This window comes from Aethalodelphis obliquidens, unplaced genomic scaffold (assembly GCF_003676395.1).
Source record: "Aethalodelphis obliquidens isolate GAN/ISIS:26980383/991018 unplaced genomic scaffold, ASM367639v1 scaffold89, whole genome shotgun sequence".
NCBI classification, from domain to species: Eukaryota; Metazoa; Chordata; class Mammalia; order Artiodactyla; family Delphinidae; genus Aethalodelphis; species Aethalodelphis obliquidens.
In genome coordinates this window covers 4,930,898-5,002,740 of record NW_020838033.1, presented here as the reverse complement: position 1 = coordinate 5,002,740, position 71,843 = coordinate 4,930,898, and the positions used below count along the sequence as shown (strand labels likewise).

General features: G+C 40.3%; 3 protein-coding genes and 1 long non-coding RNA gene across 7 annotated transcripts in view; 3 read left to right on the top strand and 1 right to left on the bottom strand.

Annotated features, from left to right (window-relative positions):
• Positions 1-1,593, top strand: part of KRT24 (keratin 24) — a 5,206-nt gene extending 3,613 nt beyond the window's left edge. Inside the window, 5 exon segments of the mRNA XM_027094724.1 lie at positions 313-530; positions 738-786; positions 789-867; positions 1,066-1,088; positions 1,090-1,593. Coding sequence (XP_026950525.1) covers positions 313-530; positions 738-786; positions 789-867; positions 1,066-1,088; positions 1,090-1,170 — 450 coding nt within the window. The 3' untranslated portion in view covers positions 1,171-1,593.
• A 12,684-nt stretch (positions 1,594-14,277) lies between these two features.
• Positions 14,278-20,535, bottom strand: LOC113613769 (uncharacterized). Its single transcript, XR_003430358.1, has 5 exons — positions 19,793-20,535; positions 19,638-19,708; positions 17,291-17,397; positions 16,244-16,396; positions 14,278-15,518 (listed from the first exon to the last, which is right to left on the bottom strand). It is a non-coding gene; the product is annotated as an uncharacterized LOC113613769 (long non-coding RNA).
• Positions 15,539-26,189, top strand: KRT222 (keratin 222). Of its 2 annotated transcripts, none has more exons than XM_027094721.1 (6): positions 15,539-16,283; positions 19,697-19,825; positions 20,550-20,770; positions 22,361-22,437; positions 22,617-22,752; positions 23,159-26,189. In XM_027094721.1, exons 1-6 carry the CDS (start codon positions 16,188-16,190, stop codon positions 23,385-23,387), a joined length of 888 nt encoding a protein of 295 aa, XP_026950522.1. In that variant the 5' UTR covers positions 15,539-16,187; the 3' UTR covers positions 23,388-26,189. The 2 variants fall into 2 exon arrangements, with proteins under 2 accessions (XP_026950522.1, XP_026950523.1); XM_027094722.1 differs by having other exon boundaries at positions 16,262-16,365.
• A 3,815-nt stretch (positions 26,190-30,004) lies between these two features.
• On the top strand, positions 30,005-51,415 carry SMARCE1 (SWI/SNF related BAF chromatin remodeling complex subunit E1). Of its 3 annotated transcripts, XM_027094819.1 has the most exons (11): positions 30,016-30,453; positions 32,454-32,505; positions 32,683-32,726; positions 35,665-35,769; positions 40,879-40,959; positions 42,576-42,707; positions 42,970-43,141; positions 46,336-46,508; positions 47,024-47,125; positions 47,782-47,992; positions 50,168-51,415. In XM_027094819.1, the coding sequence occupies exons 2-11, from the start codon at positions 32,499-32,501 to the stop codon at positions 50,374-50,376; spliced, it is 1,236 nt and encodes a 411-aa protein (XP_026950620.1). In that variant the 5' UTR covers positions 30,016-30,453; positions 32,454-32,498; the 3' UTR covers positions 50,377-51,415. The 3 variants fall into 3 exon arrangements, with proteins under 3 accessions (XP_026950622.1, XP_026950620.1, XP_026950621.1); XM_027094821.1 differs by lacking the exon at positions 47,782-47,992 and having other exon boundaries at positions 30,005-30,453; XM_027094820.1 differs by lacking the exons at positions 30,016-30,453; positions 32,454-32,505; positions 32,683-32,726 and adding an exon at positions 40,344-40,407 and having other exon boundaries at positions 50,168-51,295.
• The last annotated feature ends 20,428 nt before the right edge of the window (positions 51,416-71,843 follow it).

The window sequence follows — 71,843 nt, the reverse complement described above, 5'->3', positions numbered from 1 at the left end:
GCTTGTAACTCATGGAAAGTGCATTTCTCCTAGTATCTTATAAAATGTAGTTTTTAAATCATCCAATGATTTATTTTCATCATGAAATTTTTATTTGCTTTTTCCCTTAGAAAAGCTCCCTGGAGAGATCAGCTCGGTGCTTTGTGACTGCCTGGAGGGGTGGGATAGGGAGGGTGGGAGGGAGACGCAAGAGGGAAGAGATATGGGGACATATACATATGTGTAACTGATTCACTTTGTTATAAAGCAGAAACTAACACACCACTGTAAAGCAATTATACTCCAATAAAGATGTTAAAAAGAAAAGAAAAGAAAAGCTCCCTGGAAGGAACCTTGGCTGACACGGAGGCTGGCTACATGGTACAGCTGTCACAAATTCAGATGCAGATCAGCGGCCTGGAGGAGCAGATCTGCCAGATCTGGGGTGAGACTGAACGCCAGAACACAGAGTATGAGCAGCTGCTGGACATCAAGACCCGCCTGGAGATGGAGATTGATCCCCACCACTGCCTGCTTGATGGAGAAGGAGGGTAAATGAAAGTCAGGAACATGCTAAACACAGACCTTGGTGTATTTACATTATGAAACCAAAAAGGGGCTTGGGGACCAGACTTGTATTTATAAAGTAAAAGAGTCCAATCAAATGACAGCTGCCTTCATGGGAAAGAGCCCTCTGCATGGAGGGTTTCTCCTGCCTTTGCAAACTGCAAAGGAAAACAATTCTTTTTTTTCTCCAGTGGTTCTGGTTTTGGAGGATCTGATTTTAGAAACTCGGGATCAGAAACACGGGGTCCAGAAACACCGGATCCAGGGATTCATCCATGTCTAGTGACTCAAGATCTGGAAGCTGTTCTGTCCAAGGAAGAGGTAGATATTTTTTTCATGTTCCTGATAATTTTATAATTGAAACGTAAAGGCACGCATTGCTTGTCATATAAAAAGTGTATACTAGTGTTCACGTCATCTTACCCAGACAGAACATACTCAGCGAATGCATTTGGATTTCTCTTGATGTATGTTTCTGTGACAGTTTCCAGACTGACATTGTGATTCTTTGATTTTCAGATCCAAGCTAGACTAGAGTGACTAAAGACCATCGTAGAGGAGGTGGTGGATGGCAAAGTTGTCTCATCTCAAGTCAGCAACGTTTCTGAGGTGAAACTTAAATAGGCAATTTCCAGATCAACAAGAGTGTCCTTCAGAGAAAACAATCTAAAAGACACGAATGAAGAAGCTGCATCAATCTAGCCATCTTTCCGGCTAACTTCGGGAAAAAGTTTCCATACAGAAATAGATGACTAACCAATTTTTCTGCATCTTTTTCTTTTCTTATTAGAATTCTCTTGAAAAAGTTGAAATGACAGCTTTGCTCTAATTGTTTCTATGCTTCAATAAATTTACTTTTGCAAGTCAACTAAATTATTTCTGAATATTTTTAAAGAAATGCAATATTTTACCCAGAAATGAAGTTCTAGATTATGATCTAGCTGCATTATCGTTACAAATAATAATGTACACATTATTCATTATTTACATAGTGTCTTCCTCATGAGAATGAAAATTATAGCCATTTTGTATGTGGGAATTTTTTTTTTTTTTGTGGTACGTGGGCCTCTTACTGTTGTGGCCTCTCCCGTTGCAGAGCACAGGCTCTGGACGCGCAGGCTCAGCGGCCATGGCTCATGGGCCCAGCCGCTCCGCGGCATGTGGGATCTTCCCGGACCGGGGCACGAACCCGCGTCCCCTGCATCGGCAGGCGGACTCTCAACCACTGCGCCACCAGGGAAGCCCCTGTATGTGGGAAATTTTAACATCACATTGGAACTTAGTGATAGCTGAAATTAGACCTCAGTGTCCCTAAAACTACAGCCAACAGCTTAGCCCACAAAAAAGGATGAGATTAAATAATCAGTCTATAATTATTAATGTCTAGTTTCTTTACGTCCATCACTGAACTGACTATTTCATGAGATAAAAAGAAACATAAGAGACTTCCCTGGTGATCCAGTGGGTAAGACTCTGCTCTCCCAGTGCAGGGAGCCCAGGTTCGGTCCCTGGTCAGGGAACTAGATCCCACATGCCGCAACTGAGACCCAGTGCAGCCAAAATTAATTAATTAATTGATTAATTTTAAAAAAAGAAACATAAGATATACCTCCTACTTCAAGAAGCTTACATTTTAGATGGAGAGAAAAGCTAAAAACACAAAGAAGATAGCAGACAATACAGGATGTTAACAGTGAAGGGCTTGATTCCACAGTATCTACCAGAAGTGCCGCAGGAATCTGACAGTGCACGTTTGCAGAGCTTTTAAGAGACTGGTCACAATAAAAGTCTTGGGAAAGAAGATGGGATATGTGATATGGTGCCAGATTTCCGAAAACCTTGAAAGTCCCAAAGGGAACAGATGCTCAGATATTTGCTCCCTTGTCAAATCTAGCCACACCTCTAACCAAAACTTGTCACTTAGCCAAGCTGGTGTTTCCTATTCCCACTCTCCATTGCTGAAGTCTTTTACCCCATGGGTGGTCCACAGAGCTCTGTCTTGTCTTGCTTGGGAAAAGAAGCCTGTTACAGTAGGGTAGGGGGTGGTATAGGTCAGTCTCAGGAAGAAACAGGCAAAGGACAAAGCCAGGCTGGGTAAGGACTTTCCCACTAAAGGAATTTAATATGACCAGACCACAAATTAGATCATCAATCCCACAAGCCAGTCCTTAAGAAAAGGACATGGGACTTGGCATAAAAACCCAAATTAAACATTACAAAAGAGTAAACCTGAATGTAATTCATGTAAATTGTACCTTCAAATATAAAATCAATAAGAGCTGCATGAGAGTATCAAACCTTAATAATAAAAACAACCAAATAATGTAGTTTGTTTTCCTCTAGGCACACTGAATAAAACATAAAAAATGAATCTGTAGGCACTCTGTAACCACAGAATGAAGTTGATAGCTAAGCATCAACCACTATTCAGAGAAAAAGAGCAACACTGTCTTAAGTCAAACGTATGTTTCCCATCAAAGCATTACAGCAAATTAAACCTTGGATGTTTCTCCTCTACTGAAAAGTTCAGAAATATGAACTCGCTGATTCAGCCTGGATTAAAGACAGAAGGACAGACATGGAAACCAGCTGTATGTGGCCTCCCATCGCAGTCATATCGGGAAAGCCTCTCTCCATGAGTCTTCCCACGTCCAGTCTTCTAGTCCTGTACCACCTGGGACCTATGTTTACGGCTAGTATTAGCCTCATGTCAGGGCAAAAGTATATGGCTACTCTGAAAATTGTCTTGAGGTGAAACCCTCATTCTGGGTTTCCTTGGCATGTGTTGAGATGCTGTATTTGTACTAAATGATCGTTTACAGATATGGAAAGGGCCAGATCACGGGTGCCAACATACTGAGATGCAGTAGAATGTGCAGTAAAATGAGCTCATTCGATTTTAAAAACTGAAATGATTGAACCATTTTGGATTGTGAAATTTATTTAGAGTGCTGAATAAAATGTTCAGGACAGGGTGTTCACACCTTATTATCTGCCCTAAAATTATTTTAAAACCACACAACAGGCATAGGCTTTATTTTCAAACTCTAAAGTTCAGCTCTCCAGTCGACTTTTAAGTAAGAGGAATGTGTTTCTTTTTTCTGAGTTGGACTTATGGACAAGAAGGAAGAGCCAATGCCAACCTGCATATAGACGTTCATTGTTGACCTTTGATCCAGAGATTCATAAGGTTCTTCTTGTCTTTCTGACCTCAAAGGACAATGGACAAGAACAGTGAGGATGCTGGAGGTGGCGTCCATCCTCACAGAGATTAGAAACAAGAGACAAGGGACTTCCCTTGTGGCTCAGTGGTTAAGAATCTGCCTACCAATGCGGGGGACACGGGTTCGATCCCCAGTCCGGGAAAATCCCACATGCCGCTGAGCAGCTAAGCCCGTGTGCCACAACTACTGAGCCTGCACTCTAGAGCCCACGAGCCACAACTACTGAGCCCACATGCCACAACTACTGAAGCCCGCGCGCCTAGAGCCCGTGCTCTGCAACAAGAGAAGCCACCGCAATGAGAAGCCGGCGCACCGCAGTGAAGAGTATCCCCCGGGCTTACCTGGTGTCGCAGTGGTTGAGAGTCCGCCTGCCGATGCCCCGGTCCGGGAAGATCCCATATGCCGCGGAGCGGCTGGGCCCGTGAGCCATGGCCGCTGAGCCTGCGCGTCCGGAGCCTGTGCTCCGCAACGGGAAAAGCCACAACAGTGAGAGGCCTGCGTACCACAAAAAAAAAAAAAAAAAAAAAAAAAAATCCTTAAAGTGATTCTATCAGAGATGAAGCATCCACTTTATCAGCTCTAAAAGGAGTTACTAATTGCTACCTCTCAATACTCTCCTGGAGGCATTGGGTTTTGCAGGGTTGAAGCCTTTCATGTCACACTTTGCCCAAAAATCAAGTCTATGGCAATTAATCTCTGGTCAAGGGAAAGGAAGACTTGTAGGGGAGAAATGTGGTTTAGGTGGCTTCTGGCGAGCTTTTCCCACCAACTTCGGGAGTGCCAACTTGGGAGCAGGTGAGGGAAGAATAGGATAAGAAATCTAAAGGACCGTTTCACAGTTTCCCTGGACCAGGTGGGGCTCTGGAGCAGGCAAACAGTATACTTGAATATAAAATCAAAGCATCGTATAAGAAATTTTGGACCTGGAGCTAATGGTCAAGAAGCAAAACAGAACTACAAGAAATATTACAGGATAATTGGGGAACTTCAAAACAAGGTAAGAAACTTTGCTACTGCTGGATGAAAGAACTACACTAAAAATGACAAAATATTAAAAGATTAGGAACATCTTACACATATACCTGTACTTTTCTCAATTTAACCAGATTAAGGCATTTAACAAGCAACAAAATATACCTCTTAGCAATATAAGGTTTTTTTCTAATTAGCTCACTTTTATATAGTTCATTTTATGGAAGGAGTTGTAGAAATGTCTCCAAAATACTTAAATGAAATTAGACTAAGTAAATTGCCTACAGTTATTTTATTCTCAAAAGAAGAGATAAATGCTATAAAGAAATATTTAAGCAATTATTTAATGTATTTGTCATTAAGGAATCATATACATCTAAAATTTCATTGAAGACCCTGAAATTGTCATCGCTAAATACCAGTGTACAGAAGTTACAAATGTGAGTGTAACAAACACAACTTTTTTGTGTCCTGCTTTCCCAGATATCAGATGCAACCATTAACGACACCAGCTTCATGCTGCAGACTGACAATATAAAACTAGTAGCCGACAGCTTCAGACAGAGTAAGACATGGTTACCTTCAATGGCAGTCACATAAGCCAAGGAGAGAAACGCTACGTGAAGTCATGCTTATTTTTATACTGGAGTCACAAGTTATGAAAAGAGTGTTTTTCTTTTTAGAAATAAATGAAATCCTAAAAATGAAAAAAAATTTTAGCTGAATACACTATAGAAGGCCTGTATTTACAAGAATGTTTTGTGTTCAAATAATCACTACCTAATTTATGTTTCATAAGTAAGAATTATTTCATTTATGTAAAGTTGAAAAACATGTACTGTACCATTACGAAACGATGTATGGTTTAGTGATGCAAACAAAAAAGGTTAAACTAAAAAGAACAGCAAATAAAATATAAACGCAAAATTCAGGGTCAGGAAGAGGGCATACAAGTGACTCAATTGTACTGGTAATGACAACGTTTCATTTCTGAGTGTGGTTCATGGGTATCTGCTGCATTGTTTTTCTCAATACATTGTACACAGTTTATAATTATTACCTTGCATCTATTCAATAATGCTTTTAGTTTCAATAAAGTAAAAAGGCTTGAATTTTAAAGGAAGGATTTGAATAGGCAGACATGAAGCCAATATGAATGAAGGAAAAGTGATAGGACTGACCATGATTTACATGGAACTATGACGTTGAATCTGGCAGAACAAAGAATTCACCTTTGGAGAATGACAGGGATAAGACTAGATACATGGAATAGGGTCAAACCATGGAGGGTCTTAGCTTCTCTGAGGAGTAGAAACTAATGTTAAGCTCCACAGAGAACTCTTGGAAGCTTTAGGCTTAGGAGAAACCTATCAAGGGTTGATTAAGGAAATTAATACAACCTCTGCACACAAGATGGATTGGAGCGGTGGGGATAGAGACTAGAGACAAAGTGAGTAGCTTACTGTAGCAACTCAAGGATAAATTGAAATTTTTCTGGATTGAGATAATCCTGGGAGAAATAAAGAATCTGGAGACAGGATTTGGACAATTACTAGACTTTAAAGAGCTAAGACAGGGTAAACAAAAATTTTTCAATTTTAAAGCAGAATAAAAATTGGAAAGTTGGGAGGGAAAGCAGAATTAGGAGAAAAGATAATAGAGCAAGTTGTACGTATATTGAGTTTGATGTAACAATGGAATACCCAACTGGAAATATCCAATAGACAACCAGAGATACAATGGACAGTTGCCTACAAGTTTCACTAAGGTAAGTATGCAGAGCATGAAAAACACAGTAGTCTTAATTGGTATGTGAAATTTATTATACACAGCCAAAATCCTAACCAACTGGTAAACGGTCGGACTTTTAGAGTACACTTTAAAAATGACTTTACAACTAATACAACTCTAGAAATTCAGAACTAAATATATTTTGAGGTATGAATTATCTCAAGAAGCACAACAGAGAGGTCCTTTCCAGAAGTGAGTCACACACAAAAATACACATATTCAGAACGGAATCATGCAGAGTCCGTCTTGTAGGTACTCAACTCAACTCAAAAGACAGTTATTGATTGTTTAGAATAGGCAAGTACAGTAATAAGGTAATATAGCTGAACTATCAAAGGTATCATATAGCATCATACGGTTGAAAAAAGATCAAAGTTAATCCTAAAAGGTTAACATTTAGGATTCTCAAAGAGAACTGAAAATGTTGCCCTAATTCTCAATCAGTGCTGACTTCTGTGAAAATCTCTTTCAAGGTAAGAGTCACTGGTTTTCTAACCACTTGGAGAAGTTTCAAAGATAATGATTTTTGAGGGTAACTGAGCTTGTGGTACCTGTGGTACCACATATCACCCAATTTCACTTCTGGAGTCAGAAATCATAGATGGTGTGAGCCGCTGGGGAGATGAGCCATTTGACAAAAGTGATTATGAAGGAGTTGAAGCTTAATGGATTAGTATAATGATTTTTTCTGAAGGCAACAGTGTGGAGATATTTGTAAAAGGTGCAGCAGAACATGGAATCACTAAATGGCAACTATTCTTGCCCTACCGACAGCTTTGTTTTCATGTAGGCTGGACTAAATTTCAGAAAGTATTAATTTCCCAATGTGATCATTTGTATTTTAAGCCAAAAGACATCTTAAAATATATTAAAACTTTTATTTTTTTTTTTTTACTGAAAGCACCAGTGGTGTAAGAAGCAGAAGAGACATAAAAGTCAAATTGAGAGGCCAAAAAAAATGAAAAGGAAAATTTTAAATGTTCACAAATTTCAGAACATTTTATACCGCAAATAGTATTGCAGACTACAGCCTTCAAGAAATCAACAACTGTGTTAAGCACAAAATCAGAAAATGAATCTTGCACATTTTAACCTTAATACCAGATTCTTTCACAGATAGCTCAGAAGTTATTGTTAACTACACAAAGTTATAGTTAAAAGTAAGAAGGTAGCATAACTAAACCATCAATGGTATCATATAGGATCATACAGTTGAAAAAAGAGTGGGTTCTGTTTTACTCAATCTTTGAGATTAATATTGAGAATTTGCCAAAGAGAATAGAAAATGTTTTCCTAATTCTCAAACAGTGCTGACTTCAATGAACAGCTCTTTCAAGACATGAGTAGCTAGTCTTGTGGCTGCTTGGAGAGGTTTCAAAGATAATGATTTTTCAAGGTTAAAATCTACAGACTCCAGCATTTCCTCCAAACGCTCAAAATTGTTCACGAAGGTAGAAGTATTACATTCATGTAAAATGATATGATCTACAGGTGTAATTAAGTTGCATCACACAAAAATTGCCAGTATGCTGTATTAGTGTCTTTAATCTGAACACAGCCCCACGCGCAAGAGGAAAAGATTATCATTCAATCCTAAATATACAACAGTAATCCCTAAGAGAGCAACTCCTCTCATGGTTATACAATAAGAAAGTCAAAACAAACCAGAGCTTTGCCATGAACATTCCAGAACTCAAAACATACTTTTAAGAGAAGTTTGACAATAGCCACTCATTTTCAAGACAAGATATAACATCAATAAAAGATAATCTACTCTGGTATTCATTCGTTTGTTCAAAAGCAAGCGTTAAGTCTAAGGGGTTAGTAGGAAACCCCACTAAATTAGTGGGAGTTGGGGCAGTTTCCAAAGAAACAAGACATGCGCTCTTTGCCCTTGAGAAGTTCACAATCTAGTTAAGGAGAAAACAATTACCAAGCATTTTGAATCTCACTTAAAGGTTGTGAACAAATAAAATTTTTTTAATCTAAATATATTTTAAATGCATTTATTTAATAGCCAAAGTCAGAGTCTACCTCCTCCAAACCTGTGGGGAAATATCATTTTTTTAATAACAGTACAGCTAAAATTTCTTTTGTAAAATGTCTTTTTATAAAGAGCCTAAATGTACCACTTCCGAGATTTCTGTTTTTATATATAAAGCTTACTTAGAAAGGGATCCACGTGTAGATACCAGCTGCCATACTACCAGCTACACACATTGCGTCCTTCAAAGCTGTACAACAGTACTGAGCAGCTGAGGGTGCTTGGATACTCAGAGACTGACTGGAAAGTTGAAAGCAAGGGAAGAAGAGAAGGATGGGGAGACAAAAACAGATGCATCTGGTAGCAGCTGTCAGAGAGCAGAGTCCAGCCCAGAAGAAGTTAGAGGACTCTGCAATGGCAGCAGAAAACTAAGGAGGTGATAAGCACCATGGGGAAGTAAGAAGGCAGAAGGAGACACAGGTTGTGGAGAGTTTGCTTCTAGAATAGACATGTTCATCTAGCCAGTTTGTGCAGTGGGAGAGCTTTTAAACCTGAAAATAGAACTCAGTAATTCAAGCCATTATGTGAAGACCAATAAGCAAAAATAATATCCAAAGATATATGAACTTGGGTTACAAATAAGTACTAAGTCATACATTTGAATGTGATCCACACTGTTCTTTTCCCAGTGCCCACACAATCTGTCCTGGGGAAGCTACTGGAGAAAACAAAAGAGGAAAACTAAAGCTGAGTCCTGCATTCAAGGCATTTGAAACACAAACATGCTCAATTCTGAGGACCAGACAATCGCTACTATAACAGTTGTGTATCCAGCATGTATCCAGACCTAGGAAGCAACCAGCACTAACGTCAGAGAAGTTTCACACAGAGACACAGCTTGCTTAGCTAAGATGAATGTTCAAAGCCAAGCAGGGGAATTTCTGTAAACTTTTGTGTCCCCCACCATCAGCCACCCTCTGATTTTTCTACTTCCCACCAATCCCTCTTTACTGCTACTTTTTACCAGAAAACACTTTACATGAAGGCCACATCATCTGTGATAAGGGTTCAAAGTCTAGCATATAATGTCTACCCATATGTGCTAGAATGTTCCCTCCCAAAAAAAAAATGGTTTTTTTTAACCGATTCTGGCTATTTCATACAGACAGAAGCATGCAACATATGTCCTTTTGTGTCTGGCTTCTTTCACGTAGTGTGACGTTTTCAAGGTTCATGCATGTTGTAGCATGTATCAGTACTTCATCCCTTATTATGGCTGAATAATATTCCAGTGTATGGATATACCAAAATTTCTTTGTTCATTCACCTGTTGATGGAAACTTGCGTTATTTCCACATTTGGGGTATTATGATTAGTGCTGCTACCCATAAAGACACAAAGCAAATTGATGGTTACGTAGGCTGGGGGATCAGATGAATGACAAGTGACTGCTTAATGAATATGGGTTTCTTTTGAGGTGATGAAAATGGTTTGGAACTAGATACATGTGTTGGTTACCTTACCTTGTGAATGTACTAAATAAACTGTACATCTTTTAATGGTTAATTTTATGTTATGTGAATTTCACCTCAATTAATTTTTTTTAATTGCAAGGCAAAGCCTCCATTGCCACCTGCCTAAAATAGCGTTCTAAGTGTGGGCTAAACTACAAATAGGAAATGTTAGATATTTTAAAATAGATTGCCTATGACATGTAGGCTATCCTTCATAGCCAAGATCAGAGACTGCTTACTCCGTTAAACTTCTTGGGGAAATATAATTAAAAACAAAATCTTCTCATCCAGAAAACCTCTCCACAAAAGTATTAGAGAAAGAAAACATTTTGCTATTGAATAAGCATTAAACCAGAATGTGATGAACATCAAATTCCATCCACTGAGACCACAGACAGAAGGAAATCCTACCCTTTTATAGCCAAGCAGGTAAAACCCATTACATCCCTGTTCTCAAGACAAATGATAACCAGTCCTCAAGTAAGAGGGCTTGACATCATCACTTGTCACATAGTTCATCTGGTAATTGGGGCAACTTTACCTGGTGATTGGGGCTACCATCTGTGTTCACTAATGGCTTCATATAAAAGAAAAGTACACTTCTTGTAACAGGAGGTAGTTCTGCAGAGAGCCTCCTACCTTCCCACAAGAACTGGGAGACAGGGGTGCTATATTCCTTGGATGTTCACATTCCAAAACACGTTCCAGGTCCTTGAGAAAGAGATTCCTGGGTCATAAACCTGGCCAAAGGCTTGTTTAGGTTTGAAAAGGATTCACTTACATTTCAAAGAGACAGAGAAAGAATTTACAAGGTTTCTAAAGTAATTGCTCTAAGAAAAGAGAGGCGGGGGGGGGGGGTCTCTTCCCTTATTTTCGGTAAAGAGAATTAAGCCTCTTATTTTTCATTTGTATTTGCCCTTATAAGCCTTCTCTGATCTCCTCAGCAGAAAGTAATTACTCCCTCCTCAGAGGTGCCTTTCTGTGGTACTTCCCACTTTCTATCTTGAATTGAAGCAGTTTCAACAGGATCAGTATCTGTTTCCTTTCTGCACCCCTCCTGGTGCCCAGCACACTGCCCAGAGCTAACACTCAGAAAAGGCCCTGGACGACAGGAGAGAGCCTTGTGGCGATGGAAATGTCCTGTATCTTGACTGCATCAGTGTCGATATCCTGGTTGTCATTTTGTCCCTTTGTTCATAAGATGTTACTATTGGAGGTGCTCAGTAAAGGGCATGTGGGATTTCTCTGTCCTCTTCCTTACAGCTGAATCTACAATTACCTCAAAAGTTTCATTTAAAATTTTAAATGTCCTTGAATGAATGAACACATGTGAATTATGAACTGTCAAGTAATAGTTACAGAGTACTATCAAGAGAAATACAGACCAGGCTGAACAGAAGAAAACTCACAGCTGCATTCAGGGGAAGAGTTGAGCAGAATTAAGCGATGCCTTTAGGAAACTATGGGGACTATCAAACAGGATGCTAAAAACTGCTGTGCAGGGCAGGAAGCTATGAGAATGGACTAGGTAAAAAAAAAAAAAAAAAAAAATTAACAAAATTAAAATGTTTAGCAACATGGGTGGACCTAGAGATTATCATACTAAGTGAAGCGAGTCAGAGAGAAAACGACAAATACCATATGCTAGCACTTATATGTGGAATCTAAAATATGACGTAAATGAACCTAGCTACAAAACAGAAACAGACTCACAGACATAGAGAACAGACATGTGGTTGCCAGGGTGGTGAGGTGGGGGAGGGATGGATTGGAAGTTTGGGATTAGCAGAGGCAAACTCTTATATACAGAATGGATAAACAACAAGGTCCTACTGTATAGCACAGGGAACTATTCAATATTCTGTGATAAATCATAATGGAAAAGAATATGAAAAAGAATGTATATATATGTATAACTGAATCAGTTTGCTGTACAGCAAAAATTAACACAACACTGTAAATCAACTATATTTCAATAAAATAAACTTTTAAAAATGTTTAAAGAGAGACAAAAAGAAGACAAAAAGATAAAATCCAAGAAAGAATGAATGCAAGTAAAAGGGATTAAATTGTCTAGAATAAACTAAGATAAGAGGAAATTAACTAAGACTAGACTCTCCAGGACACTTACTAGAAGACAGCAGGGCCAATGTCATCAGGTAGAGGAAGGAGGTTTAGAAAAATCAGTATTTCAATGGCAGGAAGGGAAGCTAAGGGAACACCTGTCAAATTGGTGAAGATGTACTTGGGACCCAACCAAGATCTCTCTTTAGGGACCAGAAAAGAAAGGCCAATATTGTGGCTCAAGTGGGACCAGTGGATGGGTGCACAGTTTTAGCCTAAGAACTACAACTTCAAAGGTTGGGACCTCCAGATGAAAAAGGGGTAGAGAAAAGAAAATTGAACTATTCCTGGATAGTTTTGTTTAGCGCTTATGGTCTGCAATGATAACAATGTAACATGCATTGTATTTGTAATACACTGAAACTGTTTATAATTGATATCCTAAACTGGCCTCACTCTCTGGTAATGGTCATTTTTGGAGCATGAAACATCCATGTGTTGGGCTGCAATGAACAAGGTAGGAAGGGGAGTGCTGTGGAAAATGCCAGAGAAAATAGGACCCAAAAGCCAAATCTTTGGTTAGAGAAGTAGCCCTGGGTTTTACTCTTGAGTTTCAACAGCAAAGAATGAACTCAGTATCTGCCAAGAACACACTGGTGTGTGTACCATGCCTTGATTAATCACCCGACACGAAATGCATGTGCAGGACATATGGAAATGCATGTCAGCTTCGCTCACGCACCTTGAAACATGCTGGAAAATGCTGACAAACACATTCCAACACAGATCTGTCTAATTATATTCTTAATTGATACATGAAACACAAGATTAAACCAGATCGTGTGCAGGCATGTTCCCGTGAGAAAAATCAGCAATATAACAAAAAGAGGACAAACTAGCAAAGTAAAGTCCTGTCACTTACAACAATTTTTTTAAAGTACAAAAAAATACATCTTTATTTGCTGATGAATTATGCATCTACAATCCTATTAAATGGCGTGACTGATTTTAAAAGAAATTCACAATATTTAAGCTGCTAAAGAAATTACACTTAATAAGCAAAATAATACCCAGGCTCTATGAGATTATCCCCTAAATTAAAAGATCAGTTAGACTGATATGTCTGTCTAAAGAAAAGAGATTTGTATTTACAAATGCCTGGAGGAGAAATCCACTTGATAGAAACTTGTGTCACCATCAGTTCTATCTGGTACACTTTTTTTTTTTTTTTTTTGCTACGTTGGATCCTCGTTGCTGCGAGAGGGCTTTCTCTAGTTGTGGCGAGCGGGGGCTACTCTTCGTTGCAGAGCGCCAGCTTCTCTTTGGGGACATCTCTTGTTGCGGAGCACAAGCTCTAGGCGCGCAGGCTTCAGTAGTTGTGTCTCGTGGGTTGCTCCGCTGCATGTAGGATCTTCCCGTACCAGGGCTCTAACCTGTGTCGCCTGCATTGGCAGGAGGATTCTTAACCACTGCGCCACCAGAGAAGTCCCTCTGGTACACTTCTTAGAATAAAACCTGATCACAACATTTATGTGTAAGACAGGCAAAACACTAAATGGATTAAGATTCGGGACCCTCGTATACAACAAAATTAGGTACTTGAATGGGTGCCCAAGTACATACAGGGACTTCCCCACTAGCCCCATGGTTACTGAGCACTTTAAACATGGCTCATCCAAATTGAGATGGGCATAAAAATACACACTGGATTTCAAAGACAGTACCAAAAATAAAGGATGTAAAATATCTCATTAATAATTTATATTGGGGCTTCCCAGGTGGCGCAGTGGTTGAGCGTCCGCCTGCCGATGCAGGGGACACGGGTTCGTGCCCCGGTCTGGGAAGATCCCACATGCCGCGGAGCGGCTGGGCCCGTGAGCCATGTCCGCTGAGCCTGCGCGTCCGGAGCCTGTGCTCCGCAACGGGAGAGGCCACAACAGTGAGAGGTCCGCGTACCGCAAAAATAAATAAATAAATTAATAATAATAATAATAATAATAATTTATATTGAGGGAATTCCCTAGCAGTCCAGTGGTTAGGACTCAGCACTTTCACTGTTGGGGCCCGGGTTCAATCCCCGGTGGGGTAACTAAGATCCCACAAGCTGTGCGGCGTGGCCAAAAAAAAGCACAAATTTATATTTATGACATGATATATCTCAGATATATAAAATATAATATTAAAATTCATTTCACTTGTTTCTATCTTTTGATATGACAACTAGAAAGTTTAAATTACATACGTGGTTTGCATTTGTGGCTTGCATTCTATTTCTATCGAAAGCACTGCTATAGGGTAGAAATACCCGAGAGGCTCGTTTCAGATGCAGATTGCCAGGCCTGTCCTCCGGGGAATCTAGTTCAGCTCTCTGTATTTTAGGCAGAGAACAGCAGGAGCCAGATAAAGCAACAGGAGTTTAATTCTTTCCTGATTCTCCTCCCACTATCAATGCCTGATTCTCTTCCTATTTCTCAGTTGCAATTACCAAAAAAAGAGAATCAGTTTGTCCTAAATAATCATAAGTGATGCTCTTCAGTCAGAGCTTTTGCGTCAGGCTACCTCATAGGTCTCTGACCTACAGGTTGTTTATCCTTAGGTCAAGTGTCCAGCCCAGGCCAATCCACTGTGACCAGTGGGGAGGGTGGAGGAGGCGTGGGTCAAATGAAACAGAGTACAAGAATGACCCGGAAACTCGCCTCTCAGCAGGGGCTCTGGTCTGCCAGCTTTCTTTGGAGGCGACTGTGGGAATGCCCAGCATAGATTGGACGGCCAGTAGTGAGTTAATTCAGAAATTAAAAGAGCATGGTGCACATTCAAAGGCCCTGTGAGCACTAGAGCCAAAGATTGATTATTTCCTGAACTACACTCCAGATACACTTTCAGCCAAGCCACTCTACAAATAACAACAGTGATAGATCTAATCTCAAAAATATTTTGAGTCATATCTAACAACCAGCTTGCCAGGCTAAACAAGGAATTTAGGTGGGGAGAGACATAATGCAGGGGCAGATGGGACAATATTTGGAATACAGCCAAGGAGTCAAAGTCCCAGTCCCAAGGATGCCATAACATCACCATACGTCCTTGGGAAAGATGCCCTAACCCCTCCTGCCTCAGGCTTGTCATCTTTACACGTTACAAAATGACAGGGATTGTGACTACTGAACGGAATGACAGTCGTAAACGTGGTTTTTAAAGTTAGAAGAGCTGCACAAATGTTATATTTACAAGTAGGAGCTATCATTAACTCTGTTTACTCATGAAGGAGTAACCCCACAATACATCTTACCTCAATGAACACATCCTGCTCAGGGACCATCTGATCGTATTTCTTCAACCTTATTAAAACGTTGGAAATGTTAACGGTCAGCTCTCATACTCTCTTAGCGCTTACTTCCAGCCATAGCTTCATCTGTAATGTACCTTCAGGAATTCACCACAATATATCAAAGCCTGCGGTCAGACCAGCAGCCCACCATGAGCCACGCAGCATGTATTTAAGAGAAATACTGTCAGTCAGTCCTGCGGCTGATGACAACTGTCAGCTGAATCTGATGGTAGCTTTTTCCAATAACTGTCAGAATATTCAAGGTTTACAACATATTCTAATGCCCTCCCACAGCATTTCTGTGTAAATTATCCAAATGGTGAGGAAAGCCATAAAAGGAAAGCTTAGTTACCATGTTTTGAGCCCAGATTTATTTCCACGCAATATCTTGGGAAAACAAAATACAATTTTCTTTATGTTATGCCCCATTTCCTTTCCACAAGCTAAATTAACTCCCCCCCCAAACGTGCTCAGTTTTAGAGAACCAATTCAAGAATACTGAGACTGTTTTCATTTTTCTGTTACTTTACAGAGAGCCTGACACTTCTACTAGATTAACAACAATAGGAGAAAAGCGTTTATCAAATATTTGCATAATTGATTAGAAACCCGGGCTATCCGTGGCTTCCGGAAAAAAAAGGAGCTCTGTATCTTTAAGGCTCCATGGAGCTGTCTCTGCGCGCGATGCAGACAGTGCAGGTTCTGCGGCAGAGACTCATCCTATCGATAAGGTTCTGATAGCCAAGGTGGAGGATGGGAAAAGAATGGAGCTGTCCCAGCTACTCAATGAGATCAGGGCAAACTATGAAAAGCTCCTCACCAGAAATCAGATAGAGACCGTGCTCTCAACAAGGATCCAGGTAATGATTTCATACAGACAGGCATCTTCCAGGATAAGGAGACAATCCATGTCTATCCAATTCCTGTCTCGGCCTCTCTGAGGTACAGTATTTCCTTTTCAATGCAGCATATACTGGGGAAGGAATTTAGGTTTTACTGCAAAGTGACTGGGACTACAGGGGGAAAGGCTGTGATTATTCCTGTTAAATAACCATTAAATGAATGTTGATTGATACATTTGATTTTTATATAAATCATGAGGTTACTATCATTAACAAAACACGGAATCAACATACAATAAAATGGTGCACTCTAATCTCTTTTAGACATCCTACAGGAAGGAACATTTCAGATACCCTTCGAAGCTATTATGGAGTTATTTATAGAGATAATATAAATAACATCTTTAAAATGACAAGCTTTATAGTAAGATTTATTAGCTTCCACACTTGGCAAGATAAACCTAAGTAAAATATTTCTAAAAGGTTTCTATCATTTTTTAATGAGTTCTATTTTATACCAGATTGTTATAAATAGAAATCATCTGAGTATGTGAACATGGCATTCAGAAACAATGATATAAATTGGGACAATCAAAATTGCCAAATCGAAAATGACTTTCTACTTCAATTACAGGTTTTTGCTTTTGTACTAAAAGATGAGAAATGTTTATTTCTAATACTAAGCATGCAATATTTAAGTATTTTTTTAAAAGAGAGTCAAGTTAAATAAGAGCTAAATCCTAATTTCATAGACTTACTTTGTTTTAAAATGACAAGCACCTTTAGTAATAAATTAAGGTCTCATCTCTAAACAAATGAATAAACAACTCTTTTAGAAACAAAGATTCAGAAATTCAGGGTTTTTTTTTTTTTTTTGGTTTACCTATCATATCTGAGTACAAGTTCTATTCCAAGCACCCAAACACAGCAAAGAGTTTACTTAAGAACATACCCAAAAGGGAAAAAATATTGCTGGGAAATCATAGGACATTACTGCATGCAATTCATTTTTAGTGACAACATACATTTAACTTCTGGATAACATTTTCGGTCTTCATAAAGAGTTATCAGCATCGTAGATGAAGCAAATTCACTGGGATATTTGATTTAAGTGTTGGAATAGTTCACTCACCTTTTACAAAGAGAAGAAAACAATTAACAGATGGCAATTTCTAAAAATTATAAGCCAAATAAACATTTTATTTTGCAATAATAGAAATACAAGTTATTTAGTTTACAAGTCATTATGCTGAAGTGAATAAAGTGAAAAAGCAAGACTACAGTAAGTTTTGTTTCATCTTCTTAACATAAAACTACTTTAGGGGATGTTTTTTCAAAGAATTTAGAAAATCAACTGGAATAAATTCAAGGAAGCCTGATTACTTATTTATTACAAAATAAACATAAGCTAATTTAGTTATTTACTGCTGTATAACAAACCACTCCAGAACTTGGTGGATTAAAACAATTGTATTGTCTTTCACGATGCTGTGGCTTGACTGGGTTCAGTGGGGGTTATTCTTCTGCTGCACATGACATTGGCTAGGACTTCAGTCATCTTGGGGCAAAACTAGGTTGGGACATCCAAGGTGGCTCACTCCTGTGTCTGGCACCTTGGCAGGGCATTTCTGGAAGGCTGGCTCAGCTGAGACAACTGGGCCTGTTTCTCTCCATCTGGCCTCTCTACATGACCTCTGCAACAGGGTAACCAGATCTCTTACATGTTGGCCCAGAGCTCCCAAAATCATAGGAGTGGAAGTCATCAGGGCTTCCTAAGTCTTAGGCCTAGAACTGGCACTTCAGCTATATTCTACTGGCTAAAACAAGACACAGGTTATCCCAGATTCAATGTGGAAGAGGACCAAACAAGGACATGAATTTGGGGAGGTGTGATTCATGGGGAGCCATCTTCGGAATCTAGCTACCACACAAGCCTAGCTGCCAGTTCCTCACTCAACATCCAAGAGACCAGCATTTTTATGCTCTTCTATTTCCAAAATTCTTGTCATCCTCTTTTGTAGTTGCTCTGATATGTGTTGCTGCTTGGCTTTGCCAACTTAACACTAAGAATAAGTGATACAACAAACCAAAAGAAATGAATGAATTTTGTTGTCTAATACCTCGCGCTAAACTTTATTGACTTTCATTTAATCCAATATTTCCTTTTAAAAAAAATCTATTGGGCTTCCCTGGTGGCGCAGTGGTTGAGAGTCCACCTGCCGATGCAGGGGATGCGGGTTCGTGCCCCGGTCCGGGAAGTGCAGTAGGAGCAATGTATGCAATTGATTGCAGTATTTTGAAGCAAAAATTAGAACTTCTTAATGTATTTATAAAAATGCATTTTAAAATGTAAAAAATTTAATTTGGTGGTACAGTAGATTTTTATTTATTTATTTTCTGTACGCGGGCCTCTCACTGTTGTGGCCTCTCCCGTTGTGGAGCACAGGCTCCGGACAAGCAGGCTCAGCGGCCATGGCTCACGGGCCCAGCCGCTCCGCGGCATGTGGGATCTTCCCAGACCGGGGTAGGAACCCGAGTCCCCTGCATCGGCAGGCGGACTCTCAACCACTGCGCGCCCTAACATGCCTTCTAAGAAAGGTAAATCAACAATGGGTTCTCTTAATACAGAAGTCTATTATAGAATCTCTAATGGCTATGATAACTTAACTCTCTAAATGATTCATAATACACTTTCTAGCAGTATTGTAAATTATCCTGTAAATTATTGTAAAGTATCCTGTCCATATACCCAGTCCTAGAAATGATCGATTTAGGATATATAGCTGTTTATCTGCTTTTATGAAGCAGCCTACAAGAAAATATGGGAGGGTGGGCAGTAGCTAATTTTCTATCTTTCTTCCTTAATGATAACATAAACAATAGAAAGTTAAGAATCAGAGGTCTCAGGACTTCCCTGGCAGTCCAGTGGTTAAGACTTCGCCTTCCAATTCAGTGGGTGTGGGTTCAATCCCTGGTTGGGGAGCTAAGATCTCACATGCCTTGCGGCCAAAAAACCAAAACATAAAACAGAAGCAATATTAACAAATTCAATAAAGACTTAAAAAAAATGGTCCACATCAAAAAATTAAATAAAATAAAAAAGAATCAGAGGTCTCAAACTTAGGTCCTGCAAACTTACTTCTCATTAAATGTATTTTTCTACATTTCATAGACTGTCATGGTAGGAAAAGAATTTTGAGGTTCATTTTACATCCTAGAAAACTGAGGCTGAGAGTGCAATTGACTCGCTCATGAACTTAATTAATTAGTAACGGAGCACCAAGCAGAACACACATTGGTAATTTAAAAATTTAAAGAAAAAACTATTTGATTCCTGTACTATTTTTCTATAACTGCTTTTAAATGTCTCACTTTCAAGAGTGCTTTTGTTGTTGTTGTTGTTGTTATTGTTGTTGTTGGCTTTCTTCTAGTTGGAGGAAGATCTAAGCAAAAAAATGGACAAAGATGAAGAGGCTTTAAAGGCGGCTCAAGCAGAACTCAAGGAAGCCCGACGCCAGTGGCATCACCTGCAAGTGGAAATTGAATCTCTCCATGCTGTGGTGAGAATCATCTCAAAAGCAACTGGCCCATTGAATCCCCAGATGTTATCTGATTAAGAGAGGGAAAGGAATAATGTCCATTACTGGCCAGTGAGAAACTGAAAATCAGACCACTGAATTCCATCCATGGACCTAGTTCAACTACTGCCCTGCCTCCATCATGGCAATAACTATTATCAATTCACTCAAGGTTTATTCACACCTTTAAAAATGAAATAACCCCCGCTTATCACCCTGGGGTTCTCTAATTGTGAGAGTAGGGGAATAGAGTCTTTGTCATTATCCAAAGTCATAACAGTGGGGAGTCTTATCCATACCACTGAGAATTCTAATAGAAAAATATTTAAACACTTTCTGAAAATGCCTTTTATAAGCAGTCTGCTCTGGCTTTGATATTTAATATTCTATATTTTTCAATATTTAAGAAATCAAATAAATTAGGGTGATAATAAACTAATCACACTGCAGATTTTTTTTTGGCCATAAGAATTATCACAGGATTCCTTTGAAATAGTAAGCTCTCTAGCTGTAAATAGAAAATACAACTTTTTAAAATTTGGGTCATACTTAAAGCTGTAAGGAAACACCTCTTGCATAAGGGCTGTACAATTATTGCAACCTTTTTAAGAAAGAAGAGAACTCAATAGAACAAAGACATTGCAAATCAGATTTCAGAAACACAGTTAGTTTCCCTGATTCACTGATGAAGATCTGTACAAAACAGGAAAGGGGCCTTGAAAACTCCCTACATGCCAGTGAACAACATTACCAGACGCAGCTGCAAGACCTAGAGGCAGTGATTGAAGGACTAGAAAAAGAGCTACAGGAAGTAAGGCGCGGCATCGAAAAGCAGCTTCAAGAGCATGAGATGCTCCTCAACACGAAGATGAGGCTAGAACAAGAAATCGCAACTTATCGCCGCCTCCTGGAAAAGGAAGAAATCAGGTACCTAATTCCATACAGTGAATGACCAGAAATACAGAGCCATTTATGTCACTGAGATAGAGAAATTAAATCTAAAACCCATCATCACCAAGGCATGCTCACGGAGTTCCTACCACAAAACAGGATTAGTAGGCACTGCAAAAAATATGTGGGAGAACTATTTCCAGCCTCCCAAAATTATGAACAGACTAGCCAAAGTCAGGGACATTAGCTACAACAAAGAGCACAGCAAGCCTAGAACAAAACGTAAACAATTCTCTATCGCTACAAAAATGACCTTCCTTAACTTTCTCACTTTCCTGGCCATTCACCCCTTTTAGAATTAGTCAGTGCCTTCTATGGACCACCCACAAAGAAAGTTTGAAAAATTCACACATTACCACATTTCCCCTCCCACAAGGGCCCACTCCCAACACACATCAAACACCAAAATAATAATAACCATTATTATAACCATAATAATAATAATAATGTTATTATTATTATTATAGTACAACCACGGAAAGCAATGTTGTTCTGAGTACATGATTTGAAAGATTTCCAGATATCCTGGTAACGAAAGGTATCAAAAGAGGAATTCTTATTAATTCACATAATTTCATAATCTGCAATCACTTATAAGGTCATATGGCTTTCGGCACAGCACAATGTACAATTTTCCATGTTCCCATAAAAAGAAAACCTTTATTCCTGCTTACTTCAGAATTCTGAGTCCTCTATAAAACTGGATGAAACTACTTTCACCTATAATAAATCTCGACATTTACTAAATCTTTGAAAAACATAAATTGAATTAAAAATATGCCACTTACTAGCTAAGTGATGCTGGGAAAGTTACTGAATCTTTCTGTTCCTCAGTTTTCTCATCTATAAAATGGGAATAATATTGCCTACCTCAAAATTGCTGAGGATTAAATGAATTGTTTGTAAAGTGCTTAAAACAGTGCTATGTAAATATATATATAGCTATATACATGTAATTTATTCATTATGAAATAAAATGGTTGTAAATTTTATTTAATGCCTAATCATTCAAGATGTTGATAAAGTGGTCTTTAACATTCCTTTAATACAATTTTTAAAATTTTATCATGCTATATTTAAGATACACAGGTATCTTAAATTTATTTAAGATAAATATACAAAGTATCAAGAAAAATATAATGAACTCCCATGTTTAAGAAGTGAAACATTTACAATGTTATTGAAGTCCCCCCCAATCCCCACCACAGCACCTAAACCACACCCCCACCAATCTCATTCTCTTCCCTCAGTCTAACCTGGCTCCTGGATCTGATGCTTATGTCTCATTAGTCTCATTATATATCCCTAAGCAAAATGTGAAATTGTTTTGCATGTTTTTTAACCTTGATAAAATTAGCTACAATGTATCTTTCTTTCCCCACTCAATGTTATACTTGGGAGATTGTTCCCTACAGATAGAGTATACCCTTAGTTCACTAATTTTCAGTGCTAAGTAGTATTTCCTTTGTATGACTATACTACAATTTATCCATTCTCTTATTTGTGAGCATTTGTTTCAATTACATGCTAATACAATGTTGCTCCTATAATTCTTTCCAATTTCAGATATTATGGTTGCATCCAAGGTGGGAAAAAAGAACAAAAACCTACCACAAGTAGAGTTGGTTTTGTTTTACCTTCAGGTGAGTTTCTGATATAAGTTAACTAACTTAAAAAGTGAAGTGCCTGTTTATAGGGATTATAAATAAATACTCTAAAGTAGCAAAAACAAGCAATATTTGAATAAAGTTTGACATACAAATTGACTGTGAATAGTACTTCAACATTGTAATTTAATATTTCATAAATAATGTTTTCACAGCCATTATAAATGAAATATCTTTTTCAACAAAAGTCCCACAGAAGTATGAGAACGAAAAAGTGGAAACAGTGACCAAACAAGCAATATTAAATGGAAATGTCGTGAAAGAAAGCACTGAAGCTCATGGCACTATTCAGTACGTAAAAAATTTTGACTAACAGTGAACATATGCCAAAAAAATTAACTTCAATTGAGTAATCTCAGCAATCTTTGAACGTTTCCAAACATAATTTTATATATTGTGATTTTTAACCTGACATGAATAAATATACATAAACAAAAACTCAGATGAAGTACTCTATTCTTAATGGACCATTTTTCCAAAAATATAACCAAAACATGAGAATTCCATAGAATCAGTTAGACATTTTATTAATATGATTTTTAAAGAATATAAATAATAAATGCCACAATGTAAATTATAATTTAAAATGTAAATATAAATTACATTTCTTGATTTATTTTTCATATACAATACATATTACATGTTTTTTACTATAGCCATACTTCTTCATATAGAAAGATTTATTTTATCATTTCAGGACAGAGAAAGTGGATGAAGTTATTAAAGAATGGGAAGGTTCCTTCTTCAAAGATAACCCTCGATTAAGGAAAAAATCTGTTTCTCTTCGATTTGATCTTCATTTAGCAGCCACTGATGAAGGGTGTTTACAGACTAAGCAGGATAATCTACCAGATATAGAAGTCAGGCTTATCATGAGAAGATCATGCAGTATCCCCTCTATCAAACCTCCATCAGCAGCTAATTAATCCAAAGACAGTATTTGACTTGATGTGAAAATGACATTAGGTTGGACCAAGGTAGGCCTGCTGACCACCTTCTGTCCCAAAATGTAAGTTACTAAGTATGTATGTTATGACCAATGTATGACTCTTCAGAAAAAAAAAAGGGGGGGGGGACAAAATGTCTCTGAATCTAATTATAGCTGTATTTTTTGGACAGAGGGAGCGTAAACTCAGAAATTTAGTACAGTTTCTATTTTATTTATTCTCCAAATAGTCTTCTTTTTCCCTTGAAATTTTTATCAGAGACTGTAAGCATTAAGATGGTTTAGTTAAGCCTTTGAAATTTCACTCAGTGTCTGAACATTCTAAGGAAAATGGAATAGTCTGTTTAAATATGACTGTACTATGTTAAGAACCACACTGAGTTATTCATCATTATTCCATGACTGGTTATATCTAAAAAGATTTTTCTACTTAAAAAAAGAAAGCAATTATAAATGAACCTTTAATGAGGACTATTCACTTAACCAAATGTTTCCCTTTTGAGATAATAATTTGCACAGGTAGAAAAATAAAAGTTATTTTCTGTAAGATGTTTTGAGCAAACTATAGAACACACCCCAGGGCTAATTTGATGATTAAATTAATCTTCATCTGAAAGTTTTTTGTAATCATTATCTGATTTCCAGAGAGTTAACTTTATTCTAAGAACTTTAAAGTTTGTGTCCTCCCCCACAAAAAAATCAGAAGTCCAGCTGCACAAAAAGAACATGAAAGCTAGTTACTCCAATTACTAGAACAGTTAATCCAACCTCTCACCATCCCAACTTTTCCATCTGTAAAGTTAAATGTGATTAATTTGAGTCTCTGATGCAAGCATTAAAGATACTCTATAAAGTATTATAAATATTTCTTGCGAACATTTATGTGAATTAAGATAACAGTATTGTTCAAACATTTATGTGAATTAAGATAACAGTATTGTTATCTAAGCTAAGAGTATTTGCAGGATTTATGTTTTTAAATTGTTCAAACTCCAATAAATATGGATAGAAAATATATTTGTGAATAAGTCAAGTATTGTTGCAAAGTTTTTTAAACAACCTAATTTGTTTAATACAGGTATATTTAAAGACCTTAAATAATAAATACCTGTTTTAAAACATTAGAAATTTATAGGCTATCAATTTTTTTCTAAGCAGAAAAAAACATTGAGTACAACTCACCATACTTTTTTCCCAGCTAAAGTATCATCTAAGGGCTACAGCTGTTAGCATATTAATACAGCCTTTACAACTCTCCCTCTCTCTCTCTCTTCTTTCTTTCAACCAAAAAAAAAAAAAGTATATTTTAACCAGAAGAAAATTATGTTAAATAATCTTTAACATAATACAGGGAATCACATTTAAATTTTCTTTTGATTACATCATATTTCTTTTAGCCTGGCTTATTCTGTTTAGTGAAAGGGATGATTTTGTTTTGTCAAGGATACAACAGCATGTTAAGTGCTTATTCTTGCATAAGCATCTGACCTAAAATACATCCTACACATAAAAATGTTTTCATTCAATATTAGTTAAATGCTACTAACTTTATTAAAGCTTTGGAAATGCAATCGTATAAGCTATTGTACTAAAGTTACTGTACTAAGTAACAGTATCATAAATAAAGAAATATATCTAGTGTAATCTATACGCAGTGTCGAAAACTTAGTACTGGGCATCATGAATGTAACTGCTTGTTATAGTAATTCCACTATGCAGCTATTGTGTGTATTACATGTACATTTTAAAATACAGTACTTGAATTTATAACAGAGTTTTATTTGCTTTGGGGCATTTTAAATTGGGATATGAATTTACCAAAGTAAATGATACCACTACAATAAAAAAAAAAGTTGAAACATGAACTACAAACCTGCATTGTATTTGAGTTTGATACATGTTTTGAGTTTAATTGTTCCAATATTGTTAGCTCAATTGGGGGATGAAGAAAACTGTAACCAAGGTGCACAAAAGCACAATTTTTATACTTTTCTTAACAACAGAAAAATTAAGAAGAGTATATTCTAATAAATGGTATATTCTAATTAAAAAATAAAAATAATCCCATGATCCTGGGAAAACTATAATAACAGGAGCCACCATTTGCAGAGTGCTCGCTCTACTCCTGGCCCTGTACTCAGCATCTTCGTACACAATCTCTAATTCTTACAACAATCCCACAGATGAATGTTATCCTCACTTGATGGATGAATAGAAATGAATATTCTTCAATCTCTCTGAAATGGTTCAAATGCACCCTTCCATAACAAAATACAAAAGTAAATAATAATTCCAGTTACCAACAATTGCAGGATATCAGCCCTGGGACTGTCAGTAATGACCCATGTAACCAGGAAGGAATCACTTAAATTCCCTAGGCCTCAATTTTCACACCTGAAAATTAAGAGAAAGATGGTGGTTGATCAGAACTCCTATGCTGCCTACCTCACAGAAATGTTTGAAATGATATACATGTGAAAATATCTGGCAAAGCACTACTCAAATATACAGTACTATTTGGATGAAAATGGTCACTGGGAGAGAAGAATTTGTGAGGACAATCATAGCTGACGATGAGTAAGTAATAGTTCAAACACAAGAGGTAAAGAGAATTTTTTAAATTCTTCAATTACTGCCAGAAGAGTTATTCTTTCCCAGTGAGTTATCCAATTTGACCTGTTCTACCATGATAGTTTAAAGTACAAAATGTTCTCCAAAGTAAAAAAAAAAAAAAGTTTAAAATAATTTGAAAGTTTCCAATGGAATCATGTTATGGTACATGGGCCAAAAAATAAACTTCAGTTAAATAATATGTATACACACATTACTCAAATTAGCAACACATGAAAGGAAAGGAAAGGAAAGTCTGTGCACAGGGTAGAATTTAGTTCTATGTTTATAAGTTATGGCCATCATGTACACATAGATTGCCAACATTCATGGGCATACTACAAAGAAACATTTTGAAATAAGGTGTATGTGCAAACCAGTACAAGCCTTTTCCGGTTTCCCTCACCCATTTAGACCCTAGACCAGGATTAGCAAACTTTGTAAAAGCCCACATAGCAATTATTTTAGGTTTTTCGCACCATACAATCCCTGTAGCAACTATACAACTCTGCCCTTATAGCTGAAAGCAGCTGCTACATAAATCATATGTAAATAAGTGGGCATGGCTGTGTCCTAATAAAACTACAAAAACAGAAGGCAGCCCAGTCCTGGCCTGCACCTGCAGTTTGCTGTCACCTGCCCTGGACCCTCAAATAAGGCCTGTGGATGACAGACCATACCCCAGGTTCTCCAGGACCATTCTGTTTTCAAACATTTCATCCTTTTCCACACCATGTGTCAAAGTTCATGTCCCAAATCCCCAGGTATTTTGAAGGTAATGCAGAAGGCTGTAAAAACAAACCATACTTTGTCGAAGTCTACAAAACCTCGTGAATCACTCAGACCTGGAAATCTTCCGGGCTTCAATATTTCACAACAGTTTCTAGTGATAGCAACTGAATAGTCATAACTTCTGCCTTCACAGAAACAGCTGAGAAAACTAGCTTATTTCACCATTTTTCCTAGAGCCAGAATTTTTTTTTTAATATCCAGACTTTATAAGCTATTTGGCTCAGACAGAGTTCTGTTCTCCCTTTCCCTATTTTAAGGGGGAAAAAATCCATTGAAAAAAGCTTCATTAGAACAAACTACAGACAAATTGCATGGTTCAGTGTTTGGTTCAAAATCTTTTTTGAGTCACAGAACTCTTTGGAAATCTGTTAAACTCCAAACCCTCTATCTGGGGGTTAAAAAAAAAAAAGCATCTAAAAATTGTGTACAATTTTAAAGCGTTATATAGGAATAAACCTCCTAGAAGCAATTCGCACAGACTACTAGGTGTCCAAGGACTATGGGTTTTTCCTTGTTCTCTCCCATTTTCTCCTCTTTCTTCCTTCCCACTCATGGTTCTCATTCTACCCCTAATTGTCTCCCTCCCAGCTTCTTCCCACACTACTATAGAAAGAAATCAAAGAGACCTGGGCTTCACTCCCAGCTTAATCACTTACTAGTTTTGACTTCCCTGCTTGGAGCGGGGGAAGAAGTATCTCAAGGAAATATGAGCAGTGTCAGAGAGGAAAGCAGGCCAAGCTCCTGAATCTTGCTGCCAGAAAGAAAACTAAACTACTTGGTCCTAAGACTATCACTGTGGTCTACCATAAGGCGCCTGCAAGGGCTCCCAATGACTTCACAGTTACATGTAGCTGAACAGTCATGTTAATGATGCATACCACGTTTTCCAGGAATAATCACCATTCCAAAAGTCTGTCCTGCAGTTCCCATAAATATCCCTGTCCATGCAAGATCATATGTGCTGATGGTTGCTTGGGGAAAAATCAACAGCAACTCAGTGTAAGTTGAATCCACTCTTCAGTCTTTTTGTTGTGGCCTCTCCCTTTGCAGAGCACAGGCTCCGGACGCGCAGGCTCAGCGGCCATGGCCCACGGGCCCAGCCGCTCCGCGGCATGTGGGATCTTCCCAGACCGGGGCACGAACCCACGTCCCCTGCATCGGCAGGCGGACTCTCAACCATTGCGCCACCAGGGAAGCCCACACTCTTCAGTCTTAATCTCTAGGGCTTTCTCTCTTTTATCTTCCCTATATTCCTCCTTTCTTAATTCTGCAAATCTTTGGAGCACAGAAGGAGCCAAAGGGAAGAAAATGAGATAGCCATTCATTTATTCACTCCACAAATAAGAGCACCTGAATGGGCACTGCTCCAGATGTCAAAAGCCCCCCACTCAAGGAGCTTTCATCCCGATGGGAAGAAAAAGACAATAAGCACATAACAAATAGAGGATGTTAGGTGGTGATAAATACTGTAGAAAAAAACAAAGTACAAACCATGAATGGAGGTTGGGGAATGCGATGCAGTTTTAAATAGGTCAGGAAAAACCTACTGAGAAGGTGCCGACATCTGAGTAGAGACCAGGAGGTGAGAAAGTGTATCAATGTCACTACTCCTCCGAGATCCCCTCCTTTCCTTTACCATCATTTTTGTGCCACTCTGTTCGCACTACAGTGTGCTTTGTTCCTAACACCCGGCACCTGCAGCTTTTCTGCAGAAGACTGCCTAGAGATGACACAACCCAGCACCTGCCCCAGCACCGCACTTGCCCAGACCCCCACCATGAAAGCCAGAGAAAGTAGGTTCTGGGCTTCCCTGCTGAGGCATTTGTGTATCTTACATTAATCTGTATCTCTGATGCATATATATATATATATATATATATATATATATATATATACATGCCTTTTTTTTTTTTTTTTTGCTCCTCTACGTGGCTTGCAGGATCTTAGTTCCCCGACCAGGGATGAACCCGGGCCCCCTGCAGTGGAAGCACGGAGTCCTAACCACTGGACCGCCAGGGAATTCCCTGATGCCTATATATTTTTAAAAAGCAATTTCGTATACATTATCTCAAGCACCACTCAGGCCCCCCATTATGCTTTGATGACCTCCTTTTTAGTCTTTCCCTTTAACATGCTCTTCAACTTCACTAATCTCTAATCATGAGTATAAAAATATTGGAGGTGTAAGAACTGGACAGTGGGTTCAGCTGGACAGCTTTGCTGACTTCTAGAGATGCCCTAGCTCCTGCTGGCACACCCAGGATGATGGCTAATGGCAGCCGGAGAATTCAATCAGTCACCCTAAATGTCAACACTGTTTTCATCAAGTAACTTCAGATCCTTCTCGCTCCACAGTGTCCCACATCGGTCAGGTGTTTATATATCCAAGGAAAAGCTACTATCTAGTAAACGAACGTAGTCTTGATTCAGTGGAAAGAGCCCTGGACTAGACCAGAACCTGCCTCAATACACATTTATTGAGCATCTAACAACGGGTCAAGCCCTTACTGGGCACGGGCGATACGAAGATGACCAATGCAGATGACTGAACCTTTGCTTTAGTGGCTCTCATATTGCATTGAAAATGACAAACAGTCCGATATCAGGTAAAGACCATAATAAAGTTATCAAAGAATCTTGGGAGTTCAGAGGAAGGATTAAAGGTGGGGGGGGGGGGGGAAGGGGAAAGTTCCAGGTGGGCATCACAAACAATTTGAGCTGGATCCGGAAGGACAGATGAGTTTAAGCTGAAAAGTGAAGGACAGTCGTTCCCGGTGGAGAGAACCGAGTGAGCCAAGGCGCGCCGGGACAGAGACCCTTGCCCGATGTTGCAAGAGCACACAACCTGGGGCAAGGAGATTAACATCTCCGGCCCTTGGCTCAGAAACCTGTGGCAGTTACCCTAGCCTCGCGCTTGGGAAAACTGGAAAGGTCCGTGCTGCTTTCGCCAAGGCTCCTGCCCGGCCGCTAAGGCAGGAAGCCCTGGGAGGCGCGCGGGAGGGCAGAAACTGCGAACCGCGCGCTCCGCGCCTGCATCCTCGGCTTACTGAAGTACACACTCCAGGTCCCAGGGAAAGAGTAAAGAAAAAGACCGGAAGGAAAGAAAGAAAAAAAAACACCCTCGGAGGCGGGGACGTGCTCGGCCTGAGTCCGGCCGGAGTGGCGCGCGGGCCTCGCGGCCACAGTGGTTCCGGGGCTAGCTGCCGGCGCGCTTCCCGCTGCCTTCCGGCCCCGCGCGGGGAAGCTGAGGCCGCGCTCCCACCTCCCCTCGGCGCAGCCTCGCACCTCCCGCCGCGTCACCCGTCGCTGCTCCCGCTCCTCAACGGCCGCGGGGTTTGGGCCTACCTAGCGGTCGGGCCACCTCCGCTCTCTCCGCCGTGACGAATCGGCGCCCGGCTGGCAAATTACCCAAATTCGGGGAGTTCTGAGAAACGTATGGGGCCTGAAAAAATCCTTGATTGTACTAAGCACCACCGCGTCCCCACTAGAAGACTTATTTTTCTTGAGAGAGTCGGTTGGAGCCTTGAAAGGAATTAAGAAGAGTGTTGAAAGTGCGAGCGCGGAAGCTCCGGACGCGAGGGGCGGGGCGTGCGCGGGACAAAGGGAAGCGAGGCCGGAGCTGCGGGCGTTTTTTCTGCCCGCGGGTGAGTGTTTCCGACTGGGCTCGACTGGGTCGGGAGGGTGGCGAGGCGTGGGGTCCCGGCTTGGCCCGACCCCGAGTCCCCGGGGGTTGCTGGGGTTCAGGCTTGGCCGCGGCGCCAGAGCCGGGGGCCAGTTGCGGCCTCTGAGGCCTAGCGGAGCGAGGGTGCCATCTGGGGCTCCTCCGGGGCGGCCAGATGTGCCCCTTCCACTAACCCCGCGGAATTGGTCAGAGCACCTCTGCATACTCCTCTTTAGTAGAGTCGCTGGGAAAGTGCATCCTTCACACAAACCTAAAGGAAACGACCTCAGAGGAAGCCCTTGGGGCAAGCCAAGCCCGTGGTCCCTCACCCCCGGAAAGGTGGTTTCCCCTCGGTTCAGGCAGTGACCTGAGGACTCGTGGTGTGGCTCAGAGTGAAGAGCGAAAGCTCGGAAACAGTGTGACCTGGGTTTGAAACCCAACTCTGGCACTTCCTGGCTGTGTGTCTTTAGACAAGTTACTTACCCTCGCCGAGACTCCCTTTTTTCTCTGTAAAATGGGAATAGCAGTACACATCTCGTTGGTCGTTGTGACTGTTAAACCAGATGGTGTGAGTAGTAAGCCTGTCCCGTATAAGGTAGTCAACAGATACTTTAGGATTTTGTGCCAGGCACCGGGCATGCATCCGGTGGTGGACAAATGCGTAAGGTCGCTCTTGGAATTTATAGTATAGCAGAGGCGATCAGGAATTTTAAAGTATTAGCAATAAAGTGTGACATATCAGGGAGCTCGTGACACTTATTGTCAGGGCTGCCCCCAGCAAGGCCTAGTGGATGTTGACAGCCTACCTGAACTTGAGCAGGAAGGAAATCTGCGCCAGACTCTGGTTTCTTGCCTGTTCCTTAAGGAGAGAGGGAGAGACCCAGGTTGGGCCATTGAGAAAATAAACGATTTCGTTCTGCACCAGGCCTCTTATTCATAATGCTCCAGGAATTCCCTTAAAATGCAAAACAGAAGCAAAAAACATCATGTGTGTTTCGCATACTGTTGGATGAAAGGACTCCAATAGTCATAAAAGTTAATTTGCCTTATTTCTAAAAATGAATGTTTGTCTCTTTATATACGCAGTGTGTGATGTATATTGAGGTAAGGAACACGCTCACCTGTGTATGGTCATGTGGTGAGCTAGTAATACTAGGACAAAAGTTAGTAAGAATTGAGCTAGAAAAAAAGAAGAGCTAGGTACAGGGACTACAATCATAAATTAAATGGTCCCTGTTTCTAAGCAGCACACTATATACCCACATTAACAGGTATAATACGATAGCATAGATCTGTGTAAATTGGATAGGAGTACAGATGAGGAAGGAATTAATTCCGCACAGGTCATTTGTCAAGAAAGCTCCATTGAGGAGATATATTTTGAAATGGGCTGAGAAGGGTAATAAGAGTTTTTCAGGTAGACTCTCAAAATTTATTCCCAGCAGTTATAAAGCTGTTTACCACTATAAGAGAATGTAAAGTTCATTGTCACACCAGTTACCTTTTGCACTGCCTCCAGGAATAAAATGGTGCTCCATTTTAGTAGAAGTTGTTATCCTAAAAGGAAGGCCGAGCTGCGGCTGATCAGGGAACTGTCAGTATCTGGCAGGCCTTGTTGAGGTAGGCCCTGACAATACATTACATTCTATTGTCACTGTATTTTTATCAGTCTGATTAAATGTTTACATGGCATCAGCAAAACGTTTTCCATGCAAGAGGTGGCTCAGTATCAAAAACAAAAAAACTTGCAAGTACATGTCTAATTTTACTTTTTAATATCCCCAGTAATTTGTTTTAGTCATTTAATTCTGATCAACCAAATGACCTAAAGAACTAGTAAAATATTAAAAAGGCTGGATTACTAGAAGACAATGTAATTTTACTAAGAAATACCAATTAAATTACCCTATTCTTTAGGAAAACATTCTCTTATGCTTGCTGAGTTTTGATTATTTTTCTTTATTTTTCTTTTTTTTATTTTAGTGTCTCAGATTCATTCTTAAGGAACTGAGAACTTAATCTTCCAAAATGTCAAGTAAGTTTCATTTTTTATATTTATCAATCTATATTAATAAGAGACTAATGCCCTAGCAAATGGGAATTCCAAAATACTCTCATTTTTTTTTTCTTCAAAACAGGACCATTGGTAGTTTTGTTGCATAGTATTATATCTCAGTTGTTTACAAGAAGTTATTTATTTTCTTTCAAACAGAAAGACCATCTTATGCCCCACCTCCCACCCCAGCTCCTGCAACAGTAAGTTTTAATTTTCTTGTTAATGTAATAGCCAAGTCTGGCCTTGATACAAAAACCCAGATGTCTTCCAGTGACAGTCACTCAGTCATCACAGCAACAGGATGAAAAATTCAGCTAAAAAAACAGCACTTCCTACTAAATAAAATAACTCTGCATCTTACCTTGAACCAACCCCAACATTTAAAGAAACATACTACTGAAATGCCAACCTCCTATGCTCAGTTCTTTTTTTAATTGGGAATAAGTGACAAGTTTAACATTTCTTTCTTGTTAATCTCTATTAAGAGTCTTGAAAGTTAATATGAAATGAATGCTCGTTCTGGCATTTATTATTTTTAAGCCTGACCTTCAACTGGTTACATTTTTCTGTCCTTGTCTGTATATAATTTTCATGTTAAATCAAACAATAAAGCTTCCAGTTCTATAATAGCTTATTGTAAATCTTTATTTTCAAGCTGTTCAAGTAAGGATTTCATTATCTATGGGTCAGATCCTGCCATTTCACTTTACTCCATAAGTAATGCTTTATTGGACTGAGAATTGATATGTTTCAAAGTGCCTAAATGATAGTCGTGAACTAATTTTTTTCACCCAGCAAGCTCTGGCCCAGCTTGGTCAGCATGTAAAATAATTGTCCAGTCCACAAAACAGTTTTAACAGTAACCATTCAGGCCTTGCTGAAATGGACTTCTTGTTGTTTTTTTATTTAAAAACAAAAACAAAACACTTAACATTGACCATATCCTACAAAAGAAGTTCTTTAAAGCTGTTAGCCCTCCTTCCATACTCCCTACCCCTAAATTTCTGGCTAGTTTACTAATTAGGTCCTTGTGTAATTTTTGTTTTCTCCACTAGATAAACTAGTTTTATTTACTAACCCTCAGATGTATGTTTTAGTTATGTTTATCAACAATTTATTTTTCCATAGTAAGATGCTTTTAAAAAAGAGATACTGTATCACATCTTCTCAGCTCAATTTATATAACATACAGTTTCTAAAGTTACTTCTGGTAGATCTTAAAGTCCTGTGTTTGGTTTGTCTCTTTTCTTAAATCAAAGAACATTTCTTATGACCATCTCCTTGGCACTCTGCTAATGGCTATACAGGTGGAGTTGAACAATTGAGATTCCTGACCTCAAAGAGCTAACCATGTACTTCATTTTTGGAAACGGTATAATTGTAGTATTTCAGTTTCGATTTTTTTTTTAGTTCCCTTATTTTCTTACACTACTGCCTCATAATGTTGAATAGTGATTATCATTGCTTATGCAACTTTGAAGGTGTCTTTTTGACGCAAATACTGCCTCTGACAGCATATAATATCTTGAAAACAGACTTGATTTTTTGAGATAATAAAAATAGCTCAGAAACTAACCCTATGACTTCTTAAATGTAGAAAGGGATATTTTTACCTTTCTTTAGTCATACTTCTGTACCATTATAATTTCACATTTACACATAAACTACGGAAGACTAGGGGTTAGGACATCCAACAGAATGGATATTAAATGAGTTATCCTCCTTTCTTTTTTTTCCATTTCTTCTGCCACCACCATCACCAGCTCCACCCACCACTACCACCCAAATGTACCACTCCAAGTAATATAAACTTCTTTTGTGCCTTTGATACTTCATCTGTGTTTTGCCTACTTATGTATGCTTGATTTGCGTCTTCTATAACTACATAGGCTAGAAATTGATCAGTAGTTTTCTTCTAAAGAATATCAAATGTATTATCTGCTTGACTGTCTTTCTTTTGGACACTAAGGATGTGTGCAGTGGCATGTTTTAGAAAATTGTGTTTATAATAGCTACAGTTTAGTTGGGATGTGTTAAGTTTATTATACAATTCAGCATTGGTATTGTCAATTGCATGTTAAAATGAAATTACTGTCACTTGTTTTGATTGAGGTTCATTAGGTAAAATACCTTACTTTTGGTCTCTCTTTGCTACATCCTTTTTATGCATCATACCTTGATTCTCATGAACATTGGATGTCATTTTATTAATCACGAAGGGCACTGCTATATAAGAGCCCATTTGTGATCACATCAACACATAATTTACAAAAGCCAAGAATTCTGTTGCTCCAACGAGCAGTTGTGGTTTGAAAGAGCTAGGGCTGTCAGGAAACTAGATGAGAAAAGAAAGTTCAAGTCTGTCTACTAGAAAAGTAGTTCACATTAAAACTAAATGCAGAAATTGTTCATGATTGACCTGTGGAAGATGGATCAAAGAAGAGATGGAAGAGAAAGCCTATAAAAGAATGGGTTAAAAAGATCAGACAGTACCCTCAGAATGAAATCCATGCATTTCTTACAAGTCTTTGTTTTGAAATCATGTATGTGACATCCATTGAATCCCACATATGTTCTTTTCTATTGACAACTTCTGACTTCCTGATTTGAATCTCTTCTTATTTCTCACACTATATAAAATGATTTAAAGCTGTCTTTGAAAGTGATTCATTTCTTGTTTTTGTTTTTGGTAGATAATACATTGGCGGCATTCACATAACTGTCAAATAAATCATGTTTTGTTTTGCATGTAAAGTGTTCTCAGACTCCTAACTTATCACATTTCAAGCTTTCCTATCTCAGACATATATCGCTAAGTTGTTATTTCATACTATTGACCATAAAGTAACCCTGAATGTTTGAGACACTTCAGTGCATTGCTTATCCCGAAAAACAAGCACACATATTCACACTCACATGAACACCACTGGCCCCTGCAAAGAGACAGAAAGAGAGGGAAAAAAAAAAAAAAAACACAGACTGGTTTTCACTGAAAGAAAAAGAACAGTTACAACACATCATTGCTTGTTTAAAATCAGGTTGCTTTTGCATGCCATATGCAGATCATTTTTCATTTCTGTGTTTTCCTCGTTTGAGCTCATTTCTCATTCGTGTTTTTGTCTCATTTGTTTCCATCAGCAAATGCCCAGCACACCAGGGTTTGTGGGATACAATCCATACAGTCATCTCGCCTACAACAACTACAGGCTGGGAGGGAACCCGGGCACCAACAGCCGGGTCACGGTAGGAGAATCAACTATTACAGCATCCAGCAAACAACTGGAATTGACCAGAAATGCCTTCAGAGTTAGGTCCTTTGAATCATCAGCACAGCCATTTAAAAAAAAAAATTTAACCTGGCTTTTAGACTATTTTAAATATTCATTGTACAATCTTACACTGAAAAATGAAAAAATAGTGAGATCTGGATATGTATATAGAAGAAAAGAATTTATTCTGTTTGGTGGTTGGTAGAGATAAAGCCTTGGGCACTTAATGCTAATACTATATGTAGACAAACCTAGAATTTCCTATGGTTAAGATGCCCTTTTTGAGATGAAGAGTATCTTTCATTTAAGGTAATTGGCATTAGGCTCAAGACCTTAGTTTCTTAATAAAGGCTGGGTTTACAGGCCTAGCTGCCCTACCAGTTTGAACTGCTGCACATAATTATTTGTCTTTTGGATTTAACAGTTGACCTAACTGAGATTCATTTCTCTCTAAAAAGATTTTAATGTCACTTCAACGAATTGCAGAACAAAAGTTGAATGAAATTAATTTGAATTATCAGACTATAGATATCTACAGCTAGAAGTGTGTTTATAATCCATAGGATAAAGGATATAATTTCTGAAACTTAGGATGTTTCACTTAAATGATCAGCCTAAGATACCAAAATTGGATGATGTAATTCAGACTTTCTATTTTATTTTATTTATTTATTTGTATTTATTTATTTTTTTAAAGAAAGAATTGGAGAATTCTGTTCAAGCCAAATTTGAGGATTATAAACTGGGAAGAACATGTCAGAAAGCTCTGAGAATTGTTCCTCCCGTTGGAAGGCTTTTTATTTTACAGTCATCTTAAAGTCCTTTTAAGGAAGTTTAGGTACCAAAGAAACAACTGTAAAAATGTTTTACCAAAAATAAATAATAAATCCAAAAGCCAAATACCTACATACATTGGAGTGTGGTATTGGTGAGAATTTATACAACCCAGAATGGCTGTAAACTTTTTAATACCTGGTTTTTGTTTGCTGTATTCATAAGTAATTCAATTATTGTGACTTCCAAAAAGCCCTCTCACCCTGTAGTCAGGCTAGAGCAGAAAGCTTGTACCTATCAAACTGTTTGTCTATCTTGGTAAGCATATTGCTTAGCTTGATAGGTTTCGTTTGTCTAAATTTTTCATTGTTTCTGCATAATTTGTACCTCATAAGCATATCAAGTTTTATGTGCCATGCATATTTCATGGTATCTGAAAAGAATTCTGACAAAGTGTGTGTATGTATGCATTTCACAATGCATACAGTTTTTATGTGCATCGGTACTTGTTTTTCCCTGGCCTGAATGTGTTTCACAAGTGTAACGGGTCACAAAGTTATCAAATGGTAAAGAATATTTTAATTTAAATGAGGAGTAGAATCGATTTTGGACCATTCATGTTAATACAGAAAATTATTCATGGGCAGTAAACAAAAGAATGATTACATTTTAATAGCTCTATACAGTCAGCTCTTGATTATCTATGTTAATGGAAAAGAAATGGTGGTAACTGTAATATTAGAATCATTTGTATTTCAGTTTCTGTAAGCATTTTGTTCTTAACTTGGATGTATCTGTGGGATTCTTTGTTAACAAAGTGAGATCATTCAATGGAGACTTACTAGGAATAGGAAAGTGCAGTTGCTGTCTCGGGGCCTCAGCAAGTTATCTGTTTCTCCCCATTCTTTCTTTCAGGTGTTAGAACCCAGTATTTGGGGGTAGGCACTAGCTTCAGGGTAGATTAGTATGGGAGGGCTGTTGAGCATGGAAACATTGATCTTCTGGTTCTTTATGGTGGTTTTCTTTGTATTATTTGTTCTCTCAACACCAGAATGAAGTGTAATCAAAGTGCTCTGTAGACTTAACTTGAAGAGCCTAGAAAATGTGGAGGCTTTTAGCCTGTGCTAATCCCAGCCCCTTCAACTTCTAGTGACCTCTCAGGTCATTGAATCATTCTCTATGAAAATTAGTTATGCCTAAAGTTTTATACTACTATATATGTATAATTTAAGCTCTGTTAGGACTCAGTAGATCTGATTTTGACCTTTATAAAAGTGTTACTTTAAGATGACCTCACCTATGTGTTTTTTTTGGGGGTGGGGGCCTCCTCTTTGGTATTACTGCCTGCAAATCGCCTTAAGTCATCGATTTGAAGGAATGATTCGGTGACACCCTGTGAATAGCTTCTTGTAGCGTCCACAGAACATCGGGTTTTCCCGATGACTCCAGTACACTCGAATGGTTTTCAGACAATAAACATTTTATATATAGCAAGTTGAAACCTTTTGGTTTCAACATATGGTAGCTATGAGATGGAATTCACTTCTGGTCAGTTCTTCATCAGATGATGATTAACATTCTCAAGTACAGGTGTGAAGACAGATCAAGACCAAATGTTAAAAGTAGCTCATTTCTGTGCTTTAATGGAAATTCCATCCCAGAAGAAAACCTTAGATAAGATCCTACCAGAGAAACAGCTGAAAAATGGGAAGAAACAACAAAAATCTCTGAGTAGCCAGAATTGCACAAAATCATGGGCTTTATTCATAGGAGGTTCCCAGGACCTTACTCTATTGTAAGCACAGTTTTAACAAGCATAATTAGTTTTCTCCAAACTCATTGCCAGTTGGAAAGAGGGACAGTTGCTGCTAGAGGTAGGTTTCCTGATAGCAGCAAGGAAAGAAACCACTAAAAAAGGAGACATGCCCTCCAAAAGCATAACCACCAGGCCATTTAATAAAGGGGCCAGCAGGTTTCATACCTCAAACTAGAAGATTATAGCAAAGCAGTGATTATAATTGTGTTCAGTGCAGACTGCTTCTTTTTTCTTTTTTAAAGAATAATGTTTGAGAAATTGTAGAAAGATATCTGTTTGAGATGGTTAATAAATTAGGGGTGTTTAGTGATATAAACCTTTAATATCCTGAAAACCAGCTAGAATTTAACTATGTTGTTATTGTTTTGGGTTTGGTTTTGCTTTCCTTGTATTTGTAAATTGGTCAGTGTAATGAAAATACCACCTCAACATGTTCCTTTGGGAGAAAAGAAGAGAAATAAGCAAATTCATTGTTATAAAATACAGTTCTTTGAAAAATATCGAAGAGCAAATATTACTGTAATTTGTTTTTAAAGTGTTTTAATTTCACATATTAAAGCATAAACATTTTAGAATTCTTTACCTCTTTTTTAAAAAATTGTTAACAGAGGTCTACCAACTTCAATTATTGGCACAATTCCAACTTTATTTGTAACCTACTTCATGGAATTCTGAAGGTTTGTGTTGGATATAAATTGGAAGTGCTTTCTAATAACTTTATGAAGAATCAGACTTTTATGTGTTACTTGCTCTGAATTCATGACATAGGGTTAGCTTTGTAGAAATCCCCCCCTCCCCCAGAGAACTCCTACAGCCCTGAGACAGATCTCCTAGTGGCTGTTCATACCACCACTGTTGACAGTTTCCATCCCCCATGGCTCACTTCACCCCGTTGCCCACTGCTGGCTAAAAGCAGAGTCTGTCTACATGAGCATCAGTATGAGGTGTGCTAAGAATACGTGGGAGGAGTGGAAAGAAGGGAAATAACTGCTTCAGAGGAGAAATACGTTCTGATAAGTTCATGTGTGAAGAAGCAGAGAGGAAGCAGAGTTAATGGACAAGTATGGAGGGAGGGAGGGAGACGCTCCTCACAGGAAGAAGAAGTATTGTTGGAAAGTGGTGGAAGCAGGTACCAACACACTATTCCCGGAGCCCTTGCATGAAAAATAAGGTTGATTGGGGTCTCAGCCCAGAATGGAGGGGTTTCCCTCCGGTTTTACCACAACAGCAACATCAGGGCAAGGAAACAAAATGGCACCTTAGTTTTCTTGCAAGAATTTGCTGATTCCTGTCTTTTGGTCATTAGAGTGAAGCCAGCTCTTCTTCCCCCGAGCCTGGGAAGGAGGATCAGGATCAGGAGTCTCCCAGAAATTTGGGAGAAACAAATGTGATTCAGCCGTGATTTGATTCTGGGTCCTTGATCAAATGCAGCCATGCGTGTAGAGATGAGAGTAGGTTCAGCAGCAGCGCTCGCTCGTTGGAGATGTGTGGGGTGCCCACTGGGAGCTATCTGTTATCTTGCCTAGATTTGGCTTTTAGAAAGAGCTGATCTCTCCTCTTTCTTTCCCTTTTTTCTGTCTCTCACCCACTTTCTTCTTTACCTTTTTAAAACTATTTTTCAGTCTCCTCGCCTCCTTTTCTTCTGTTTTCCTTTCCCTTTCTTTCTGTGTCTTCCCCACAAAACCAGCGTTTTAAAAAAATTAAATGGAGTTTCTTGATATAAGGTCTCAAAGTAACTTAATCAGGCCCTGTTTCTGCCATTTCTCTGTTCCTGGTAAACTTGTTCACTCCTCCACTGTGATTAGGAATAAAAAAAGGCATGACTTCAGTTCACACTTCCTGATCTCCTTTATAAAACAAGACACTAGATATGGGCATAGAACCTTCAGAAAAGTAAAATCTCTAGTCATAATAAAGGAGCTAAGAAGGGTTTTTCCGTTTTCCATTTTTGAACCTAGGAAATAGGGTTTGCGGTGGTGGCGGTTGTTCATGTGGAGGTGTGTTCCTGAAATGGTGCAAATAGTAAGTAGTCCCCTGTAGGCAGTATGAGGTGTGGTAAGTGCTGAACGGGTTCAGCTTCCGGTGAGGTAATCAAGTGTTGACTGTATGTGTAATGGTAAATTAAGTAAAATAAAAGGGTGCCAGGTAATGTCCTAAACGTGGGACATCTGATATATAACCATATATTTTCGATGTATGAATTATTGTATAATATTTTATTTGTTCTTACAGCCAGGTTGTCAAAGCAGTGGCAATAAACTGCTAAGTAACGTATTAAAAAATTATGTGCCTGAAGTCGTTTTCTCTATTTTCTTCTGATGTGAACATTTCTGAATTTGCAGTGATAGCTATTTTCATTGGAGAAAATATAAGAATCTTGTATCCATGGACGAGTAGAAGAAAGACGCATTAGCATTTTTTAAGGGACTCTCTTTTCAGTTTGCTGGTGAACTTCTTGCAGTTGAGTAATGAATGTATTTAACTCTTTCCTAGGCATCCTCTGGTATTACGATTCCAAAACCCCCAAAGCCACCAGATAAGCCGCTGATGCCCTACATGCGGTACAGCAGAAAGGTAGGTGCTCAGGGGCCAGAAGAGAGTGAGGACTGCCGTTCTTGCTCTTGGCTTTATGTCAGGTTTCAGATTGGCTTAGCCAGCTTTTTTGTGCATAGTCAGAGGAAAAGATACAGAATTGCAGTTTTGAAAGAAATTAGTTCTAAATTCCAGAACTAAAATCCAACAAGAACATGATTAAATAAACAGTTAAAATACTTAAAGCAAAGTTATGTAGCCAGTGTTACTTATGTAGTCTTTTGGAGAATATTTAATGACATAAAAAAAATGTTTAGTGAAAAAAGGAATGCAAGACTACATGTACTAGTATCTTATTTTTATAAAAATAATAGCAAATACACGCTGGTTTGAATTTTAAAAAAGCCTAGAAGACAATGGTTATCTCTAAACAATAAGCTTATGGTAATTTTTATTTTCTTCATACTTCCTTGAATTTTTCCTCTTTTTTTTTTTTTGGTGATGAACCTCCATTACTCTTTTTTTGTTTTTGTTTTTTGTTTTTTTTAACATCTTTATTGGAGTATAATTGCTTTACAGTGTTGTGTTAGTTTCTGCTGTATAACAAAGTGAATCAGCTATATGCATACATATATCCCCATATCCCCTCCCTTTTGCATCTCCCTCCCCCCCTCCCTATCCCACCCCTCTACGTGGTCACAAAGCATCAAGCTGATCTCCCTGTGCTATGCTGCTGCTGCTTCCCACTAGCTATCTGTTTTACATTTGGTAGTGTATATATTCAGTGCTACTCTCTCACTTCGTCCCAGCTTACCCTTACCCTTCCCCAAGTCCATTCTCTATGTGTGCGTCTTTATTCTTCCCCTGCCCCTAGGTTCATGAGAACCTTTTTTTTTAAGATTCCATATATATGTGCTAGCATATGGTATTTGTTTTTCTCTTTCTGACTTACATCACTCTGTATGACAGACTCTAGGTCCATCCACCTCACTACAAATAACTGAGTTTCGTTTCTTTTTATGGCTGAGTAATATTCCATTGTATATATGTGCCACATCTTCTTTATCCATTCATCTGTCGATGGGCACTTAAGTTGCTTCCATGTCCTGGCTGTTGTAAATAGTGCTGCAATGAACATTGTGGTACATGACTCTTTGAATTATGGTTTTCTCAGGGTATATGCCCAGTAGAGGGATTGCTGGGTCATATGGTATGAACCTCCATTACTCTTAAAATAGCAAGTATAACTGGTATCTTTATTAAACACAAGAGCATTTATTGATTTTCACCACTATTTAGAAATTTTAAAATTTTTGGTCAGAATTATTATACATATATTTGACAATATGGTGTATTGTATTATGCAGAGTAACCACATTCCTTCTAAACTCCCGTGAATTTTTAGAAAGACATAAGACTATGTTATTGAGTTAGCTCATCGTAAGTGTCTGCAGTGATTGGAGATATCCGAGATCTGCCTTAAAGTAACCTGACAGAGGACTTGATAATTACTGCAGCAGGCTGAAGAGAACACGGGGATTTGACACTATTGCCTCTGCCTTTGTTGATGATTGAAGGTTTCTATATTAAAAAGTATTTTTAAAGGTCTTTATTTTTAGGCATCAATACTGAAATCTCAACTGTTTGTCCTTTTCAAGGTCTGGGACCAAGTAAAGGCTTCCAACCCTGACCTAAAGTTGTGGGAGATTGGCAAGATTATTGGTGGCATGTGGCGAGATCTCACTGATGAAGAAAAACAAGAATATTTAAACGAATACGAAGCAGAAAAGGTAGAATGGGACTGTAGGGATGGGTACAATAGAAAATTCATGAACACTTGCCTTATCATTTATAAAAGAAATATAAGATCTAATCAGACAACTGAGTCATTGTCTGCCTGGGTCAAGTCACTTAATTTCTCTAAGACTTCAGATCCCTTGTCTGTAAAAAGGAGATCATTATCATGTCTTTTGATATTCAAATGAGGTAATATAAGTATTCATTGTAACCTGCAAAATGTCAATTCTAAAACTGAAAACATTTGACTTTCAGATAGAGTACAATGAATCTATGAAGGCCTATCATAATTCCCCCGCGTACCTTGCTTACATAAATGCAAAAAGTCGTGCAGAAGCTGCTTTAGAGGAAGAAAGTCGACAGAGACAGTCTCGCATGGAGAAAGGAGAACCTTACATGAGCATTCAGCCTGCTGAAGATCCAGATGGTAAAAAAAAAAAAAAAAAAAAAAAAAAAAAAAAAAATTATGGTTTTTCTTAGAATTAAAATATGAGAAATCTCAAGTTTTATTTCCTATTCTAAATGGAAACAAAGCATAATTTAAGTGCCATTTCAATATTTGGAATAATTATTTTGATTAATATTTGTATGTGAACTTCCCAAAGATAAAGAAACACCCTTTTTAGTGTAGAAGATAGCAAAAGCTACCTGTCGTTTATCAAAACCTTTGTACTCAGAATGCATGGAGGGTTTTTTAGTTACAATCAGAATTTTACCTCAACTGCTTTTAAAAAGTTAAATGCCTTCAAGTTATATTCTACTTTCTTATTGGTTCCCTAAATTGGCTGAGTTAAAGGCTCTTAAGGGAGAAAGTTAATGAGTGGGAAGAGGCATTATGAACTTTCTTTTCTAGTTAATTCAGAAATCCAGCTAGAATTTATAAATACAACTCATGATGACACTTAGGAGGGTGCGCACCTACAGACTTTATACACACGCACGCCACAGAGCAGAGCTTCCTAGTTGGCATTCCACGAAGAGTTTGCAGGTGTGCTTTTGTACCTCTGGTTGGTTCTCTGTAGCCATGCAGGGTCTGAAGCTGCAAGGAGCTTCAGAGCTAGCCACCTCCAGCTGTGAGTATACTCATCCACACAGCAAGCATGCTGTACAAATATTTTCTTCGTGTACTGCTGTGATGTGGTAAAGGTTGGAAGCTCTAGCTACAAGCAACAAAAGCATCTAGAAAATAATTTAAGATCCCATTTTAAAGAAGTAGTAGTAACAAAGAAAAGGCTTGTAAGACCTTGAAGAAGAGACCTTTAATAAAGGAAGCAATAATACCACCTAAAGACATGAATAAACTGATATACTTAAAAGGAGAGAAAAGCAAAAATGAGTTTTTAAAAGAAAGGACTGGGATATTGACAAATATTCTCATAAATACAAAATATAATAATAAATATAGAAAACAGAATAGGGAATGGAAACAATATAGCATGTTAAGCAGAATCATCAGTGTTAAAGACACAGTAGTGTAAGCAAACTTTAGTTGCTCAAATTGGATAATTAGTGCAAGAAAATATACAGAACTAAAAAAAATAGAAGATCCAGTCTACAAATAATTGGAAGGATGGGGGTCAGTAATAATTGGAAACAAAGGCTAGCAACATAGAAGACGTAAGTAGAAATCAGTTGAAGTTTTCACAGGTGGAAGGTAACAGCAGGAACACTGAGAAGGACTGAAAGAGCTTCACTTAGGAACAGTCTTCAAAGAGAGTCCTTTTCTCTGTTTCTCAGACTTCTGCCCATTATGTTTTTTAAGTTTAAAATAGGATATTAGAGTTGCTAATAAGAAAGGATGGTAATAGTTAAGGATAAGAATGACTTTAGACCTTGGACCTTATCCCTCAGAACTGAGTAGAAAGAGGAAGACTTGGGAGGTGGAAATGTACATAAAACCAAGAGAAAGGCAGCACATCCACGAGTACAACAGCTGCTCACTTTAACAAAGAAGACCTACAAGGCCTACAAAACATACGTAGATATCCACACAAGACAGTGAAGTCTTTTTTAACTGACATTTTAGAAAGAGAATATTCATGAGATAAATACCTGGTGAATTAGAAAATATAAACCTACCCCCCCCTCCAAAAAAGAAAAAAAATCAGACAACTAAAGTGCAAAGAAAGACAGGCCCAGATTTTTAAGACTTTATTTCCCCTACCAGTACAGTGGTCAACACTGGGGACATATACATGAAAGAAGAAAAAGAAAGGTAACCTAGATGGATAACCTAGCACAAATGTATATAGTCTTAAGTGTGAATATGAAAAACTCTCCCTTAAGAAGTGAAAAGAGGACTTCCCTGGTGGCACAGTGGTTGAGAGTCTGCCTGCTAATGCAGGGGACACGGGTTCGAGCCCTGGTCTGGGAGGATCCCACATGCCACGGAGTGGCTGGGCCCGTGAGCCACAGCTACTGAGCCTGCGCATCTGGAGCCTGTGCTCCGCAACAAGAGAGGCCGCAATAGTGAGAAGCCCGCACACCATGATGAAGAGTGGCCCCTGCTTGCCACAACTAGAGAAAGCCCTCGCACAGAAACGAAGACCCGGCACAGCAAAAATAAATAAATAAATAAACTCCTACCCCCAACATCTTCTTTAAAAAAAAAAAAGAAGTAAAAAGGTCACAGTTTTTTTTATTCCAGTAATTTTAATTTCAGAAGTGTATATCCTGAAGAAATTACTTGAAACAAAAAGCAATTTGCACAACAGTTCGTAGCGGTGGTGTTTCTGGTAATAAGAGTTTTAGGAACTACTTAAGCACCCAAATTAAGGGACGTGCCAAACTGACATAGCAGCGCAATTTGACCCTTTGTAGCAGTTTCCTAAACTGTGGTCCCCCACCTCTGACGGCACACTAAGATGGTTAGGTGGTTCAGAGAGGAACTTTTGTTTTAATGTGTATTGCTTAAGAGGAAGCTCTTTTTTTTTTTTAAGTTGATTTAAATAAAACTATTAAGTAAATAATAGCACAGGTTGTTAGCAGATACGTCAAAAACTGGTAGTGATAGAGCAAAGGTAATAGCTATTAAGAATAAGCTTGTAAAGCAGATCCATACTATATGTATATGCACTTGAGTGGATGAAAACAGCATGTAATATACCTTCATACACTGACAACAAATGTATATGTGTGTAAATTGATAAAAATTAAAAGTGAAATTTAGAATTAAACGTTTTTAAGGCTTTAGTGGTATTTTAATCTTATAAAATATATATGCCCATCTGGGAAACTGAATATTGCTAGAGATAATGTTTTCTCTGCAGTGGGCATTTTCCTTACTTTAAAGTGCTACAGTGACAAAGACACCACCCAGTTCCTGTGTATCATCAGTTGTAAAAGCCTTAAATTACTACCCCAAAAGTGAGACATTTGGCAAAATCTGTTTTGCTGTCAGTGCAGCCTTCACGTTGATTTCCAGGCCAGAGACACATGGTTGTATTTCATTTGCGTTTCAGCCACATCTTCCCAGATGCACATCATAACTTAAAGATTTATTTTAGATTTTGTTAGACCAGCGAGGGCCGTGGCTCCTTGGCAACTAAGTGTGAACGCTGTTGCGCTCTCCTGATGATGGTAGTTGGTGACCTAATTTCCAGATCCTTTTGTTTATTCCAGATTATGATGATGGCTTTTCAATGAAGCACACAGCTACCGCCCGTTTCCAGAGAAATCACCGCCTCATCAGTGAAATCCTTAGTGAGAGTGTGGTGCCAGACGTTCGGTCTGTTGTCACAACAGCTAGAATGCAGGTCCTCAAACGACAGGTCCAGTCCTTAATGGTTCATCAGGTAGAGTCACAAAGCATTTTATTATGCCCCAGGTGCCAGGTGACCTGATCCTATACCATGCATCAGTGTGCCTGTTAAATATTTATGTTCAGTCTGACCTGTTCCTGATTCAGGGAAGAGGCTGGAGGGAGTAGACCTTTCCCAGAGATTTAATAAGTTTGTCATTAAACCTGTAACGTAGAGCCTTTTGACAGAAAGCATACCCATTAAGAATTTTGAGACATCCTGTCAGCTCTTACTGATGTACTAAATATTTCTTTTCCGAAAAATCGCTGAGGCCTGAAACAGTATTCTCCAACATATACTTATTAATCAGTCGTTCCCTCTATGCTGCATTTTACATTTTAAAAATCTTAGCTAGCTACATTATGTAATAAATAAATTAAAAATTCAAAACATTTATCACACTATGAGAACGTGTGGACCATTAAAAAAAATGAGACATTTTCTGTGTTTGACGTTTGCTTTAGAGAAAATAATTCAGTAGTAACAAAACCTGACCTTATGTTTTACAGCGAAAACTAGAAGCTGAACTTCTTCAAATAGAGGAGCGACACCAAGAAAAGAAGAGGAAATTCCTGGAAAGCACAGATTCATTTAACAATGAACTTAAAAGGGTATAAATTTAATGTGTTAACTATACTTTTTTCACTGTGTCTGTTACTTTTTTTTTCCTCTTTCTTTTTTCCAAAATAGTGATTTCATGGAACGTTGTTCACTTTGAAACAGGGTTAACTTTGCTATAACTGGCAAGGTCTTTGCTTTATGAAATAATTTCCATTTTCTGGTAGAGTTGCAATAGGTTTGAAATATCATATAGTACACACATATGTACTAGGCCTTAGACCCTAGAACCCTCTGAGGTTTTAATTTAAACTCTCATGCAGTTGTGAATTATTTTCATTTCATTGCAGTTTATTCATCAAATGTCTCCATTAGCTGTAGTTTACAGTTTGCACTTTGTATGAAAACAAGTAAATCTAGTGTTTGGCCGCCTGAAATATAAAATGGAAGCTTTGAGTATAATCCAGAACTTTCAGCATTGTCTCACCAGCTGTTCTGTAATACTTGATGTTATGTGGCGTGCTAGGGCAACTTTCCTGTAGACCCAAGGGCTTCAGAGAGGACGTGGAACCATGTTTTTTTCTGCCATATATATGTATATAGTTCTTAGCCAAGAAAACCCACTTTTAAAACAATTTCTCTGGTTCAGAGATTGTAAGAAAAGAACATTACTAAGAGAGTTTTTTGGGTTCTGTTTTCTGACTGCTAGTTGTGTGGTTTGAAAGTAGAAGTGGATATGGAAAAAATTGCAGCTGAAATTGCACAGGCCGAGGAACAGGCTCGCAAAAGGCAGGAGGAAAGGGAGAAAGAGGCAGCAGAGCAAGCTGAGCGCAGCCAGAGCAGTATTGTTCCTGAGGAGGAGCCAGCAGCTAATAAGACCGAAGAAAAGAAAGAAGACGAGAGCATTCCGATGGAGACAGGTAACCTTTCAGTTGATACTGAAGTAAATGTCGAGGGTTTTTACAGCTGTCTTTAGTTCTGCTTTTCCTTTCTCAGTGCTTTTCAGAAGTCACTCTGTTGATCTTGCCTCTTGAATTATTCTCCATATACTACCCATTTCTTTCAAAATCTTAATCTCTTACAGTAGAGTCCACTAAAAATGTTGGTATTGGTACAAAACAGCAGTGGTGTGTTGTCTTTAGTCTTGCTGTGTGAGGTCTTGGTTGTTTGCCCAGATTGAGTCATGTCATTTCCTGGGAATATAAAGTATAATGGTTTAATGGTTAAGGATGCTGGCCCGGGAGTCAGACAGATCTGGGTCTAACACTGCTTCACAATTTGCTAGCGCTGTGACTTTGGGTAAGTTACTTAATATCAGTTTCCTCATTTGCAAGTATTCTAGCTCCTGCCTCTGAGAGTGAGTTCCCAAGGATAAATGTACATAAAATCATCATTACTGCACTTGACATGATATTGGCACTCAGTATTTTAACGTTTATTGCTAAAATTGTTTAAACAAGATGTGGTCATTGCTCTTAAGATCAGTGTCGTCTCTGGTGTCCTAGAACGGAGTTAGGCAAATAAAACCTGCAGGCCAAATCCTGCCTGCCACCTGCTTTTGTAAATAAAGTTTTGTTGGAACCGTTTATTTACGTATTGTTTGTGGCTGCTTTGGGGCTACAACAGTATAGTTGAGTAGTTGCAACTGAGACTGCCTGGCCCACAAAACCTGAAATATTTACTATCTAGCCTTTGTAGAAAGCATTTGTTGACCCCATCCTGGAACAATTCATACTTCTGTTCTACTGATTTTCCTGATTAAAAGCATTCCTCAAGGCAAACAATAACACAGCTTACATGAAGTACTGATTAAATCGATTATTGCTTGAAATTTTGAGATCACTCTACTTTCTGGCACTGTTTTGACCCTGCGCAGTGCACTGTGTAATAAACAGAACTGAGCTGAAAGTATGGGAGACACAATCAAAGGCTCCCTGGACCATCATTACAAGAAGTGAGAGGGACCATAGTCATACTTGGTGCTCAACCGACAACTTCTGATTTGACATCTGGAAAACATTAAGTAGAATATAGTATCTTTACCAGATATTTCTACAGAGTGATTCAGCAGATTAACATTTCAGATAGTCAGATTTTAAGTTTTATTATCTGAACCTTTCTCTGTTTTGTGTGAACATGTTTTTTATCTTAACAGATTTGGAGCGTGAACACATTTTGTGGTTAAAACAAGAGCTTGAGAATTAGAGCATGGTTCTTTGGCTCATTTTGCAGCTAGAATACTCAGCCTTGCCTCTGTTTTGTCATCTATGAATAGAGCATGCCTAGGTCTTTACTCAGATTTCATCCTTCTAGCTGAAGAAAAAGAACTGAAGAAGATTGTTCTGAAGACTATTAGAGCAATAACAGAAAACAGCCCAGCGTGACTTGTAACAAAGTACTTTAAATATCAGCCTTATACCATTTCCATACCTGCTTTCTCACTCATTAAATCCAAGCACTTCACAAGAGCACTGTCCAATAGAAATGAAATATAAGTCACTGTGTAATTATAAATTTTCTACTACTGACATTTTTTTAATGAAATCTTTTTTTTTTGCGGTACGCGGGCCTCTCACTGTTGTGGCCTCTCCCGTTGCGGAGCACAGGCTCCGGACGCGCAGGCCCAGCGGCCATGGCTCACGGGCCCAGCCACTCCACGGCACGTGGGATCTTCCCGAACCGGGGCACGAACCTGTGTCCCCTGCATCGGCAGGCGGACTCTCAACCACTACGCCACCAGGGAAGCCCAATGAAATCTTTTAAGTGAAATTAATTTTAATAAGTCTTCAAAATCCGGTGTGTATTTTTAGACTTAGAGCACATCAAAATTTGGAAGCTAAATTTTCAGCAGAAATACTTGATCTGTATTTAGATTTCAAAATTTACAGTTAAAAAGTAGATTGTTTCCAAATCCCAAATTGTTCTAAACATGCTAAAAGTTCTTTCCTCGGTCACACTTGCTCATATCAAGTGCTTAGTAGCCATATGTGGTGAGTGGCTGCCTTATCATCGGATGCTGCAGCTCTGGACTGTCAGCATAATTAGAAGAGGGAATTTCTGTATTGGAACTAACAGTGACAAATGTGTGATTACAGAGGAGACACACCTTGAAGAAACGACGGAAAGCCAACAGAATGGTGAAGAAGGCACGTCTACTCCTGAGGACAAGGAGAGCGGGCAGGAGGGGGTGGACAGTCTGGCAGAGGAAGGGACCAGTGATAGTAACACTGGCTCAGAGAGCAACAGTGCAACTGTGGAGGAAGCACCAACAGACCCCGTACCAGAAGACGGGAAAAAAGAATAAATGTTGCCTTGTTTTATGTGTTCTAAATACTTTTTTAAATGAAAAAATGTTTTTCGAGTTTTAATGGTGTTATGTGGTTTGTGTATTAATTTTTATCTTGTCCATATCATACCACCAAAGGCTTTTGGACCATTTAGCATCATGAGCTGAATGGCACAGTCACCTTTCTTAAGCGGGAAGAAGATGATTCTTTTCTTTGGATCTTGTTTCTAGCCCTCAACTGTTGAAAGCCGCAGAATTTAAATTAATTGAGAAAATGCCCACCTCTTTTAGAGAAGTATCCTTTGATGCTGCAGAATCTACTCTTACAAATGCCTTCCTACAGCTCACTTGGGTGCTTCCCAAAGCCATAGCTTTAAACCTTCCCAGTGCCCATCAACAGCTTCCTGAAGGGCCCCTTTCCTGTTTGCTTCCACAGAGAGTAGCTTCTTGAAAACATAGTTGTGTGAGTTCACTTACCCTTTTTTTATTTTGAATCAATGTCAGATACCAAGAGTTGTGTTAAGGTGTTTTGTGTACCTACAGCCAACACTTGGATTGTATTGATCCAGAAATAGTCTTCATAGTTACTGGCTTATGAAATAGTCATTAAAGTGAACATGACACGTATACATTTATCTATACTGCCTTTTGTTATAATTAATATTGGATATGTTCTGGTGAATTCATCCCTATTGTACAGCGGGGGAAAATTACTTTTTTACCAAGTTTTCCAAAGACAGAATAGATCACAAAGCTGAAGGAATTGAATATTCTTGCAATGGAGGAAGTAACTTCAAAATGATTAGCCCATTCTAGAAGAAAAACAGCTGGGAATTAAGTTCATCCACTGGAAATTGTTTTACAATAATCAAAACATTTAAAACCTCAAGGCTCAGGATCCCATAGATCAGAGCCTACCTTTTTGATAAACTCTTAGTAAAGTCTTAGAGACCAGAAGCAAGATAGTTTGTGACACATGCATTCCAAAAACTAGAATAGATTTTTACTGAATAGTGGTATAACTGGTGGTATATGTTTCTTAAAGGTCCAAATGTAATAAAAAAAAATGGAAAAAAGAGTCTCAGTGTTTTTAATGCACTAAATATGTTTATGCAACACAAGCTTGTAACTTCATTATTGTAATGTAGTGACAGTAGGGAGTGGCCTCTCACAACTGTTATGAATTTGCCTCTTGAGATAAGGCCCCGTCTCACCCAACTATGTGAACTGCTGTAAGTAGTAAGTTCATATGTACAAGACACTTGTGAAAATTAGTTTCCTCATATTATAGTCATGTCACATACAGTCTTTGATTCCAAAAGTAAAGTGATAAGTTTCTACATACACATGAGAAACTTTTTTTACATTGAAAAAAAATATATGGCCAAGTGAATAAAGGTAAGCCCTGTGCTTACATGTAGATAACTTCTCTATATGGACAAAACTTAATTTATAGTGAATTCACTGCTACTGAGCTCACGGCACGCAGTGACTGTGACTCCACTCTGTTGGGCCTCCTGAGAGAGAGGAGGAAAGGAGACAAAATTGGGCGGAAACACCCCTTGATACCTGTTTTTCTTAACACATGGAATGTTTCTTTCTGAATCAAAAACTAATTTATCAGTTCCGGGTGTAGGGCGTCATAGGGCTAAGAACTTCAGCCAGCTCATCCCCAACAAACTGGATATCCTTTTCAGTAACTTGTCAAAACTGGGTAGAGCAGTTGTTAATATGGGTGGAAAACAGTACCAGATCAAGATGTCACATTATTACCCTGGTACTGAAGTCTCTTAAGAGGATGGAAGTGGTTCTTTTGCTGAGAAGTGGTTCTTTTGCTGAGCTGGAGATGGCACAGGGAAAACAAGGATATCTAGACCAAGCCTGCCCGTACGATGCTACAGCAACGGATCGAAACTTAAGATGGGATTTGGCAGCCTTTAACTCAGGGTGGGAAAAGTGAATTAAAATACCTTCTTGTCAGAGTGATAACAGAAACCACCAATGTTTGAGTTGTTCCCTAGTTTCTTTGAGAATGTGGCATATAGTCAAGGTCTTTGTTTTCCACATCCCCTGTAGGCATTGGGCGTGTCACTTAAACTCTCTGAGCCTGTTTCAACCGTAAAATAGATTGAACTACTTTCAGTCCCCTTACTTCTCCACATAGCCATGACTTTTAATGCATTTGTTTTGAGTATGAATGCGTAAAGTTTGAGGGCTTACATTTTTATTAATTTTTAACAACGAACGGAAGAGAGGGGAATCCCCGACAGTCCCCCAGTTTTCTTACAGAATTTTCAAGTGTCATATCTTTCCCCATTTGTCAACAAGCATGTCTTTTATGTGGCTCGCCTACAGTACATAAAAATTTTGTATTTGTAAAGCAGAGCTTTCGGGAAAAGTCAGAGCAAGCTCATTTTAACATGAGAGGATGAACGTCCTATGGAAAGGATGTGATACTCGATTCACTATATTTGAAAGAGAATCCGGGGTTTAAATCCCTCCAAATTTTTAGTTTTGATGCTTCCTACTTAGAGACTAGTTTGGGGTTTTAAACAGTTGGTGCTGACAGTGTGAAACTCCTGTTGCCTGCAGTTAAATTGAAGCTGTGTTTTCTCACGTGAACAGGCAATGAAGCTGGGATTATACTGCGTTAAATCCTCCCTTCAGAAATCATTGCCCTCCAACCCCCAAGCACTACCACACACGGTCTCCCCGCCTGGTTTCAACAAGGGCAGGAGTTTATCCGGCTGTTTTGCACTGCTAGGCAAACCTTGCTGGAAGAGCAACAACTGCCTTCTTAATGATTCGCACATTAGAGGGCTTAGCGTCTTTACAAATGAAACATCCACTGGGCAATATCGAGCTGAAAGGAACGCGGAGGCTTTTTAGAAGAAATCGTACTGGATTATCATCTGGCTTGTGGTGATAATGTTTCTTTGATCAATATGGTAGGGGAAATTCTAGGTTTAGTCGAAAATGTCTACAAGTCTTAGTAATCATAGAACTGTTTCTAAACATCTTAGTAGTAGGTTAACTATATGAAATTGCCTATGTAAGTTTTTTATCTACAAGATGACAATTTCACCTGGTTCAACCTAATAATTCTGCATTTTATTATAGTCCAAGTTATAAGCTCTTAATAGCAGTTTTCTGAGTGTGAAATGATGGAACTTTGGACTTTGCAGATTGGTCGATACACTTCTCTAAAAATTACTGATTATTGTTAAACAAAACCCTGATTAACATGCAAATCCTAAACTATCAAGTATTTAACAGCCTGATTTTAAAAATATATCCCAGTAAACAGTTAAGATAGCTGGCTTATGTTCACATGTTTTGCCATTTAGCACCAAAAATATATAATTGTTTTGCATGTATTCAAGAGTGTTATATGGGGGGGTGGGAGGGAAGTTCCCAAAAGATTTGATTGCCTTTTTTTTTTTTTGCGGTACGCGGGCCTCTGTGGAGCACAGGCTCCGGACACGCAGGCTCAGCGGCCATGGCTCACGGGCCCAGCCGCTCCGCAGCATGTGGGATCTTCCCGGACCGGGGCACGAACCCGTGTCCCCTGCATCGGCAGGCGGACTCAACCACTGCGCCACCAGGGAAGCCCTGATTGCTTTTTACATAGAACTGAGACCGTAACTGCAGATAATGGCCCCCTATAATGAGCCATTTGAAAGGCAGGAAAGGCCACCTCAGAGTCCTTGACATTCAGAAGTGGCAAGGACCTTGGGTCAGCCACCTCATGTACCCATCAGCCCTTGGATAAGAGCATTTCCTTCCCCATATCCCCTAGGGTTGTCACCTAAAATTAACACCTCTAGTCTTGGGGAGCCCATCCTCTCTTAAGACAGCTCACTCCTAGAATTAACGAAAAGTATTTCCTCTCATTCAGCTAAAATCTGTCTTTCCGTGATCTCACCCTTCTGGTTCTGCTTCTACACCTTGAAGTCAAATAGAATAAATAGAATCCTCTTCCAAATGAAAGACCTCTGAATATTTCTTTTTTTTTCTCCCTAAATAACTGAATAAGCATATGCTCCTATGGATTTCTTAAGATAGTTGAGTCTAGATGACTTATGACATTTTTTTCCTGAGTCTTTTCAAATGATTAGCAACACTTCTGTGGACAGCTGTGTTTGAGAGGTAGCAATGGTTTCAATGAATACTCTGAAGCAAAGAGAAAATAAATCTGCAAAAAAAAAGAAAAAAAATGAAGTGAATGCATGTGATAACACTGTTTTAGGTGTCTATTCATGTTGATAGATTGATTTCTTTTTTGTTCTTATTTCCCTTTTTGGTTTTTTTAAATTTATTTTTTATTGAAGTATAGTTGATTTAGTGTTAGTAAATATCGTGTTAGTTTCAGGCGGACAACTCAGCGATTCAGTTATACAAAAATACCTCTGAGTATTTCAAGACAGCTGCCCCTTGAGATCCTGCCATAGAACACAATTTCTCTCTTCCAGTGTCTCTCTTGATAGACTGGGGGTAAAGGACTACCCCTTTCCTACTCTTGAGGTCTAGACCACCGGAAAGCATGAATGTTTTCTCTAACAGGGTGAAATCCCAATTCCTCCAGAACATGCTGCACTTAATCAAGGCGCACAGCATCTCTAGACCTCAGAATCCACCTAACTATAAAAAGGAAGGTGGTTCTGTGATGATCTCATGGTCTTATACAATACGAAAGTTTTATAACTGTGTGATATATGCAAACCCTATAAAATGAGTGTTAATATTTTCATATGTAGCAAAATGGGGAGCAGGCAGATTCGGTTCATCACACAGCACTTCTCAAGGCGCAATCATTTGCATACCACCGCCACAATTTTTACCATTTCTGGGTACCACCTGTACTATGATTACTTAACAGCTTTCTTTGAATCAACTTACTTATTCTACTTTAATAATTTACTTTAAAAGGAAACTTTATATCAGCATAAATGCAAAACCATTGTCTTTTGTCATAAAAACATATTTAAACATAGATATTTTACCAGTTATGTTTATTTTTAAATACATAGTATTTTAAAGAACATCATTTAAAAGGGCTGCACACCATCTAAAATCAGCTGAAGGACCCCACATAGTAGTCTGGGTAAAACTCTTTGGGGTGGACTGCACTAAAGGGAAGCTGTATTTCCCTTATATTCCCTGGAGTGTCAGGAACTTGGTCTTCTTAGAAACTATGCCTGGGTCAACAGCAGCTTATAACTCAAGAGCAAATTAGTGAAAGTCAATCCCATGATCACCTAATAATAATAAAAGCCAACATTTGTTGAGCACTTACTATATATGCCCATGCGGTTTTCATACTTTTGTATGAAAGTATGAAACTTTCTAACCCCTGAAGTCAATATGAGTCGATCATTTTACCAGTGAAATCTATAATTTACAATCTTGGGCTCAATCAACTCCTACAAATATTTTTTTCTTGGAGAACAAAACTAGCCTCAGGCTGTAGACCAAGGTAGTAAATGATATGGAAATTGAAGATTTGTCCTAAGGATTTCATCACTGTGGATCAATAATGCAAAAGACTCAAGACAAAAGAATATACTTCAAGATCAGTATTCTTATAATGGGAGATGTACGTGTAAAAATTATTCCCACTTGAATCCTCACCCCCTTTTCCTCCAGAACTCTCCATACCACCAAAATGAAAAAACACAGGCACAGATTTAAAACAAGTGAGTTACAAACTTTTCCACGATGCGAGTTATTGTACTGTATACAGAACTGCCCTCACATCTGATAGGGTGTGTTATGTTTGCATTTTACCCCTGTTGTGGTTTCCTGTCAATCTGTGAGCCTTGGGGAACCTTCTAGAAGACCTCCCTGGTTGACTGTCAGAATTTCAGCAAGTGCCAACCTCAGATGGCTGTTATGCAGAGTTCCTGACTCTTTGAGCTTTGCTTGCCTCTTCCAGTGTGGGTGCTTTGGATGGGTCTTCCTCCTCAAAAAGAAACACTCCACATTTCCTGGGATATTAGCTTTAAAATCAAATGTCAGTCACAGTCTAGGTGGACATTTCTGAAATTAATGGGGATTAGAATATCCCCATTAATTAGGGGATAATTAGGGAGGCTGCTGGGCCCCACCCACGCCTACTGAGTTAAAGTCTACCAGCGTGGAGCCTAGGAATCTAGCACATCAAAGTTTTGAGAACCAGCAATTTGGTTTAATCCCCTCATTTTCCAAAAGGGGAAACTGAGGCCCAAGAGAAGTGAATGGCTCACCTAAGATCCGTCTCAGAGGCAGGACGAGAATTGTTCTTCGCAGCTTTTTCTGGGAGAGCAGAGCCTCAAGAGAGTCAAAAACCCATTCCAGCCCAGTTGGACTGGATTTTGCCAAATGTTTGACATCTTCACCGTATGGTACTTTTTCATGTTTCCCATTATGCCAGTTTACGTAGACCTCAAGTGGCTGCACCATTAGTTGTCTTATCATTGCCAGTGTCATCAGAAATCCCAAACCAGTTGTAACCAGTACCCAGGAACCTAGAGTTTGGTATGCTCTTCAAAAGCAAAACGTGTAAAATCCAACCTAGCCAGACTCCTAAAATCCATCCTATAAAGGATGAAATTAGCCAAGGCAGAGAGGCAGTGGGGAGGGGTGGCTTAGAACACAAGCCTTCGTGCAGTTCTGGGTTCAAGTATTTTGCCCGATGCCTGGTACATAGTAAACACTCAATAAAAGTTAGCTGGTGTTCTGTTGATGATGATGATGGTGACGATGATAATTCAAGATAGAGTACCAGGGACTTCCCCTGGTGGCGCAGTGGTTAAGAATCCGCGTGCCAATGCAGGGAACACGGGTTCCATCCCTGGTCTGGGAAGATCCCACATGCTGCAGAGCCACTAAGCCCGTGCGCCACAACTACTGAGCCTGCGTGCCACAACTACTGAAGCCCGTGCGCCTAGAGCCCGTGCTCCACAACAAGAGAAGGCACCACAATGAGAAGCCCGCACACCACGACAAAGAGTGGCCCCCACTCGCGGCAACTAGAGAAAGCCCGTGCACAGCAATGAAGACCCAATGCAGCCAAAAATTAATTAATTAATTGATTAAAAAAAAAAAAAAAGAGTACCTGAGCAAACTTGGAAACACCCAAACCCATTTGATGAGTGTGTCTAGATACAAAGAAAGTCATAACTTAATTGACTGCAACATGATTCTAGCTGAGCTATATTGGGTTAACAGACTAGGCAGTCAGCTTGGAGTTAACGAAAAAGGAGCCACTCAAATTGCTGAACACCTACCAGGCGCCAGGCTCAGAGCTGGGTGCTTCAGACACATCATCTTCTTTATCCCTGACAGTAGTCTAATGAGGGATACTAGGATATACTACTTTATCATCCTAATTTTAAAGATGGAGAAACTGAGGTTCAGAGAAGTTAAATAACTTGTCCAAGATCACACAATTAATTTATGGTGGAGACAGGATTCCCGCCCAGATCTGTCTGACTCCACTACTATGGGTAATAGATAAAATTCCACCCGTGAAATACAAACTCAACTAACTGCCGACTGGCCTCCTCCCTTCTGCAACTCTTTAGAAGCACCTAACTCCTCCAGTTCTTCAAATGATGTTTTAAGAAGGAGAAAGGATTAGAAGCAAATGACTTCTCTCTGTAGAACAGTATAGACCAGTATCCTAGAGTCATTTCCCAGATACTTGTGTAGAGGGAAACATCCACACGAACAACATTCCAAGTCATAAACGGCAGCTCTGTGTGTTTAAATCATTTTGTTGGTATTTTCAGCCAGGCCCTCCTTACAAAACAGTTCTTACAGCATAACTAATGAAACATAATCATCACCCAAAGTATGTAGCTTAACAGCAAAGGGGGAGCAAGTGAGAGAACTGGTAAAGTATCCCACCGTGATGGTATCTATCCTAAATACTCTGCGACCCAGTTGTATCCAACACATCAGCAATAGGTGTTATGCACAGAAGCAGGGGGCTGATGAGAACGAGGCACTGGGGAAACCTGTGCGTATCAGAAGAGCTGATGTGAGTTGGCTGCAGCCAGGCTAATTCCCAAAGTAGGATCTGTACGGGTCTCCCCTTGCACTACAATTGTAGCAAGGTTTTTTTTTTTTACTATGGCCACTCACTTTGAAAGTAAACTTTATGATTTCCCACTTAATCTCCCAGGGTAGGTCTATAAACCAGGGGAAGGTGAATGGTTGATAGACACGCTTGAAAGGAAGCCAGTTTGTTCTGCTGTGGCTGAAGGTGTTCTAGGTTAATGCAACCGGGGTGTCCTGCCATCAGGACCATTAGTGCTGGAACACACTGGGTAGCTTGATAGCCTGAAACTGAACCACAATTTATTTATCCATGATTTGCTTTCTCAGGAGCAAGAAACGGAGAGCAGCAGGCCTGTGGACAAGGTAATTCCCTCTTCTCCAGCGAGGGTCGGTTCCCTGACACAGGCGTTCCCTGCCGGGAGGGGCGGGAGGAGGCTGTTTTCTGACGCACTCTGGCCAGAGGCAGAACCCTTTGTCTGAATGGTGTCTGTGTGGTATTACCTCCCACCTGGGAGAGCAGACAGGTGCTCCATCCACCGACGCACCTGTCTCCTGTTCTGTGCCTCCAGCGCCCTCTACAGGACGTTGTTAAGAACTGGACGCGGGGAACTAGGACAAAACCCACCCCGTTTACTTGGGTCTGACTGGGGGCTTTCAGGGCTAAACTGGGAAAGTCCTGGGCAAGCTGAGACAAGATGGCCACCCCATTTAATAAAGGGGGGCCTAAATCTGGGTGTAGGGGCGGGATGGAGACCATGCACTATGAAATCGTCATCATCACTTTACGGTTGAAATTGGGGGATGGGGAGGGGACAGCGCAGACCAAGATTCTAAGAGGTGCAGGGGCTAGCTAGGAGGGAGAAGTAAGCTGTTGAATAATGAGGCACTTTGCCCTGAGTCAAAGCCTTCAGCCCTAAAGCAGAGCCATGTGTCAGATTCCACAGCCCAGGCTGGGGAAAGAACGGGGCGGTGGCGCGGCGGGGGTGGGGGGTGGGTGGGGAGTGGGGGGATGGGGATTGGACACTTACATGTTTCCTTGTGAGCTGTGAATCATTCCTTTGCCTTTCATTCACTCAGCAAACAACTGCTGAGATCTATTATATTCCAAGAACCCTCTTAGGCACTAATAATGAAGCTCCATGGGCTTCCCTGGCGGTCCAGTGGTTAAGACTCCCGCTTCCAAGGCAGGGGGTGCAGGTTCAGTCTCTGGTGGGGCAGCTAAGATCCCACATGCTTCAAGGCCAAAAACCCAAAACATAAAACACAAGCAGCATTGTAACAAATTCAATAAAGACTTTAAAAATGGTCCACATCAAAAAAAAAAAAATCTTAAAAAAGAAAAAAAAGATCCAACATAACATGCTCCCTTGCCTTTTGTCTGGTAGAGGAGATGTGTATACAAATGGTCAGAGCCCAGTGGGTGAGCACCTGCATGAATGAAAAACTTTGCAAAAATGTGCCCTGGAAATGCCTTTTCCCTACAGAGCAGTGGGTGGGGAGCTCCTTTCTGTGGGTACCTGAGCATGGCAGAACCAACTGGCAGGAGTCAGGCCCAGGAAAGGGGGTGGCACAAGAGGGATCATTAGAGTCATTTGAACTCTGCTCTGAAGCTAGCCCACTTTCTCTGCCTGGCCCCCAAGGACTGACAGAGCCCAGAAAATATCCAGCCAGAGGAGGCTGATTAAATAAATTATGATACTTAAGCAATTTTGTGAGGTAACGTTGTTAAGAAAGGATAAGTAGCAAGATGGGGCAATACATACACCCTCAGATTAGGTTCTTTCAAAAAGTAAATGTTTATCGCTGGACTTCCCTGGTGGCACAGTGGTTAAGAATCCGCCTGCCAATGCAGAGGACACGGGTTGGAGCCCTGGTCCGGGATCATCCCACATACCGAATCTGTGGAGCAACTAAGCCCATGAGCCACAACTACTGAGCCTGAGCTCTAGAGCCCACGAGCCACAACTACTGAGCCCACGTGCCACAACTACTGAAGCCTGTGCACCTAGAGCCCATGCTCCGCAACAAGAGAAGCCACCACAATGAGAAGCCTGCGCACCACAATGAAGAGTAGCCCACGCTCACCACAACTAAAGAAAGCCGCGTGCAGCAACTAGAGAAGACCCAACACAGCCAAAAATAAATAATTAGATAATTTTGTTTTTAAAGTAAGTGTATATCGGGATCACACTCATGTATAATTAAATATGCATCCAGACAAAAACTGGAAGGGAAAACACGGAAACTGGATCCAGTGGGTTTGTGGCAAGATTAGGGGTGATCTTTTATTCTTCTCTTTGCAAAACTGGGTTTCGTATAGTTAAAACATTTTCATAATAACCAAGGAAAATATCTTTAGTGTTATAAAGTTCACATGGACTACATTCTAATGAAAAAAATATGGTATAAAAACCCCCAAACAGTGCTGCTATAAATTAGACCTGTTACAAAAGGAAAAAAAGAACAGTCCCGGATTAACACATCTGAAGTTACCCAGAAAGAGAAGAAACAAAAGTTTGTACAGGGGAATTAATTCTCCTTTCAACTCATGGGGCTTAATTATTTTGTCCATCTTCCCACCCGACTGGTGCCAGAGGTGGCGTCAGAACGCCCAGTCCACAAGCGAATGCAGCAGCCAAAGATGCCAGATTAGCTGAGCAGCCTCCAGACAAGCTGGGAGATGTAATAAGAGCTGGTGTGCTTCCAAGAGATGATCTGTGAAGGATAACAATTCCAGGCTGCCATCGAAATGAAGAGGTGGAGACAGATGCAGCTGCCAGGCTAGGCTGAGCGGCGGCTCGCTATAGCCCTAGGGGTGTGTGCGGATGACTAAGGAGGGACAGAGGCCACCAGGACAGGTTCCCAGCTGTGAGGGCCCAGCTCTCCAGTCCCAAGGAGAAGCATCCACCCAGTGTCCGGTCCGTCCCTCACAGCCCTTCACACGGCACCACAGACTCCATCCAGCCACCACTCCGTGGTACTTCAGAAAAGGCCTTAGATCGTTTAAGTTTTAAATAGGATGCTTCCTGTTCATCTAGTTTCAAGACTCCAGGGATGCCAACGAAGCCCCATCACATTAAATCTCCACCCAGCGCCTATCCCAGGACCCAAGACCTCCCCCTGGACTGAGGAGAAGGAAGTATAGATATTAGCTTGTAGGAGATTTGAATAGTGGTTGAATCAACTCTGTCCCTGAGCTTTATCCATTTGGAAACATGGTTCTGGGGTCAAAGGGGGCCACCCTGGAAGTTGCCCAGCACCTTGGCTCCTTGCATTCACCCCGCTGTCTGTGCCCTAGAAAGCGAGAATAAGCTGGAATACACCTGGGTAGAACCTCCTTGGCCTCACCTGGAAACTGCCTCCCCCTCCCCAACCCCTGACACAAGCCCGGACCCTGTTGGCGAGAATTTCTGCCGCCTTCCTCCTGCCCAGATCAGCAAACAGCTCTGTCATTCTCAATCACCCTGCCAAGGTACCCTTGACACAAGCCCTGATGAGATTCCAGCCCTCCTAGATTCTGGGACAGAGGGTGGGGGGCAGGATTTTCTATGAATGTTTTTTCCTGGCTCTCTCCCCAACCTCCTACTCAGAACCAGATGGACAAACTGCCTCTTCTAAAGAAAAAAAGATGGTAGACAGAGGCGGAGGAGCCAGTGACGGATCTTCTCCATGCGTTCATTCAATGCTCACTGATAGTTTAATAGAGTCCTGTGATGGGACACACTCAGAGATGAGGGTGGGCCTGGGCCCTCGGAGAAAGAGGAGAGAAATGTACTGACTGCCTCTGGCAGGAGCCAATCGCATGGTCCCTGGAGCTCGTGGTCCCACGAGCCAGAGGAGGGAAACAAACATTCCTGTTTGTTTCCAGGGAAGGCTTCAGAAGTGTGGTGTCTGAGCTGACTCTGAAAGGGCAGTGGGAGATGGAGATAGGGCACTGTGGGAGGAAAGGAAGGCCCTGGTGGAAAATGCAGAGCAGAGATGGAAAGGAGCAGCAATTGAAAGCGAGTCCCCCTAAAACTGAGTTCCTCTGCCGAGCTTATGATTAACCTCTCCATCCAAAACTTTACTCCCTTTCTTGTCCTGCACCTGTTCCCCCTCCAGATTGAGGAGTATCAAAGAAAAGCGGGGGATTATAATGGAGCAGGACTCTCTACGGGGTCTTCCTGGGACAGACCTCCCCACCCCCACCCCCACCCCGCACCCTGTTCTCCATCTGCCTCTTGTTTGTAGAAAAACTTCAGCCTCCTAGACCTTCCCCAAGTTCCAAAGAACAAATTTAATCAGAGAAGTGAGAAAATGCAGAAACCAGTCAAGCAAGACAAAATAATAATAGTTTAGCCATTAAACAAAGTCAAGGACCTTTAGTTCCTCCTCAAGGGCTATTGATAATATTCTGAGCCATATCCTTGAGCTGTTCTGCAGATACTGAAACCCCCACCAGATGGAAGAAGTTAACTGCATGCTGACCACAAGCACATAACCCCAGACCGGTTGGAACCAGAAGGTTGATGATGTTGACTCCTGATTACCTCACCACCAACCAATCAGAAGAATGTCCACGAGCTGATCACGTACCACGCAACCCTCTCCCTCACCCTACCTTTAAAAACCTTTCCCTGAAAGACATTGGGGAGTTTGGGTCTTTTGAGCATTAGCCACCTGTACTCCTTGCTTGGCACCCTGCAATAGACATTGCACTTTCCTTCACCACAACTCGGTATCAATAGATTGGCTTTACTGCTCACAGCAGACCCAAGTTTGGTTTGGCAACACAATAAACCTGTTGCTTAAGTGGAGGGGGGATGCTCTTTGGAGGGTTCTGATTCCCAGCCCAGACTGAATCTCAGCTTCCACTCAGTCCTCCTAGCTGGGAGGCATAGGAATGAGCTGTCATGGAAGACTATTAAAGCAGCACGAGAGGTTGAGACGTGCCTCCTGGACTCTGGGAAGACACCCTTCTCTTGGCAGCAGAGACTGCAATCGAAAGCTCTCAGAGGCCCTGGGCTTTGGGGTAAGGGATCCCCCGCACCCAGGAGAGTCCCACGGCTGGGAGAGGTCAGCCAATGGCTGGGGAGACCAGCGCCTCCATCTTCCTTGGCCGAAGGGCTCCAGCCAGAGGACTGTTGGCTCAGATGCCTATTCACACAGGCCTTTCCCCACCGTATATGGATCCGTTTCCACGAAGAAATCCAGAAACCCCAAGCACTTCTCCAGAATGGCTCTGAAGAACTACCTCCTCCTGGAATAGCCTGTCCCCAGCGCTCGCCTCCCACCCCAGGAGTGCATCCTGTCTGCAAATGAGAGCAAAATCAGGGCAGCTCAGAATCCTGCCTCCCGCCTGGGGGAGATCTGAGAACCAAATGAGGCGATCCCTGGATGCAGGCAAGCTATAGAAAGTACAAGGGCTCTGTTCAAAACCCAGGGGGGTTTTGGTTGTTGTCTGCAAGGCGAGAGGTGCTGTACGAAAATTCTTCCCCTGCTGTTTTCACTTCCTCTTCTCTAGCTTTACCCTGGGAAGGGGAAAATCCTGCAAAGATTAGCAGCTGATGTGTAAAAGTACCAAAACAACATTCTTCTCGTGGCATTTTTATAGCATCTTCTGGTAGCAGCCACGTGACTGGGTTCTGACGTTTCAGACTCAAGTCCTGAAGAATGGCCAGATCAGAACAAACCAAGGGGCTGGAAGGGCCTGCGGGTCCAATGTGCCACCATATTGCCCTGTCAGAGGGTCTCCAGCCTGGGCTTGGACGCCTCCAAACGAAGAGCAGGTGCTGTCACTGTATTAAGGCAGCCCCGCTGACACTGGCTCTGTGTTATGCTAAACGACATGGGCCCACCATCCACTGGTCCTCGGTGGGGCCTGGCGGGATTTCTGTGGTACGGAGAGCCCAGGGATGCCCTAACCCTGCCCAGCTTCCTCCCCCTCCCACAACAAGTTCCCAAGGGAACCAGACCAATGAAGGGCAGTTCAATGGGAGTCACAGTCCCCAAGCCATACCAGCACCAATAATGTCACCAAGCTCTGGGAATAGTTCTTACATTTACTGGGATGAACAATAACACACATCATAACCTATATGGGAAAACAATCTGAAAAAGAATAGATTTATGTATATGTATAACTGAATCACTTTGCTGTACACCTGAAACTAGCATGACACTGTAAATCAACTATACTCCAATATAAAGTAAAAATTTCAATAAATAAATAATAATAATAACACATCTGTACTGTACATTTGCTATGGAGCCAGGCCCTGGGATGAGCCAAGCTGGGAGTGAACGATGAAGGACAAGAGAAAGGGAAAGACACTTTCAGTGGGTTTGTGTAGTGGGGAAGCTGGGAGTGAGGAGGTGTGGCTGGAGCATGGCCCCAGCATGACTTTGAGATGCCAGACCTTGACACATGCAGCCTGAATGCTCCCCCTGGCCCCACCCCAGCCTCACGAATGCCTACCCTGCCATCAAGATGAATCCCACACATGCTGTCCTCTGAGAATCTTTTCCCAGCACCTCTACTTCCAGATGGAGTGAGATGCTCCCCATTTGTGTCTCCTACCAAGAATGTGTCACCTGAGTCACCATGGTATTCCCAGAACCCCACTTGTGGGGGGTATTAAAGAATATTGATTAACATTCATCTTTGTACCCCAGTGATGATTACACAGTGTACTGCAGAAGAGGGGCAGGTAAATGTTCCATGGAACGAATGAGTGAACGAATGAATACCAAGGGGTTATAGAGCTAGCATATGGCCAGACCTCGGGACAGGCACCCGACCTTACACCACTTTTGCTCCCCACAGGGCTTCATGGCAAAGCGACCACCTCATTGCAAGGACTAGCTCAACTCAACATTTGAGAATCACTCATTTCACAAATATTTACTGAGCTCAGATGATGTGCCAGGCTCAGTTCTGGGTGCTGGGGACACATCAGTGAACAAGACACAAAACCCTCTGCCCTCAAGAAATTTTCATTCAACAGGGAATGAGACACACTGTCCTTTGTGTCATATATGCACTCATCCCTTCCCCTCACGCCTCCTCCTTGCCCACCCAGGTCCCCCAACTTTAGCACTTTAAGGCACAAGTGATGCCCTACTTCCTTCCGAGAGAACCTGCGTCTTTTGGACGGCAACTCATGAAGCGTAACGAGAAGAGTGACATGGTACCATCAGTGACAGATGCAGGAGAGATGGCACTTCTGCTTCCTGGTCCCCAAATCTCACTCTGCATCCACTGGCAGTGTCTTCCGCCCTGGGGTGGAACTGGCCCTCTTAATTAAAGTGAATTAAATAGTCAGCTTTTCATAATGGGATGACGCAGAAATGCTCTGATGGCCGCTCTCGCCCTGGGCACCTTGCCGGCATCGGGCCTTCGGTGCGTCACTGTCCTGGGCTTCCTCCTCAGGTGCATCACTTGCTTCCCTGGCTACCTGGTTTCTGGCAGAGAGTCTGTTAGACCCTGGCTCGTGCTATTTGGCACGCACTTGGAGAGGGGTTGCCGGCCCCTGGGATGACTGTCTGCTGAAATGTGGATGTTGCCCCTAGGCAGCATTTCCCACTTTCCTGGGTGGCACGTCTCTCTCACTAGCACTGGAGGTGGGTGCTGAAAGACACACAAAACTCACTTGCACAGGATGAGGGGGCGTGTGACCACCTTGGAGACCTGGCGTGTGTGGTTTTCCTGACGAGCTAGGCACGCAGTGCCATCTCAACAAAGACTCATCCTTGAAAAAAAAATCAGATATAAAATGCACGAGACGAACCATCTATTTCAGGTCATCACATGGTGAATTGTTGCAAAGTGATCAGTCCTTTTTTATAGCAGATTATCTCAACTGGGTTTTCATGATGTGGATTTGGGAAAGGTTTGAAGTGAATTGCATCCTTCCTAGATTCACTTTGCCTACGTCCTCGTTAATGTGGAGGGGCTGCCAGTTCCTAAAAGTAGCAATCATTTACATAACCCTTTTCACACCCACGGCACGAGGGAGGGGTGTCGGTATAATCCGTCACCAGAAGAAAGCCTTACAATTTCCACGATCACAGGGACTTCAGAGGATGGCAAACAAAAAACAACACAGATTTGATAAGGTGTCAGGTTGAAGATTTTCACAAGAATATAAATCTTGTTCTCTGGGGCTATGTTCGGACTCATGTGATTCTTCATCACTCTTTCAGGCTGGACTTGGTTAGAATAAACATGTCCCTGGACACGTACCATCAACAAAAGGGTCTGGTGAGATGCCTAAGGCTTTAGAAATGGTTGCCACATCCTACAAAAAGAGCGCCCAAAGATACCTGCAAGTCTGACTGGTTTTCTCACTTGAGAATGGGTTGTCTTAGCAATCACACTGGAGCCGGCATCTCGGCCTCCCTCAGCTGTTCTGGGGGCTTTTCTCTATCAAATCACAAGAAGGTAATTGGCACTTTCCTCTTCGCCCACCTGCACAAAAGAGCAAATGAAACCTAAGCATGTTTTCCCCTACTGAAGTGCCCTTTGGGTCATTTGAAATCCACAAGGGTGGCATCCTCTCCCTGCCTCTTCCCCCTGCCTCCTCTGTCCCCTAGAAGCGCTCCTGGTCCAACTTGAACTTCCCTTCTGGATCCTTCAGAGTCTTCAGTGTGAAACAAGACAAATAAATCTCTATCACCAAGTCCCTGACTCTTGGCTTTGTTTTAAAAAAGATTTCTCCTCATCGGGAATGCACAGTGGAGAAGGAAAGAGGGGAGTGAGGGATGGGGAAAGTAATCATCACTAGTCACTGAGTCACTTATAAAAAAGCAGCATCTCGATTAAAACGATTAAGTGTTCATCAAGTTCAGTCTCACACTGTAGAGTCAGATATTGAATTTCAGTTGCCCTGTAAGTTCTAACTGAGATTCTAATTAGCTATAAATTGTACAGGTGGTTCATTCTTGGGACCCTTCAGGGCTTCTCAGAAGCAGCAGCGCTCTCCCACCCACAGTGTATCCCCACCAAAAAAAAAAAAAAAAAGTATACATTCTTACAAGTGTAATCTACCTGATTCTGAGAACTCCTTTGGCTCAGTTTGCTGAAGTGTATGTAACCAACGACTATGCCCTTGGAGCTCCTACCATTCCCTCCCATAAGGCTACTTCTTCTCTATCCCAACATTAGCCAATCAAAAGCCCACCACCCATTGGTTGACTACATTGAATATATCCTTCGAATGGGCCACGACGCAGTCATTAAAAGTGATGTTGTGGAAGAATATTTAATGACAAGGAGGAAAGTTCATGAGATATTTGTCAAGTGAAAATTGCAGGTTACAAAACCACAGGTGCCATAAAGTATAAGCCCATTTTGAAAAGTATATATTTATTATCTTTTTAATTGCACAGATATAGTCATCTCTTAGTGGTTTTATTTTCCTTCTTGTGCTTTTGTGCTTTTTTTTTTGGCAGCACCAAGCAGCATGCGGGATTCTAATTCTCTGACCAGGGATTGAACCTGTGCCCCCTGAAGTGGAAGTATGGACTCTTAACCACAGGATGGCCAGGGAAGTCCCCTCCTTGTGTTTTTCAACGCTTCACAACATTTTATGAGGTGTTTTTTGGTTTTGTTTTGCTTTTTTGCCACACAGCATGTGGGATCTTAGTTTCCAGACCTGGGATCAAACCCGCACCTCCTGCAGTGGAAGTGCAGAGTCTTAACCACTGGACCACCAGGGAACTCCAAAAACATTCTACTTGTTATAGGCTAATTGTGTTCCACCTATCCCTATTAATATGTTGAAGTCCTAATCTCCAGACCTCAGAAAGTATTTGGAGATAGGGCCTTTAAAGAGATAATTAAGGTCAAATTACATCACATGAATAGGACCTAATCCAATATGACTAGTATCTTTATAAGAAGACGGTGTTAGGGGCTTCCCTGGTGGTGCAGTGGTTGAGAGTCCGCCTGCCGATGCAGGGGACACGGGTTCGTGCCCTGGTCCAGGAGGATCCCACATGCCACGGGGCAGCTGTGCCTGTGAGCCATGGCCGCTGAGCCTGCGCGTCCGGAGCCTGTGCTCTGCAACGGGAGAGGCCACAACAGTGAGAGGTCCGTGTACTGCAAAAAAAAAAAGGAAGATGGTGTTAGAAATGAGAAATCGACAGTAACACAATAATAGTGGAGGACTTTAATACCCCACTTACACCAATGACAGATCATCCAGACAGAAAATAAGTAAGGAAACACAAGCTTTAAATGACACAATAGACCAGATAGACTTAATTAATATTTTTAGGACATTCCACCGGAAAATGGAAGAATACACTTTCTTCTCAAGTGCACACAGAACGTTCTCCAGAATAGGTCACATTTTGGGTCACAAATCAAACCTTGGAAAATTTAAGAAAATTGAAATCATGGCCCGTGAGCCATGGCTGCTGAGCCTGCACATCCAGAGCCTGTGCTCCACAACGGGAGAGGCCACAACAGTGAAAGCCCCGTGTACCACAAAAAAAAAAAAAAAAAAAAAACTCTCCAGAAAGTGGGCATAGAGGGAACCTACCTCAACATAATAAAGGCCATATATCACAAACCCACAGCAAACATGATTCTCAATAGTGAAAAACTGAAAGCATTTCCTCCAAGATCAGGAACAAGACAAGGATGTCCACAATCTTCACTATTATTCAACATAGCATTGGAAGTCCTAGCCACAGCAATCAGAGAAGAAAAAGAAATAAAAGGATGACAAATTGGAAAAGAAGAAGTAAAACTGTCATGCTTGCAGATGACATGATACTATACACAGAAAATCCTAAAGATGCCACCAGAAAATTGCTAGAACTAATCAATGAATTTGGTAAGGTTGCAGGATACAAAATTAATGCACAGAAATCTCTTGCATTCCTACACACTCACTAACAATGAAAGATCAGAAAGAGAAATTAAGGAAACAATCCCATTTACCATAGCAAAAAAAAGAATAAAATACCTAGGAATAAACCTACCTAAGGAGGCAAAAGACTTGTACTCAGAAAACTATAAAACACTGATGAAAGAAATCAAAGATAACAAACAGTTGGAGAGATATACCATGCTCCTGGATTGGAAGAATCAATATTGTGAAAATGACTATACTACCCAAAGCAATCTACAGGTTCAATGCAATCCCTATCAAATTACCAATGGCATTTTTCACAGAACTAGAACAGGAAATTTTACAATTTGTATGGAAATACAAAAGACCCCAAATAGCCAAAGCAATACTGAGAAAGAAAAACGGAGCTGGAGGAATCAGGCTCCCTGACTTCAGACTATACCAGAAAGCTACGGTAAACAAGACAGTATGGTACTGACACAAAAATAGAAATATAGATCAATGGAACAGGATGGAAAGCCCAGAGATAAACCCACACACATATGGTCACCTTATCTTTGATAAAGAAGGCAAGAATATACAATGGAGAAAAGACAGCCTCTTCATTAAGTGGTGCTGGGAAAAATAGACAGCTACATGTAAAAGAATGAAATTAGAACACACCCTAACACCATACACAAAAATAAACTCAAAATGGATTAAAGACCTAAATGTAAGGCCAGGCACTATAAAACTCTTAGAGGAAAACATAGACAGAACACTCTATGACATAAATCACAGCAAGATCCTTTTTGACCCACCTCCTAGAGAAATGGAAATAAAAACAGAAATAAACAAATGGGACCTAATGAAACTTAAAAGTTTTTTCACAGCACGGGAAACCATAAACAAGATGAAAAGATGACCCTTAGAATGGGAGAAAATATTTGCAACTGACAAAGGATTAATCTCCAAAATATACAAGCAGCTCATGCAGCTCAATATCAAACAAACAAACAACCCCATCCAAACATGGGCAGAAGACCTAAATAGACATTTCTCCAGCGAAGACAAACAGATGGCCAACAAATGCATGAAAAGATGCTCAACATCACTAATCATTAGAGAAATGCAAATCAAAACCACAATGAGGTATCACCTCACACTGGTCAGAATGGCCATCGTTAAAAAATCTACAAACAATAAATCCTGGAGAGGGTGTGGAGAAAAGGGAACCCTCCTGCACTGTTGGTGGGAATGTAGATTGATACAGCCACTATGGAGAACAGTACTTAAAAAACTAAAAATAGAACTACCATATGACCCAGCAATCCCAGTACTGGGCATATACCCTGAGAAAACCATAATTCAAAAAGAGACACATACCACAATGTTCACTGCAACACTATTTACAATAGCCAGGACGTGGAAGCAACCTAAATGTCCATCAACAGATGATGGGATTAAAAAGATGTGGCACATATATACAATGGAATATTACTCAACCATAAAAAGGAACGAAATTGAGTTATTTGTAGTGAGACAGATGGACCTAGAATCTGTCATACAGAGTGAAGTAAGTCAGAAAGAGAAAAACAAACACTGTATGCTAGTGCACATATACGGAATTTAAAAAAGTGGTACTGATGAACCTAGTGGCAGGGCAGGAATAAAGATGCAGACAGAGAGAACAGACTTGAGGGCACAGTGGGGAAGGGTAAGCTGGGACGAAGTGAGAGAGTGGCATGGACATATATACACTATCAAATGTAAAATGGATGGCTAGTGGGAAGCTGCTGCATAGCACAGGGAGATCAGCTCCGTGCTTTGTGACAACCTAGAGGGATGGGATAGGGAGGGTGGGAGGGAGGCTCAAGAGGGAGGGGATATGGGGATATATGTATACGTATAGCTGATTCACTGTGTTGTACAACAGAAACTAACACAACATTGTAAAGCATTTATACTCCAATAAACATGTGGAAAAAAAAAAAAAAGGTGATGTTAGGATACAGACCGAAGGGTGAACATGTGAGGACACAGCAAGAAGGCGTCCATCTGCAGGGCAAGGAGAGAGGTCTCTGAAGAAACGAGTCCTGCCGAATCCTTGATCTCGGACTTCTAGCCTCTAGAACTGTGAAAATAAATAAATATCCATCGTGTACGTGACCCAATTTGTGGTATTTTGTTTTGGCAACCGGAGCAAACTAATACACTACCCATCCGCCAAAGACCAGCCCCAAGGCCAGCCCTGCCATGAAACCACCTATCGCCCCCAAACTTCCCCTCCCTCTACCTTTCCTTTGCTACTGTTTTCGTGTCACTTGGCCTTGTTTAGAATAACATTTGCTCACACTCCCCTGCTGCTGCACTGTAAGCTTCCTGAGGATGAAGTCCACGTGTCGTTCATCTTTTTCTATCTCACCTCTGCTGGTTCAGAAGGCCTGGGGGTTGTCAATGAAGGGCCACTGAAATAATCAAAGAGCAAGGATGTCATTGTGGGTCAGACCCCCCAGATATTTCCTGGTGGTGCTGCTGTGTGCGTGTGTGTGTGTGTGTGTGTGTGTTTTCGAGTGGGTGTGGTTATTCCAGGAGGGCGCCACCTCTTACCAGCTGTGTCAT

Bases quoted from the DNA above. Each gene is read 5' to 3' on its own strand.
- KRT222 (XM_027094721.1), top strand. From the start codon at position 16,188: ATGGAGCTGTCCCAGCTACTCAATGAGATCAGGGCAAACTATGAAAAG. The intron at 22,438-22,616 runs GTGAGTTTCTGA...ATGTTTTCACAG, and splicing joins TGGTTTTGTTTTACCTTCAG to CCATTATAAATGAAATATCT. The intron at 22,753-23,158 runs GTACGTAAAAAA...TTATCATTTCAG, and splicing joins GAAGCTCATGGCACTATTCA to GACAGAGAAAGTGGATGAAG.
- SMARCE1 (XM_027094819.1), top strand. The intron at 42,708-42,969 runs GTAGAATGGGAC...TTTGACTTTCAG, and splicing joins ACGAATACGAAGCAGAAAAG to ATAGAGTACAATGAATCTAT. The intron at 47,126-47,781 runs GTATAAATTTAA...TCTGACTGCTAG, and splicing joins TTAACAATGAACTTAAAAGG to TTGTGTGGTTTGAAAGTAGA.